Source organism: Perna viridis, chromosome 8, assembly GCF_037379345.1.
Source record: "Perna viridis isolate PV_CMFRI_1.1 ecotype Kerala chromosome 8, ASM3737934v1, whole genome shotgun sequence".
NCBI classification, from domain to species: domain Eukaryota; kingdom Metazoa; phylum Mollusca; class Bivalvia; order Mytilida; family Mytilidae; genus Perna; species Perna viridis.
Window position 1 is genome coordinate 9841590 of NC_142452.1, and position 72089 is coordinate 9913678.

At 33.6% G+C, this 72089-nt stretch overlaps 5 protein-coding genes across 8 annotated transcripts; 3 read left to right on the plus strand and 2 right to left on the minus strand.

Moving 5' to 3' along the window:
* Positions 1-485: 485 nt before the first annotated feature.
* Positions 486-7979, minus strand: LOC148609249 (uncharacterized). The gene is made up of 6 exons (XM_088540615.1): positions 7761-7979; positions 6590-6727; positions 5162-5241; positions 4009-4106; positions 2073-2122; positions 486-683 (listed from the first exon to the last, which is right to left on the minus strand). Exons 1-6 carry the CDS (start codon positions 7905-7907, stop codon positions 555-557), a joined length of 642 nt encoding a protein of 213 aa, XP_088396741.1. The 5' UTR covers positions 7908-7979; the 3' UTR covers positions 486-554.
* Positions 7980-9627: 1648 nt separating this feature from the next.
* Positions 9628-26864, plus strand: LOC148609250 (protein SpAN-like). The gene is made up of 13 exons (XM_088540614.1): positions 9628-9783; positions 10227-10317; positions 11078-11216; positions 11739-11808; positions 12023-12232; positions 17032-17158; positions 17712-17837; positions 18541-18692; positions 18993-19141; positions 19460-19581; positions 20605-20714; positions 25559-25680; positions 26159-26864. The coding sequence occupies exons 1-13, from the start codon at positions 9727-9729 to the stop codon at positions 26436-26438; spliced, it is 1755 nt and encodes a 584-aa protein (XP_088396740.1). The 5' UTR covers positions 9628-9726; the 3' UTR covers positions 26439-26864.
* Positions 26865-28887: 2023 nt separating this feature from the next.
* Positions 28888-36987, plus strand: LOC148609251 (dual specificity protein phosphatase 3-like). 2 transcript variants are annotated; one of them, XM_088541331.1, is made up of 4 exons: positions 28888-29013; positions 34389-34507; positions 35462-35673; positions 35917-36987. In XM_088541331.1, exons 1-4 carry the CDS (start codon positions 29011-29013, stop codon positions 36114-36116), a joined length of 534 nt encoding a protein of 177 aa, XP_088397457.1. In that variant the 5' UTR covers positions 28888-29010; the 3' UTR covers positions 36117-36987. The 2 variants fall into 2 exon arrangements, with proteins under 2 accessions (XP_088397457.1, XP_088397458.1); XM_088541332.1 differs by having other exon boundaries at positions 35462-35499.
* A 2895-nt stretch (positions 36988-39882) lies between these two features.
* Positions 39883-49574, plus strand: LOC148609252 (BET1-like protein). Of its 3 annotated transcripts, XM_088540375.1 has the most exons (5): positions 39883-39940; positions 40745-40773; positions 45561-45646; positions 46178-46234; positions 47039-49574. In XM_088540375.1, exons 3-5 carry the CDS (start codon positions 45581-45583, stop codon positions 47204-47206), a joined length of 291 nt encoding a protein of 96 aa, XP_088396501.1. In that variant the 5' UTR covers positions 39883-39940; positions 40745-40773; positions 45561-45580; the 3' UTR covers positions 47207-49574. The 3 variants fall into 3 exon arrangements, with proteins under 3 accessions (XP_088396501.1, XP_088396499.1, XP_088396500.1); XM_088540373.1 differs by lacking the exons at positions 39883-39940; positions 40745-40773 and adding an exon at positions 42554-42659; XM_088540374.1 differs by lacking the exons at positions 39883-39940; positions 40745-40773 and adding an exon at positions 42626-42776.
* Positions 49575-52545: 2971 nt separating this feature from the next.
* On the minus strand, positions 52546-55496 carry LOC148609253 (uncharacterized). The gene is made up of 2 exons (XM_088540372.1): positions 55196-55496; positions 52546-53988 (listed from the first exon to the last, which is right to left on the minus strand). The coding sequence occupies exons 1-2, from the start codon at positions 55281-55283 to the stop codon at positions 52709-52711; spliced, it is 1368 nt and encodes a 455-aa protein (XP_088396498.1). The 5' UTR covers positions 55284-55496; the 3' UTR covers positions 52546-52708.
* Between the last annotated feature and the right edge of the window lie 16593 nt (positions 55497-72089).

The window sequence follows — 72089 nt, forward strand, 5'->3', positions numbered from 1 at the left end:
GTCGGCTATCATTTTTTAAAGATAGTACTTGTTTTCCGATGCAGTCGGTATAGTTTCACCTGTTACCGTTTGACCTTTAAGACGCTCTTCAATGGGAACGCTAGTCACATGATTGCAATTCAGTTTCCCGATTTGCCAAAAACTGATAACTTAGTGGTGTTCGAAAAAATTGTGTCGTGTCATGTTTTATTTTCTTAATGAAATGTCAGAAAATACAAGTAAAAAGAACAAAATGTTACCGCGTTGGCTATCTTTTCGTGAAAGGTAGTACTTGTTATATTTCATAGGCAGAAGTTTCACATTGTATAAGGAATTCAGTCTACGTTATCTGATATTAATTCATCTAATATATCATATAATCTGATTTCGAAAAGATGCAAAACGATGTCTCTACAAAAAAGAGCGTAGGGGTTTCTGTTTAAAGAGCAAATAAAAATTCTAACTTTTTTGTTTCCAATGATCCCAGAGCAGTGTACTATGACATGTTTGTATTCAAATTCATTTATTACAAAACAAAAACTATTTACATAGCAAATCATTATTTATCACAGAGATTAGAATGATGCCAACAAGTTATGAACGTTCCTATATCGAAGTGGAAGTTCTCTCTCACACAGTAATGGCGTGGACACTGAAGGATCCTGTCTCACAATGAACTGCCGGTTGGCGAAATCCAGAGAACACTTAAAAAAAAAACAACAAAAAATACATTAGTACATAACATTATTTTGGAAGAACGTGAAATAATCAAACTCCGAATTAGTTTATTAATTAAAGCAATGATGTGTGTGCAATGACTGAAATAAAATGAAATTGCTTGTGTAAGCGTTCTAATTCTTAGAAGGCAACACTTCCTTGGGGAAAATATTTTGATAGGATTGTACAAAGAAACATCTAATCGATGTTTGATCATTTCAAAACGACGTTACAAAAGAAAAGAGAATAAAAAAATGACACCAAAAAATAGGTCAAAACAGAGTTTTATTTCTTAGTGGGAAGTGGAGATTATAAATAAATTATTAGTCTAGTAAAAACCTTGCACCAAATAAGAAATCCTTTTGCTAAGAGCAGCTTATAATAAAGCTGAAGCAGAACGGATGAACATTTTGAAATGCAATACATAGCTCCTGCTCATACCAATAAATGTGTAATTGCGTTATAATAGTAATAGTAAGAGCTAGGCTATTGCACTATAAATTATAAATTAGAAAAATATTTTGCTCAATTAACTTGGCTATAAGTAAGTGAGAAGAAACATCTGACTTTTAATTACTTCAGATTGAAAAGATAATTTGGTTGGAATGTTTCAGTGGGCTGATAGTAGCACTTAACGTTGTATGCTTCCTACAATCTGAAGAAAGAATGATACGTAAGGGAATCAAATGTGTTACACATGTACAACTGTTGTTATAAAATTGGAAGGATGAGTTAAATCACTTATAAATGGGTATAAATTTTGTCTTAAGGAACGGTTTACACCCCCGATATTAATCTCGATGAGGATAAGCTAGTAATACGTATTTTGCAGGCGCGCTTTGTAACTTTGGAAAGATAGTCCTGTAATGATAAAATAAAACCGTGACTAGTTATTCAGAATGCACAAAACAATGTGTAATGTTGACGTTAGGCACTCTCGACCGATATCACTCGGATACCTTCTTATGAGTTCCAAACATTATGACCAAGGCCATTTTCCCAAAGATTCTAAACACATGCAAGCATATAAATGATGATCAATTTCGAAAACCGTTAAATATGCCCCATATTTCAATAAAATCAGTATGGAGAAAATTACAACATACAGCAACTTTTGAAGATCGTTAAAAATGCTTTTTATACATCTTGCTCTAAATTGAACACTTTCAATCGAGAATTCCAATAGAAGCATTTTTCCATCATTATAATGTGTTGTGACAAACGAAAAACACAAAACGAAATATTTTCAAAATGCGCGTATGTAGCGGCTCGTTTAGACAGTAAAAAAAATACGTAAAACATTTATGTGTATAGCTTGAATTATGAAAAGCTTTAAAATGTTTCATCATGTGTCTACGAAGGAAAATAAGTTATACCTCCATTTGTGTGAAAAAGTCGAGGCCCAGCACTAAATCGGGTACATCACCTGAAATAAAGTTTGTATCAGATTCATAAAATTTAAAGTAAGTAAGGCAGACCCACTCTGTAAGGAAATTACTGAAAACATGAATGTTTTGAAAATATCACAATCATTGAAAATGACCAAGTTAAGCATATCATTACTAGGACAGTAAGTACTCACGATTTCGGGCAATGATTTTAACTATATTGCATATCAAGGAGAGCCCAGAGAGGACTGAAGGTGTTCCATATTGTATTTTCAATATACAAATCGTATTATGTAGAACCTATTGATCTGTCTATTTTAGCAACCTTGACCTTTAGGGTGTCTTGCGACAGGCTGGTACTTTTCATGACTATGCGATATCAAAGTCATAGATATGCTTATTTCTTAACTGGATAAGACTTTAACGAGCAGAAACTACTGACCCTTCCGGGACACCTGAGTTCAGCTAAGATATTTAGTGGGGTAAGTTCTGTTATTGTCTTAGTTCCTGTATGGTGTACTTTTGTCCGGTAATGTTTTGTCCAGAGATTTCCCCATTGTTTGTACATTCGGTGTTCTCGGCAATGGTTTGTCCAGGGATTTCCCCATTGTTTGTACTTTCGGTGTTCCCGGCATTGTTTTCACCAGGGTTTTCCCCATGTTTAGTGCCTTCGATGTTCCCGCCAATGTTTTGTCCAGGAATTCCACTATTGTTAGTATTTTCGGTGTTCCTGGCCATGTTTTGTCAAGGGAATTCTCCGGTGTTCCCGGTACTGTTTTGTCCAGGAATTTCCCCTTGTTTTTTTACATTTGGTGCTGCTAATTCTTGATTTCTTGCACAAAAATCTACCATTTAATGTATTTTGAGAAAAGTGTTCTGAAAAAAAAGCTTAGCACAAAAGTTGGGTATAAAAAAAATACCTAATGTCTTACTTAAGCTCAAAACACAGAAAAGGTCAAAACTAATTACAATTACTGACCGACACAAAACGTGGTTTTACTTTAGAATATCAGCATTTAAAGACCTTTCTATCAGTTTACGTTATCTTCCCTGTATCAATTTGAGCCGACGGAGCAGTGTAGCGAATGGAGTCGTCACATTCTGAGACGTTATATATATAAGTCTAAAGGAATCTGCCAACCAGCAAACTTAATGGGTATCGGATCGCCGAGTCATGACGATGCAGCACAAACAAAAAAAAACTATAAGTCTAAAGAATTGTACAACGATACCGATAAAGATATTAATACACTATAATAAAATATATAATGTATATTATATATTTTATTATAGTGTATTAACATCTTTATCGGTATCGTTGTACAATCCTTTAGACTTATATATATATATATATTGAAGGGTCGGAAAAATTCCCAACGATGTTAGAACTGTCAAATTTGCGAAGCAAATTTTTGGTCGTTCCATCCGCGGGACTCTAACTCGTACCGCTGTGACATCTATGGCAACACTGCGTGCACTCGGCCAGCTAAGCTATATAAAAATATAGCTTTCGCTGCCCGGGTCATTCCTCCTCGTAGGATTAATCTAGGACTGTAACTTAGTACACGATGTACGGTAGTACGGGACAATTTATCTGGTTGTTATTATGTAGGATAGAGGATCAAATTAATGATGCATGTCACAACAAATCAATATTATACAACGTCTCAGAATGTGACGACTCTATTCGCTACACTGCTCTACCGGATCAAATTGATACAGGGAAGATAACGTAAACGCATAGAAGGGTCTGAAAAATTCCCAACGATGTTAGACCTGTCAAATTTGCGAAGCGGAACTCGAACTCGTACCGCTGTGACATCTATGGCAACACCGCCTGCGAAAGCTATATTTTTATATAGCCTAGATGGCCGAGTGGTCTAGGGCGCTGGACTTTGTGCAGGCAGGGAACATACATACATACCACGAATAATGAAATCAAAATGGATTAGTCTATTGTCGATGATAAACGGAACTCCCCGAGCAATGTCATACGCCTGGAAAGAAGTGTCGTCAAGGAGTCTAAAAGGAACATAAACACATTTATGCCAACATAAATTTCTAAATTATTAACCAGGTATGTTAACGTTGGGTGCATTTTGTTATTATTTTATGGCAACCAAACTAAATTAGATTTAAACCAAGTAATTGTTTGTTTCTTTGTTTTATCACATGACCCTGTAATTTGCTGCTTGAACAGTATAAATGTTTCGAACAATTTTATTACTTTCATAAAATTGACAAATAGCAACAACAACAAAAAAACTTTTGAAAAAAGCTTATATTCACACAGTTCCATGCAAATTTCAAACTATATGGTAACAATGCAAAGATCTAAAGTATTCTCATCAATAGTAGAACTAAACTGTTGCCCTTAAGGGTACGTTTGTGGACAGCACATCATCATCCAGCCTGTAGTGAACCCAAATCATGACGTGTTCTTTGAACCACAAAGACTTGCTCCCACTATCAAATATACAGTCCGAACACAAATCATGGCGTGTCCTTTGAACCACAGGAGCTTGTATGCAGCCCGACATATTTACAAGTTGGACTGCACATTTGATAGAGGGGGCAAGCCCCTGTATTCACTAATCATTTAACAATGTAGGTATAGGATACCGTCGTCCTATCCATACTGTATTCAAAAGGCGAGCTGCCATACAAATAGATACACCTGGACACGACGAGTTTCTTCGAAGTGGTATGGTGGTTTCACAGAGGCTTGCTGCCGCATCAAATATGCAGCCCGGCTAATATACTAGTCGAGCTGCATATTTGATAGTTGGAGCAAGCCACTACGGCTGGCTGAATTTCTAAAATAAGCTGGTGAATCCGATTTTGATATAAACTCATCTCACCGTATTTTTTTAAACTACATTTCAAAAATGTGCGTAGAACTCAGTTTAAATAACGCAAAAATGCTTTTAGCAACCACTGTTCGACCTGTGGTCAATAGTTCAAAAGTACATATACATTTGTAGTCCTGATCTTTTCGGTGACAAAACATTGTACGCTTAATATACGTATTATCGGTGCCAACATCCAGTGATGACCACTGAAATTTGTATACTTACAAATCTTGATAGAACCTCCTATTGATGATTGAAGTAAGAACACATGTGTTGATTAACGCCTTGGCCTCCCGAGTATGGAACTATAAAGAAATGAATTATAGAATATTGGATCGTCAATTCTTGAAAAACAAATCGGTTTCATTCACTGTATTTCTAGCCCCGGAAATCTTACAATAGTTGAAAAATTTTCCTGATATATGTTCAATTGTTTGGTAATTGTGTTCAAGGGTTTTTAATTTCATTTATAAAAGACTACTATACTCGACGTCACATACAACACATTTTCGAATTGAAGCTCTACTTTTTAAACCGTCGGGACTTACCGCTAGAGTTGTCTCTCTTTTATTTAATGTGAAGATAGTTCGCATATATGCATGACGTGTTAGTACCAACGAGTCGCTTATTAGCTTAAATCATGCGTAACAAATCCTTACGGGAAAATCCCATACTAATATCCGCCATATTGATTTCTACGGAACGATTTGTTTACAAACGAAGTTCGTAAGTCCCCGTCGAACTCCGGTGACAATCGTCCTCTTGATCAACTTCTCGGTATTGTACGTTGTTGGCGTAAAATAAATCCGAGATATCCGAAATAACACCGAAATGCATTCTGGGTTCTTCGGTTTTTGGACAAACCATTTAAACGTAAACAACACCTCCTCACTGTAAACATGGCCGACTTTTTACAATGTAAATATTGGCACCGAAAATTAAAATCTCACCGGAATTTAACGATTCAATGTTTAGGGAGAAGCCGTTTGGCTAAACAAATGAGCAAGTCATTTAAGACAATTTAAACGACGGTAGGTGTCAATAAAGTCGTAGAAAATATTTTTATTCAAATTTTAACAGTATCTTATGTATGTGACGCCGAGTATAGTTTGGGTGTAGTTAGGCCTTGAGCCATAGCTCTAAGTTTACGGAGAAAGCACTTCAGAAAGTGTACCAATAAGTAGACTGGAAGATCCATACTTTTACGTTATATACTTATCAATACTTTGAAGAATACCTTTTTATCAAAAAATCTTGACAAGTAATAATTCAAGCTGGATATGCTCTAAATATCTAGTATTATGATGTCTGCTTTAATTCGCTTTATGTTGAAAATAATAATAATAATTAATTGGCTATATCACTGAACGTATGTTTTACTGTTCTTTTGGGAATATATGATTTCGATTTCCGTTGCAAATGGTCCATGCTCCTAGTTTTTAGTGAAGTTCGAGTTGCTCATTTGCTTTTGTTACTTTGTAAGTATTATTTTAGTTTCCTAATGTTCTTTGTTGTGTATGTCTGTTTTCCATGTTTGGTCTTTGTCACTGGATTGCTTTCTTTTGATTTCCGCTAGAACTTGGTTCCCTTGATTACTCTTTCGACCTGTACAATGTCCTGCCGATTTAGAGATGAAATACCAGAAACATGTACCTTGCATAATATGAAGGGTAGACAGAAAGCTGTATTCCTGTATTGTAAGTGTCTGTCCACAAACCTCGGTCTCCTGAGCGTCTGAAAACTTGGTAGTGTTGTAAAACTGTCGATGGCAGACCTCTGCTCTAACAGTGCCTAAAAATACACCAAATCCTGAAATCACTATTGTCTCACGCTAAACTAGACATAAAAGTGGGGGATAAATGTCAACCTTTTTCTTTCCAGTTTGATTCTGTATTGATTGTTTAGGTAAAGAGAGATGGAAGTATAGTAAGGTACTATATTATTGTGGATTAGGCACGTAATTGTTCAGTACATAAGAAACGATGCATTAAAATATTCAAAAATACTATTTAAGCAAACATTCTATACACTACTCATTATGTGCGGATCCAAGGACGAGCGTACTACGGGTACGACCCCACCCCGTAAAATTGGGAAATTTCTTTTTGCGTGAAATCTTGATTTTTCACGAATTTTACCCCCAAAAATTGCTTTTAATTCTATTTACGGTTCCCTAAAATCCTGGATCCACCCCTGCTTATTAAACGGTGTGAATGGTTATTCAAGTATTTTAAAACCGATACAATTGATTTCTGGACAGTACAGTTTTATTACGGTGTAGTAAGTAAAACGTCGCTTTGAATATGAAATGCAGTTGAATTCGAAATGTAATAGCTAAACCATTAGTACCCAACTTGAGTTCTGATACAAGGATTCAAAAACTAAAACATTGGTGTATTGAAATAGAAATAATTATCACTTATGATATGACGTTGACGACAGCAAGTGAAACAGCTACGGAGAACTGAGTAGAATATAATAGACATATTCAATGCTGGGCGTCTCTTTAGTAACTTATCATAGTAATTACCAAGTTGCACTGATTTATCTTCGGTAAACAACAATATTTTTTCTGTCCTCAATTCAATTGTTTATTGTTAGTGTACGGGTAGTGATTTATCTTATCAGAAAGCAAACATCGTATCCCTAGTATCACATTTATTCTCTATTTTATTACAAAATTCATTGTGTGTAATTCATTCCTTTTTGCTGAAGTATTGTATTAAATCTGTGGTTTCTGCATGAACAGCGATTAAAAACTTTTTTTATATAGAAATTGTACTAAGCGTAAATATTTTGATTCTCGGTAAGTTCGAGTACTTACGTTTGAACACTTCGCCGATAAAACTGAAGTGTTCTCTTCTCCTGATGCCTGTTCCATCCTTTCATCCGTACCCATAGCAACCCCGAGGGTCCTAGATCGTTTCTTGTGTCGAATTGCAGCTTCATGAGCGATTCCATCCTCCGCCATTTTGGATTCCGGGGACCAACGCGAAGCATTCCGAACAACTTGAGAAAATTAGCTTAGTGTGACACGAAGCGATAACCACACTTGACAGCCTGATGAAGAGCTGATTATAAAATCAATGTCGTCATAAGGTGTTTTTATAGAGAAACAAAATAGATATTAGCATATAACGTATGATGTTATCTTAGAATCATGCAAAGAATAAATTTTAAGAAGTATATAAAGTACTTTGTAGTAATACTGATTTACTTTTATAATGGGTTTTACGCTTTGTTAATTTTTGTTAAGCGAAAATTAAAATTGAGACTTATTCCACTCTAGTGGCCAGATGGTTCTGTGCCGTTGTCTTCAGATCTGAACTTAACTTTAGCTCATGAAGCATGGGGTTTCTCGTAAATCTCTTTTTACTCTACTAAAAACCCTTACTTATTACATGTAAGACAGTTGACTCTGCACGACTAATTAACTGGTTGTAGCTCATACTTTAATTCCTTTTTGCCCTTTTTTCATTACCCCGGACCAATGCCACTTTTGCAAGTTGTAAGCTTGTTAAATTACTGAAAAACTCCTCCCCTCTCCATAAAAAGAAAGACACAAACCAAACCAACACGTATTGCCATTTTTGACACTACAATATAATGTATATAATTATTTTTTTTACAGTATATAGCGAATGTTAATTTGCATGATTTGTGTGAGGTCCTATACAGAACGGAGAGGTGCTAATGGACACTTTATCGATTGTTCATTCTATTTAATTTGTTTCTTTATTTCTTATTGATGAGAGTTCATTATTTTGGCTTGCTTCTTCGACAGTGATTGATTCTGAAGTAAGTTAAGCAGACCAAATATATCCTAATAAGGAACGAAAAATGATTTTGAGCAGTCACGCAAGAAAAATGTGAATTCAATATCTTTCATTTTCTTTAATGATTTCTAAACGATATATATGGAAGATAAAATATGAAGCAATTACCTGTGAAATTGGTTTTTTTTTTTTTGCAAATAACAATGTAAATACATTGTTGATAATGAAATAAAATATTGTAAACGAATACAAAATTAAAAACCTAAAACAAAGACAAAAAAGTACAAAAGCAAAAAAAAACCTAAAAAGCCAGGTGAAAATGTTTACCCAAAATGAAACTTCTTAATCTTTTTTGTCTCAACTATACAAACTAATGAATTTTAGCCATCAATAAATGTAATGACGATATAATGGACTGGCATTAAAAACTAAATAACGCGGAGAAAGGTATCCACTACTCTCTCTCTCTCTCTCAGTGTGTGTGTCTGTCTGTCTGTCTGTCTGTCTGTTAGAGGGTTTTTTATTTACTTTAAGTGTTTACAGTTCATCTATATGTATACTTGATTGTGACGTTTACTATAAACACGTCATAAATTGTCTGCGTCTTCTCTTCTTGGTCATCACGTTTCGCGTGCATAGAGCAATTAAGATCCTTTACTATTCCAAACTGTATGATTATCTCCGTACGACCAACACTTCATTATACAGACATTACTTGTCCAGTCAATAATACATTCAGTCCACTGTGGAATATTTGACTGAAATCCTTCAACACTGCAAAGCTCATTACTTTATTGATAAAAAATCTTACAAACGAGTTCATAAGATAGCATAAAGAATGGAAAATAGATCAAATCGTAATAGAATTTAACGTTGAAAATTTCGGCACCTCTTTCATCTGTGGGATTTATCATAAACTTTAGAGACTTTGGACATGCGTATTGATAACGGATTTAGATATAATTTTGTAAATAATAAGTAGTAGATTTACATACAAGTACATGTATACCAGACATGATGTTTTGGGAGTTCTCGTTAATTCTAACATTGCAAATAATTCTATCTGGGCAGGTAAGCTGGTTTATTTTCCTTTGATGATGTATGCTATCACGTCTTGCAATATTCTACAAATATCAAAGCTTTCAATTGTACAAAAAAAGTTACTCAATAGAATACGCATATCGGTAACGGAACAAAGAGAAAAGACTGAACCTACATGCAGAAAAACCATTTTCTTTTAACACACACACATCTTAAATGGGTCAAAAATGCAATGGGTATCGTTTCTTAAGACACTAGATTCTCAATTCCCAAGAAACTTTAGATACTGTTAATCTGCATATTGTCTTGAATTCTTGTTTATGAAAAGTTTCGTAAAAGACGTGTTGATAGGTAAGATATATAATGAGGTATTAGTCTTGTTTATGCTGTCTTCGTTTAAATTTTGTATGTGATACCTTTAACGACATGTGTTTTATCTTACTACTATTGTAATTACCCTCTTTCTGTTCAAGGTTGATGGCGCCCCTCGAGCAAAACGGGAGGCATCAATAAATCTATGGCCAAATGGTATCATACCCTATGTTGTACCAGCCTCGCAATATAGTAAGTGTGATACCTGTCCACGTAAAACAAGGGGTTAGGTTGATTTATGGTTGAAAATCACATATTTTTTTTTTATTATTTTTTATATGTTGCGAAGAAATGTTCATAGTTATAAAAGTCAACAATGTGCATTTTATTTTTTTTCATCTGGTGAAAGATGATTGGGAAAGCCTATGAAATACACCGTTCTTTTAAGACGGTGATAACTCTTATTTTGCCTCAGATATGTTGTACTAAATTCCATGATCAAAAAGTCTCGAGATAACTCCATCAAATATAAAAATTAATGAATTTCGTATGATTTTTAATTGTGCAGCTGGAGAACAGCTACTTAAACGTCAAAATGCAGTATTTACTCTATCCAAAACAAACTGATACACTGCAGCTACAAAATACAGAAAGGAAAATATTGTTGCCTTACGACAATGAACACTTCGTAAAATGTCCAAGCGTTATGGCCAAAGTACACGAGATACGTTCCAAACTTAGTCAAATTCTTTTTATTCTAATTAGCCAAACACATCTTTAATTTTTCGTGATGAAAAATGATACATGTATACCGTCATTGAGTCTTCAACCCAAAACGTCGGTAAATGCGTGATTATAATAATTCGGGACGACCTGAAAATTTGAACATTAGTGATACATGTACAAGCATTACAGAAAAGTTTAAACGAAATTAGTTAAAAACAGCTGACTAAAGAATCATTTTAAAAATAATTAGTATGGAAAAATTAACACATCATATTCATGTACACAGCTGAGGACGAACAGAAGGAGATACGTGTTGCTATGAACCGATGGGAAGAAGTGACATGTGTTAAGTTTGTTCCATATACAGAGGAACTCAGGGAAGAAATGGGGGCTAAACGATACGTTGAGTTCTATAATGGGGCCACGTAAGTTATCTTCAAACTGTCAACTAAGCTTCTTACGATGGTATATAATGTTAATTTCGATAAGTTCGATAAGCAGTATATGACCACTCATTAGTAACATTAACTAAATACCATAGGAAGATCGAGATCCAACACAAATAATCTATAAGTACTCGTGTATAACCATGCAAACCAAAATGTGAAGCCATATATCTACAATATACAATACAAGAAGCGTTTTTTTTTTTTTTTTTGGTAAAATTCTTAACAATTCCAACAATATTTTCACGCACATTGCTGTTCTATTTTTTTTTTTGTTTGTTTGTTTGTTTGTTTGTTTTTTTTTTTTTTTAATTGAAAAAAAAATCCTCCACTGGAGACTAAATGAGGCGGACAAAATAAAGAACAGTCTTAATAACACATCTTAAGATTTCAAAAACTAGCTGTGTCAAAGTTTTGAATACATGAACTAGGACACAAATGGGTACATGTGTATAACATAAAGAGTGTTATAACATTTACTTCCTTGTTCTCACATTCTAGTTGTTTTTCGTCTAATGGAATGACAGAGAGACAGCCTCAGACTATTGGTACTAGTTCAGGCTGCATGAAAGTAAGTGGCACACTCTTTAGTATATTGACTATTTGTACGATAAAGTAAGAAGACTAATACTGTGTAACTTTCAAACATTTTGCTATTGATTATCAATTTAAATTCATCTAGTGTAGACAGGAAATTTTCACCATGTTTACACTTAGAATCAGGCTAAAAATCATTGTATACAAAAGAAATTTTAATTCCATAAATGTCGTATGTAATGTTCCAGACTCATCTGATTGCCCATGAAATAGGTCATGCTATTGGTTTAGTCCACACCATGAGACGAAACGATCGGAACCACTATGTTACCGTGCGTTATGACAATATGAACGAGGGTTCCAGGCCTAACTTTCAGACAACTAAAGCGTCAGGAGTTCCTTATGATCTTCATTGTACATCTTATGACTACAAGAGTATTATGCACTACACATCAACTGTAAGTACGCTACTAACTGTAAAGTATACTACACGCCAACTGTAAATACGCTACTGACTGTAAGGTATACTACACGTCAACTGTAAGTACGCTACTGACTGTAAAGTATACTACACGTCAACTGTAAGTACGCTACTGGCTGTAAAGTATTCTACAGGTCAACTGTAAGTACGCTACTGAGTGTAAAGTATGCTACACGTCAATTGTAAGTACGCCATTGGCTGTAAAGTATTCTACAAGTCAACTTAAGTACGCTACTGACTGTAGAGTATGCTACAAGTCAACTGTAAGTACGCGACTGTAAAGTATACTACATGTCAACTGTAAGTACGCTACTGGCTGTAAAGTACATCTACAAGTCAACCGTAGGTACGCTAATGACTGTGAAGTATACTAAATACGCTACTGATGGTGACGTATAAGTTACAAGTCAACCGTAACGGTTTATGAAATTATCAAAAATTACTGTTATATTCTTTTCTGTCTATGAAAGATAACCTCAGTCACAATGTGCACACTGAATGCCCTCTTGTATATATCTTCCATATTGCTTCATTTTTTTTAATTCAAGGTAACATTCAATTTATTTTTGTACATTATATTTCCAAACCTCTATGTAATATAAGTAAATTTGTTACGCATTCGCCATGCGTTCGTTCAGTTCGTTTCGAATGAGCTTTTTTTCCTCTGCTTAAGCTCGTTCAAAACATCAACTCTTCTTCTGATAGGTGATTTTTCATTGTTATTTAAGTCGTCAGCGCTCGCTCAATAAGTAAAGGTGTGTTTTAAATACTTTGTTTATTTACAATGTACACCATTGAGGTTATTTCAAAATGATAGACATTTTTTACTCTATCAGAAAGAGTGTCACTTTTGAATATACACGTAAATTGCTAAAGAATGATTGTTTTTTTTTCTGTCATTTCCAAATTTTCTCATTCCCCTTGGTTCATACTTAATATTCACACGTTTTTTAATGTGAGAACCACGTGATTAAGGTAGTTTCTTCATATACAAAAAAATACGGTTGAAATGTACATCGCCATAAGTATTAAAACAGTTTGCCATTCTTTCTTACTTTCTGGATTTGACCCTAATATTGCTATTTGTTATACTTTCCATTGACTATTCCTTACTTTCTGGATTTTACCTTAATATTGCTATTTGTTATACTTTCCATTGACTATTCCTTTTGACTAATGTCTAGATTGTTTTTACCCTTCATTTCATGTTGACCTTGTATGGCACCCTGAAGAGAAGGTCAAATGCCTTAAAGTTACCTAGATAAAGCTTAAACTATCAACTACTGAATCAATAATAAAACATTCTGAATCATTTCATTTTTTTTATCGATAGATTTTCGTTTCATAAAACCATTAGCTGTGAAGATTTCTGTAAATGATCATACTAGCTAAATGTAAACTGAGTAAAAACAAATATCGTTTAACAATGTCATGTCAGTCACGCCGTTCTGTTTTGAATATTATATATCATAATGATAATTAATAGCAATGGAATGATTTAACAAAAATCACATCATTTTGATGCATTTAAAGAAAATTAACCCAAAATATCAAAGTAATTATATTTTATAGCATAAATGTGATGAATTTATTTGACAAAAATCCAAGACGGGAAAGGAGTCATGGCCATCGCCACTATACGTCACCTAAGTTACATGATGTCTCCATAGATGGTCTCCTTCCTTTCATACAAAAACCTCTTGGACTTCATCACATTAGACCCAAACTGTATTCTATACCTCTCACTCTACTACACTCCCTTTACAAAGCAAGTCTTGATACTCCTGTTTCTGACCCCACCTCATCATTATACAGACTTGTTGCCATCATTTTGGATATTGGTTTCCACAGACTCTTTAAACCAGTTTGTGTGAAAAGTCAAGATGAAGAAAAACGATCATTTCTTCCACTACCGGTTGTCAACAAAGGTATAGATGCAATTGATTTTGCTAACATCCTCCATCACAAAAACGTTACCAACAAAATTCTCCCATATTTCAAAGACAAATCCATACTAATTATTTCATATTCCTATACTTCACCCATTGCATCCAAAATTTTCAGTTATAGAAGGCTATTGCAGAACCTCGAGATTGAGGACTTCAAGGCTAAACCACCTGACTGTTCTTGCAAAAACTCTCCATTCAAATATGGTCCTTCTGGTCACGTCGTTACGGGAGATTTAACAATCATCGAAAACGAATCTCTACGTAATATCCTTTCTAAAGGTCCCAAGTACCGTGAACCACGCTCCATAAATTTGAATTATAACTTTAAAGTTCTTATGGATGCCGTCGAGGACTATGCAAGAAAATGCATAAAACGAGAACAAGAAGACATTGATCCTCTGTCAGAGTTGTTAAAGGCCGTGAGGTCTTTAATTTTGAAACGAAGTTTTAAGTACGTCGATGAGTGCCAAGGCTACATCGGTTTTCAAAGACCCCGATGTAGCAAAAACATTGTCTACTACACATGACAAGTATGTTGTCGTACCAGCAGACAAAGCCCAAAACAACATTGTTTTTGTCTGCAAAACGTTTTACATCCATGTTTATTATCAGAGGTAGACGTAAAAAATAATAGCAGTGATAAGACCTATACTGCATCCACACTCTCCAAAGAAGAGATTGTGGAAAACCATAAATCTGTGCTATTCTCTTTTGGTCTCTCTACCAAGGACGATGATTGGGACTTATCGTCTACGTACTGGATTCCTAAACTCCGCAAGAATCCATACAAACAACGTTTCATAGCTGGATCTGCAAAATGTACCACCAAACCTCTTTCAAAACTTTTAACTTCTATACTCACAACTGTCAAAGAGGGTCTGCAGTCCTACCACAACACTTGTTACTCCCGTAGTGGTATTAATACAATGTGGATCCTGAAAAATTCGAAAGATCTTTTGGAGACAATCAGTTCAAGACTATTATCTGAATATGATAGCATTAAAACCTATGATTTTTCAACACTGTATACTTCTATTCCTCATACTCAGTTAAAAATCCCGACTTAAAAACATTATACATCGTTGTTTTTCCCAAAAAGATGGTACAGCTAGATACAAATATATAGTTCTTGGTAGAGATTCCTCATACTTTGTAAGAAATAATTCCAAATCATCTTCCAAATATACAGAGGAAGATGTTTACAAAATGCTGGAATTTTTAATCGACAACATATTTGTCCAGTGTGGTGGACGTGTTTTTCAACAAACGGTCGGCATTCCAATGGGAACATATTGTGCTCCTTTACTTGCTGACCTATTACTTCACTCTTATAAGGCTGACTTAATAGCTGATCTGATCCGAAATAAAGAATATTGTTTGGCTAGGTCCTTTAATCTCAGTTTCCGCTATATAGATGACGTATTATCTTTAAACAATCCTAATTTCGGGGGATTTGATACATCGCATCTACCCCAAAGATTTTGAGATAAAGGACACTACAGACACTGTGAAGTCAGCCTCATATCTTGACCTACACTTAGAAATCGATGGTAAAGGTAAACTATTGACCAAACTTTACGACAAACGTGATGACTTTTCATTCAAAATTGTCAACTTTCCTTTTTTATGTGGCAACATCCCTTCAGCACCTGCGTACGGAGTGTTCATATCACAACTCATACGTTATGCCAGAGCTTGCCGAAACTACGCAGACTTTTTGTATCGCGCTAGAACTCTAACAGGCTTTGGAACAGGGTTATGTTGCTACAAGATTGAAGTCATCACTACAGAAGTTTTATGGTCGTCATCATGAACTCTTGGATCGTTACGGTGTATCTATCTGCACCATGAAAACTGATTTATTCAACGGGTCATAGTTTTCCTTTCCTTGTTTGTCTACCCCGGACTTGACTTTTTATGAGCAACTCGGCGGGTGTTTCTAGAAAAGCAGAGGACGCTTACCCTACCGGTGCATCTGGTTCATGCTACCAGTTTTCAGTGGAGTCCGAGTTGCTCATTTGCTTTTGTTACTTTGTATGTATGATTTTAGTTACTTTATGTTCTTTGGTGTGTATGTTGGTTTTCCATGTCTGGTCTTTGTTCCTGGATTGCATTCTTTGGAATTCCGCTATAACCTTGGTTCCCTTGATTACTCTTACATCACAAAGGAATTCAAGAATAAACCTTTATCAAGTGTTTAATCAGCTTAATGTAAATTTAGCTAAAAAATATTATTATTTCATTATCAATCGAATTACATGTACTAGACTCATTATATATTTCAGGGTTTTTTGCAATTTAACACGGTATTTAACGAAATAAATGAGCGATATAATACGTGACCTATAATTATAGTTGTCCTTCCATTTATGTGAGAAAAAAAAAGATGTTTAAAAAACACTGTACCACAATATTCAGAACAGTAAATATGAAAAAAAGACCGCTAAATATTGAATATCACCGGTACTGCTCATTCAAGTTCACTTATTTCGGGGTCGTTTTAAGCTTCTTCATATAAAAATGAAAGAAAACTATGATACCCGAGTTTTGGTTTGACCATTTACTCATTAACATTGTAACTATCATGTTAACGTTTTGTATGTTTTCTACCGGTGCAGAGGATGCTTACCCTACCGGTGCACCTGGTCCATTCTCCCAGTTTTTAGTGGAGTCCGAGTCTCATTTACTTTTGTTACTTTGTATGTATGATTTTAGTTACTTTAAGTTCTTTGTTGTGTGTGTCTGTTTTCCATGTCTGGTCTTTGTCCCTGGATTATATTCTTTTGATTACCGCTATAACCTTGGTTCCCTTGATTACTCTTTCTAGACGTGGTCAAAGAATGGACAGCCTGTTCTAGTGACCAAAGATCCAGCATACCAATCTGTAATTGGACATGCAACTAAAATAAGTTTCTATGACTCAAAGTGGGTCAACACAGCTTATCAATGCAACAGTGAGTACTTTTATTCACTTTATTGTGTTTTTACTGTATGTAATAACAACATGAGAAACAAAGTTAAATTACGTTGACAAAGGAACATGCAAAGGAAATGTACTTCCAGTTGTGTTTTCCAGTATGGGATTCACTCCAGTTGAACCACAATATTGTCTCTTACCAAGTGTACCAAGTGTACCAAACAGGCCGGAAGTATAGTTAGTCGAAATACCGGATAGTGGAGAAACAAAAGAACAAACATAAAACGTTAAGCAAATGAGCGATCCGGACTTTACAAAAACAGCTTAGACCAACGGGACAGATTAGATTTCAGTATCATAATTTACTTATATACATTTCGGTTTCAATGATAAATCCGTATGACCATAAGATTTTAGCATCACATTTGTTTAATATAGGTAAAAAATATAATATTAACACATCGGATATAAAAGCATGTTTCGATTTTCCCAGGTATCTTACGGTTATACTTACGGTGAATACAAATCGCGATGAGTTTTTACCTGGACAAAGTTTTATGGCTATTAATAGTGATTCCTCTTTTATGTAGAGAACTGTGATAGGTCCAAGCAATGTCAGAATGGTGGTTATATAGGTGGCGCTAAATGTCAATGCATTTGTCCGGACGGATTTGTTGGATACCAATGCGAGGCTCCTCTACCAGGATACCAAAAAAGTAGGTAACTTGCTGATATGAACAAACTTTATTTGCTTGATTGATTTTTGAAAATACAGAAACTGGATGCTGGATTGTTTTGTTTTTCTTATGTTTTCGTTTTGTATGTTTTCCGAATTGACAACTACTTTATGTAAACAAAATGAAACACGCTGATAACTACCACATATACTAAATCTTCAACGTTTATTTGAATTACCTATAACGTCAATTGTGAAAGAAGGGTATAACCGAACTGATAAACTATTAGTCAAGAGGAAGTCCGTATAACAATTGGTCGAATATCAAGGTAAAAACAGGAAAGTTTGAAATCACTGCAAAGGCCCTGACATTGTATGGTACAGGCATTTCATTTTCAGTAATCTTGTAATCCACGAGAGCATTTGGACGAGAATCAGTATTCTGTTTCTCCAATGAAAAACTGTAGAAAACGCAGAAATGTAAAATGGCGGGAAAACATATTTAATCATCGCGGTGGTTTAAAAATTACGGGCATTTTTAATCACCGGCTATGAACTGGAGACAAATATATATTTAGATGTTTTAAACTCTAACGCTGATATGACGCTCGTTATTTTGACGCCAAAACTGTAAGAATAAAAGTGACCGTTTGCTTTTGAAAACCATTATAGTAATGAACTGACATCAAGATGTATCAAAACACTATTTCAAAAGTATAGAATCACTTCATCATTATTTACAGTTATAACGTGGAGGTGCCCGGATGGATGGGTATTTGCTAATGGTAGATGTTACAGAATCTATCCGAATATATACCTCTCATACGGCTCTTCGTTAAATTTCTGTAACAACCAGAAAGCTTCACATGTCACTTTTGAAACAGGATATGAACGGGTTAGTGTATTAGATCATCATTCAGAAATAATATAAAATAAATGAATGTACATATTAAGACTATGGGCTGTTCCTGAACGTAGCTGACATAGAACAACATAAATGACGTTTATAGCTAAAATAAAGTATCAATTCAACATCATGGAATTACCAAATCATTTCATATGTTAGTTAAAATCTTCGACTATACGCTGTGTTGTTCTTTGATAGGAAACTTATAGTTTAGAATGTCCATGTTAAAGAGAAATCTTCTCTATACGCATCCCTAACAAAGTTTAATAAAAGTAATGATATATTTAGGATTGGTTGCTACGTACTTTAGAGGAACTGAAATTTACCGTAAATACTGAGGAATTATGGCTCGGAATAAAACGTAAAACCGGTAAATGGTTAGGCAGTACAGCTCAATATCAGTGGTTGGATGGACAGGAATATAACCATACATTAATGTAGGTATACTCTTCTAGGGTGATAGATATTAATTGCATTTTAACTGAAACCTAGAGGGTTAACCATTACCACCTCCCTTCCTCTCAAATTCTACGGTTAAATCAATGAAATCATTGATCGAAATCACATAAATGGAAACAAAAAACAAACAAACAAACAAATTGACGACAAAAATTTACAATGAATACTAATATTTTAGACCCCCGTCAAGATGTGCACGTAGATTCAGCGTCCGCTGCTTTATCCTGAAACATCTTAAACCTCTACCATCGGTTATGTCAAGAGTTTTATGTAACACCTTGTATATGTCCTTGCAGGCCTTTAACAGATGAAACGGGCCAGGAGGATGATAACTGTGGATCTACTGACGGAAAAACCCTTACCATTGGTCCGTGTTCGAAAACAAACTTTAGAGGGTTCATTTGTATGAAAGATTTTGGTATGTTTCCGTGTTAAAATATGGGGGAAAAACTATATTTACAAGATAATATGGTTATTACGGGTAATATCTGATTGATCATTAATGTTCTATGCTTCAAATCAATTCTATCGTAGGCTTTATTGTACCGTTCAAGAACCTGACCATTCAACTCATTTTTAAAATATTGGAAACTGTACCAAGCAAATATATTGGAAAGGAAGGAAAATTGAAAGACAAGTGTAAAGGATAACAGCACACAATCAAACGAAAATCTTTTGAAAAACAAAGATTACAATTAATGCTTAATCTTTTGGCAGAAAGCATTTAGTATTAAAAACTATTGGCGTTGCAATGGAAAAAAAAACTTAATGCCCAACTATGGCTCGGAATAAAACGTGAAACCGTTGAATGGTTAGGCAGTACAGCTAATCACCAGTGCCTGGATGGACAGGAATATATCCTGACCTTTTCTTTACTCTTATAACCGACGTATTTCAAAAGAAATAATTATATTGTACAAGGACATTTTATCTTCGGCTTTGTAGATGATAGGCTATTGTTCAGCTATCCTTCAGATTGTGTAATTCTGCATCACACCTACCCAAAAGAACACTGTTATGTCTACCTTTTTTCTTAAACTAAGACCAAGCTTTCCAATAACATAAAATTACAATGTCCTTTTATCTGTGGTCTATTCACTGGTGCGTTCTTCAAGCGGAAGTTACTGTGACGTAATGCTTAACCCAAGTCAAGACTTACTTGTTCGTGATTCTCATTTTGTTTTTCAATTAGATTCTTGAATTTCATGGTTCGGGTATACATTATTACCATGTATATCCACTATTTTACTATTTAAAATAACAGAACCCACAAATTACCAAATTAGTCGATGAGTATTTTCCGATGAACAAAAAGTTGTTGGTTCTATAAGTTGTATGTCTGTTTTCCATGTCTGGTCTTTGTCCCTGGAATACATTCTTTTGATTACCGCTATAACCTTGGTTCCCTTGATTACTCTTGTATACAAATGTATGTTTATAGACACAGCATGTGGTGGTAGATTCAGACTAAGGAACGGTGAACAGTATATTACATCTCCAGGCTATCCTGAGGCCTACACGAACAGCATGGAGTGTCAATATGTCATACAGGTATCTGGTCAATAATTACTCATATATAAGCAAATTAGTTTTCATTTTTAATGCTCCCAATTACCTTTATGGATTGATGTGCTTTAAATGGGCCAATACCATGACAGTGACACAAAAGAGAACTTTGTCTTAAATTAAAATCATTAATTACAAAATGATAATGCTACTTTTGTTTTGAAAAACGATAATAAACCTTCGTGTGCCATACTGGTAAAACCTTTCATTTTGCATTTTTTTTTAAGTTGATGTTAGTTTTCGCTTTTACCTGTCGAACGAGGTAGTCGACTTGTCGTTTATTGTCGTCGTCATTAACATTTTTTTTTCAAATATCTTCCCTGAAACAACTAGACCAATAGGATCCAAAGTTGGTATAAATGTTCCTTAGGGTCTGCCTAGAAGAATAGTGTAGATTTTTTATCTACAAACATTACCGCTTATATTACTAAAACTAGACCATAAGGGTGCGACACTTCCTGTAGTTTATAGAAGACTTCTAAGGCTTTTCAGTGACAAAATCTATGTTTTTTTTTTTTTGCCTTTACTTTATAGAAGAAACCTTCTGACGCTCTTCAGTGACAAGATCTATGCTTTTTTTCCTGTACTTTATAGAAGACTCCTGAGGCTCTTCAGTGGCAAGATCTATGGGGTTTTTTTGCCTTTACTTTATAGAAGAAAACTTCTGAAGCTCTTCAGTGACAAAATCTATATATATGTTTTTTTGCCTATACTTCATAGAAGAAGATATCAGTTACAAGATCTATGTGTTTTGCCTGTACTTCATAGAAGAACACTTCAGAGTCTCATCAGTGACAAGATCTGATTTGTTTGCCTACTTCATAGAAGAAGACCTCTGAGGCTGTTCAGTGACAAGATCAATTCTTTTGACTGTACTTCATAGAAGAAGACCTCTGACGCTCTTCAGTGACAAGATCTATGCTTTTTTTTCCCTGTACTTTATAGAAGACTCATGAGGCTCTTCAATGGCAAGATCTATGTTGTTTTTTTTTCTTTTTTTTCATAAAAGGAGACCTCTGGCGCACTTCAGAGACAAGATCTATGGTTTTTTCCTGTAGTTTATAGAAGAAGACCTCTGAGGCTCTTCAGTGAAACGATCTACGTTTTTTTTTTGCCTATACTTTATTGAAGAATACCTATGTTTGTTTTCTTGTATAGAAGACGGCGTCTGCAGCTCTTCAGTGACAAGATACATGTTTCCTGTCAAGTTATCCAACCACCAGTTCAATAGTTACATGTCTCTTTGATGAAATGTTAAACCATTTTTTTGGCAGATTTTAGTGATTTGCATGAAACTATAAGAGTTACCTTTAGCAAAACTATCAAAATGGCAACAACAAAAAACCGGAATCCCTTTTTTAGTTATGCACCCCGAATTATTACTATTTTATTGTAATTGTTACTATTTTTTTTAAATCTTCTGCTCTGAAGCTGCCAATACAATTGGAACCACGCTTGCTATTAATGTTTCCTTAATAAGGGCACATATATTTTATTGGATTAAGCACAGATATCAAGCTGTATCCAAAATTACTAACACTATACACATGGCAATGAACATAAATAAAAGTATGGATATCAATAACGTATATATAACCAGTATTATGTTCAATGAGCTGACTATCTGACATAAAATGAGTCTGATTTACGAGTTCCATATGCCAGGTTCAAGAAGTGCATAATTTATTTATGAGATTTAACAATTCTTTAATTAATTGAGTGCCATTTGTAGAAGAGGTTGTTACTATCTAAAGTTTATCACATATTAATTTATATTTTGAAACGACGGTACACCTAGAAACAGATACATTGTATGTAGTATTTAGTAAAGATTCCTCATACTTTGTGGAAAAAAACTTATTTCATATCATCTTCCAAATATAAAGGGTACATGTTTTCAAAATGCGGAATTTTTTTTATCGAGAACATCTTGATCCATTGTGGTGGACGCGTTTTTCAAAAAACCGTCGGCATTCCTATAGGAACATATTGTCCTCCTCTACTCGCTGACTTATTCCTTTACTATTATGAGACTGACTTTATAGTTGATCAGATCCAAAGGAGGGAACATCGTTTAGCTAGATCCTTTAATCTCAGTTTCCGCTATATAAATGACGTATTGTCGTGAAACAATTCTAGTTTCGGGGGTTTTATACATCGCATCTACCCCAAAGACCTTGAGAAATATGATACTACAGACACTGCGAAGTCAGTCTCATATCTTGACCTACACTTAGAGATCGATGGTAAAGGGAAACTGTTGACCAAACTTTACGACAAACGTGATGACTTTTCATTTAAAATTGTCAACTTTCTTATCAGCTGTGACAACATCCCTTCAGCACTTGCGTATGGAGTTTTCATATCACAACTCATACGTATTATTAGTATTTATGTTCCCTTGATTACTCTTGGACAGGTTAAGATAAAGTGTTTCTCGCCCTCTACTATGCCTTTGTAGCGGCAATAATATCTCTCAGAAGCTGGAACTTTCAAATTGGGTTTTGCATATCTCCCCGTTTCTATAGCCAGAGAATGTGCACTAACTCTGATCTTGGTTAGTGGTTTAATCGACCATTCTGATAGTAATATAATCTTTCAAAGGATGGGTAAATGTTGAAATAAAAGCGTAATTTTCCTGTTTCATTAGATTTATATGCTCTAATCGATTCATGCTAGGTTTCTACTGATAATTCAAATTCAGAATACGGAACATAAGATCAGCATTTCGATGAACGCCCAGTATATATTTTTTATATTCATATTTTGAATCTTTTAAAAAGAAAGTTTACATATGGTACCGAAATAAAGTTAAATTCCGACATCAATGCTTCTGATCCTTATGTTAGAATATGTGAAATAAGGTAATCAGCGAGTTTTCTTCATTTTTCAACAGATTTAAAATTAGAGCATAGAAGTTTAGGCTAGAAACCACTAATTCCACTTCCCACAGGCTTCTATGCTAATTTCACAATATTCAATGGCTTCTCTGGACTTTACCTTAATTTTAACCTGCAGAGGACTATATATCAGCATGATTTTACATATGTCTGCTCACAATCCTCAGAATGGCATGTGGGGTTAGCAGACTTGCAGTGCGGTACTGGTCACCGGAAGTGAAGTATGGGAAATCCCAGTGTTTTCACAAGATAGGGGTATATTTAGAAACCATTATGGAGATTAGGCTTCACATCACAAGAAGCAAAATGCACCTATAAAATATACAGAAATGTTTTTCCTTTCAGAAACTGTTTAAATTTTTAAAATAAGATGAGAACTTTTTCACAGCACTATGAGGAACAGGGGTAATTTCTGCGTAGGACTATTTTTGCGTACGTTTCAAATGCTAATTGGTTGAATTGGTGGTCTTTAACCTAAATTTAGATTCCAATTTTAAAAAATGCATGTACCTATCCAGTAAGGTTTGTTGTCAATATTGTTCCTTAGTATTTATATTCAGCAGCCTGTTCTAGTGGCCAAAGTATTATTTGTATTTTTCAATTTATGAATGTTCTATGTTTGCCCTTAATTGGATATGATCATTGATTTGGTTTTCTGGGTTATCACTTTAAGACCCCAATGGCTACAAACTAATTGTGAGGCATCAATGCATCAACCCCTGGAAAGTCCAAGAAGTTAAAAACTAGTCACCTGCATATAGAAGCTGATCAAAATTATGATGATCTAAATTGACTGGGTTGTACAAAGTAACGTTTAACTATGATATTACGTCGTCTACAAAGATATTAAATATGTTAACTTAATCTTTAAAACCATTGAGTGATGATATATTTTGACAAGATAAAAGTGTTTTGCAAGATAAAACCTATTTATGTCAAAGTTTTTGGTGAGGAGTAATCAAAGGAACCATGATTCTAGCGGAAATCAGAAGAATGTAATACAGGGATGAAAACCAGGAAACTCTGTTGACCCATGTTGGTGTTATTACCCTTTTTTGACTTTGCTATTTTCGAGTTATTATTTCTGAAATCGTCTTCTCTGAAACTATTTCAAAGAAACTCTTATCAAACTTTGAAATTATGTTCCGTAAGGTATTGAGCACAGAACTGATGTAAGGATTTTTGATCCATCGATAAACATAGCTGCATAGAAATACACCGAAGTAGAGGTAAAAAAGCAGTTTTTTTTAAGTTTTTCGAAAACCATTTGTTTTACACAAGTTCTTACTTGGGCATAAAAGAATTCAGTGTGATGTAATTATTGGGTTATTTTCATGAAAATCTGTTGACCGTTGTTGGATTTATTGCCAACTTTGACATGTTTTTTTTTTTTTTTTTTTTGTTTTTTTTTTTTTTAATTGGATGTTGTGATGTTTTCATTTTAAAAAAAAAATCTCTGAAACCTCAGTTGCCAATGTTATTAAATTCAAAGGGTTGATGACAGCAATGCTTTTAAATATTTAATGATTTCAAATTGTCCATTTGAGCGATTTAGGGTCTTGAGAACCTCTAGTTTTTGTTGTCTCGTCTTTTTTTATGATGTTTTTGTTATTTTGTGTGTTTTTTGTGTGTTTTTTATTATTATTTTGGTTTGTTGTGTTGTTTTTTTTATTTATTTTTTTTCTGGGTTTTTTTCTGGTTGTTCCTACAAAGACTACTACTCCAACCGTACCATACATGACACACAATTTATAACAAATAAAATGGATTACGCATTTTTAAGGATCATTTATTATTGTGGCCACAGTTTCCCTCCTGTAATTTTCCAACAAAAAAAAATGAATCCTTTGTTTTTTTTTTATCTGTTATTTTGTTTTGCTGTTTGTTTTGTTCTGTTCTTTTGTTCTTATATATTTTTTTAAATTGTAGACCCGTCGGAACAGGCGAGTGGAGGTTACATTTGAAGTATTTGGATTAGAAATAACAAGTGGTTGCTCTGACGACTATGTGTTAGTTCAAACTGGTTACACTGCATTGGATACAGGCAAGAAGTAAGAGTGTAAAGATTGAAATGGCGACTGGTTTTATTGTTATTGGTATATGCTAGAATAAGGCTGCAGGTGAAATGTGTTTTTTTTATCTTTCTGTATTCCTCCTTCACTTACAAAATATGATAAAGGTCTTTCAGCACTAACCGCTTCATTTCCTGGATTATTGTAAGACTGCATCTCTTTGCTTTATCTAAAATTTTCGTTTCACCAGCTTAGGCTTAAAAGTTGTTTCGTCCAACGGGACATCTGAAATACCATTTCTATACGTTCATTTTTTAATTCCCATAATCATATATTCAGGGTCCCGTTACATGTTTCTTCATTTCCCTTTCAAATTATTTTTGTGATTCGTCACGGAATATCATTGATACTTCGTAGTCGTGTTTACCTCTTTTTAACATCTTGTATGCTAATGGATTTTCATTCCATTACCTATTTATGCACTATGAATATATATCAAACTTGGATGTTATTATAGATATTGTGGTCGAGGACTGAAGAATAAAACTTTGGTATCACGTGGTAATTTGATGATACTGACCTTCAAGTCGGATATGCGTAACTCGGATGTAGGATTCAAGGCAACGGTTAAAGCAATCCGTCCAAAGTATGGTCGCGAGAGAAGCCAACCAGCCAGCTTTCTTGGATCATTTTATTCAGCATTTTCTTCTGACAATCAACCAGTATCAAGGAGCTCTCATCTTGAAAGTGCTTGGAACATATTCAACTCTATGTCCCTATCCAACATACTTGGGTAATGCACATTTAAGTCTGACCGGACATTGTTGGGTTCTGTTAGGTCTTTTGAACTTTAACTTGCATAATGATTTGCGGAAATTTCACTTTGTTACTAAAGTGTTTATTGATATATCCTTTCCTTTGTCGAAAAATAATGAAATAAGTCAGGATTTATTGAATTTGTGATTGGCTGTAAATTGCTTTGAAAACTTCAGAATTTATGGGGACTTTTCTCATTGGCACTGACATACACTTTGTAAATCACTTGGTGGTAGCTATGTTTCGTATTTCAGATACAATATACCGTATTTTTTAATCAAACTGGCTTATTGTGTATGTTTCCTGTTTATTAAAAAGTACGGCATATTACAAATGCATTTAATTCTGTTGAAGATTGTTCGACTTTTATTGTCTGTCTTCAGTAATAAAGTAATTGAATATTTCCATTTTTATTTCCCTTATAATTGACTTGATTTGATCGTGTTAGTCATGTTTGTATTTGTGTGCTTTTTAGCTCACCTGGCCGGAGACCATGTGAGCTATTGCCATCACTTTGCGTCTGTCGTCGTCGTCCGTCGTCATCGTCCTTCGACGTCGTCGTAAACAATTTTTCAAAACTCTTCTCCTCTGACACTACTTGGCCAAATAAGAACCAAACTTTGTATGAATGTTCCTTAGTAAGGTCTGCATAGAACTGATGGTGGATTTTTTTTTATCCGTCGAAAAACATGGCCGCCGTTACTAAAAATAGAAAATAGGGGCCAGACATGTTTTTCTCCAAAAACGTTAGGTTTAGCCGAATTCTATCAGTTGCCGAAATGATCCTCATTATAAGGCCTACAAAAGTCTAAATGGGTGAGAATTGTCAGACGACTACTTGTTGGAGTTTTTGCCCTTGAAAGATGAAAATGGTGTTTGTTTTTACAGTTTTCAGCCAATATCTTGAAAACTATAATAGATAGATCGAAGCTTTCAGTTGCTGACCTGATCCTTATGATAAGGCTTACAAAAGTTTGCGGAGACCAAAATTGTCGGACGACATCTTGTTAGAGTCATTGCCCTTGAAAGGCAAAACAATTATTTTTTAGCCAATATCTCGTTCTTTGTACATATTATTTCATGTTCTTCGTTGTGTGTGTGTCTGTTTGCTTTGTCTAGTTCTTATCCTTCAGTGGTTGTGTTCATTTTCACTCCCTTTTGAATCTTTGTTCTCTTGATTTCCCTCCAACGGATTATTTTAGAATGGAAAGTGAAAGGGATTCCTGGAATACTGACAGACAGGCCTGTAAAGATAAGCTGACAGCTTGTGGAAATGAATGCTACATTTTTTTTTCAAAATTTTACTTATTTCCTTTAAGGCACTGAGTTTCTTTTATTGTACTTCTTTGGGATAGCATTCCATGAATTGGCCAGTTACTGTGCTTTAGTGAAAGCACAGTGATTTCAAATACTGTGAAAGGATTTTTTTTGGTGACGGCTATTTTTTGATAAACGAAATGAATTTACAACAGAAATCTGCCATATGTTGTAAAACAATTGTTTTCATGGATGCTATTTTTAGCTCACTTGGCCGAAGGCCGGGTAAGCGATTGCCATCACTTGGCGTCCGTCGTCGTTAACAATTTTTCAATCTCTTCTTCTCTCACATTACTTGCTCAATTTAAACCAATTTTGGTATGAAAATTCCCTAGGGTGTTCTGCCTAGAACTGATATGGGGATGTTTGATTTGTCGAAAAACATGGTCGCCGTTACTCAAAGTAGTACATAGGGGTGGCATATATCTCCAAAACCGTTAGGTTTAGCTAAAATCTGACATCAGTCAAAATACATTTTCTCTTTAGTCTTCAAAACCGTTAGATTAAGCTATATTATTTCAATTGCCGAAACGGGTCTTATCGTAAGACCCACAAAAGTCTTGAAGGGATCAAAGTTGTCAGATGTATCCTTGTTAGTGTTACTGCCCTTGAAAGGCAAATTATTAACGGAGTGAGCGATTCTGGGTTTAAACATGGCTGCATTCTAAATATTGCCAATACGAAACAGAAAAAAATCACTTAGTGAAACTTAAAAAAGTAACATTGATTAACTTCAAATTTAAGATAACTTGAACACATATTGATGGTCATCGAACCACAAAGGCCATAGAAAATGATACCGTTTCTTTACAACGTATGAGAAAGCGAGTTTGTCTCAAAGAGTTTTATCTATAACACGAATATAATTGATAAAATGACTAATCTCAAAGTCCCAAATACGATAAAAGGATTCTTTTAATAGATGAATACCTAACGTAGAATCATGACCTGCACAAAGTGATATATCATTTACGAACAGACCATGTAAAGAACATATCAATTACATTTTTAAATTTCGGCTTTAGTTTCCACTTTTCAATTAACTCCTTTAACGATAAATCGAGCATTTTAAATAAGTTCATGCTTGTTTGAAATTAAACAATAGACAGAAATCGGGCATTTTCATTAAGAACAAGGAATGTACGGGAATTACTAAATAGGGAAACAAAATGATTATATGAGCTCTGACCGAATTACTAACAGTAATAAAAATTGGGACATCTTGGTAGAAACGGAATGGTAAGCAGTTAAATTGTTATTTTTTTTTCCAGTTATATGTGAAACAGATATTCTGTAGTAACATCAAAACACGAAATTCGTATTTTTCCAAAACATTCTTAAGCGTCGTCATAAAAAATGTATTTATCTAAAGTGGGAACAACTTGATGTAAACCTTGATCTGATTCGTTATTTTTTACATATTTTTTAACGAAATATTACTGAATCACGTTTATATACAATGGCTTATGTTAATCGGAGTAAAATAAAAGAAAATAATTTATACATTATTCAAAAACGAATACCAAGATACGTTGAAATTTCATTATTAAAACAGATAAAAGCCAAAATTAAATTTGACAAATTGCAACGACAGACTAACAAGAAACCATATTTTGATGGTAAAACGAGAATATTAGACTTGGTGTATTGCTATAGATTGAAACTAGAAGCTTAGATTCATGTATTGGTATAGTTTAAATGGAGAGGATTAGACTTCGTGTACTGGTATAGGTTAAAACTAAAAGCTTAGACTTCGTGTACTGGTATAGGTCAAAACTAGAAGCTTAGATTTCGTGTACTGGTATAGGTTAATTACAATGTACCCTAGATGGCTTCTCTCTGCACATTTACTGTCGAGTTACGGGGCGCTAATTGGGTATAACATATTACAAATTTAACTTCTGTCATACAAAGTAATCTGTCAGAGGACAAAAATTACTTTTGTCTTGACAAAATTCATTTTTGTATCACAGACTACTTTTGTTGCCTAATTTGAATATTTGGGAGCAAAAGTCAATTGTGTATGCATATTAGTTTAGTTCGGATTCTGTGAATTATTTTGCATACAAAACTAAGAAATAGTATGACAATATAAAATGTTGTCACAAAATTCAACTTTGTGATTACAAAATTGAATTTTGTCATAACAAAATCACTTTTGCATGTAATTTAACACAAAATTCACTTTTGTCACAAAAATCAATTTTGTGAGACAAAAGTCTATTTTGTGTCACATCCAATGAGAGGCTTTCATACAAAATCGTAAAGAGAGATAATTGGTTTGAATATCCAAAGGATTCTGTAAACTAATTTTGCATACAAATTTGACTTTTGTGACACAAAATTGAATTTTGTCTCACAAAATTGAATTTTATGACACAAAATTGACTTTTGTCTCGAAGAATTGATTTGTGTGACACAAAATTGAATTTTGTCTCACAAAATGACTATTGTTATTTAATTTCCATATCAGGTAGCAAATGTCAATTTTCTATGCAAATAAGTTAATATTTGCATACATATATATTTTTTCTTTCTAATTCCTTCCATAACAGATGATTTTTACATTCAAACAAAAACTTTGTATTTGTTCAAACATTTCCTAACGTTTTCATAGGATATTGTACTTTCGATTGTACTATAAGATATGATTCAGCAATTATACGAATTAATTATTATATTTTTAATTTTACACTGCGCATCGTTTAATTAGATCACGGTGACTACCCTGGAATTGTCGAAACGACGACGATCTTAAAGCCCATCTAAATGTATTTTTGTGTGCACAATTGAGCCATGTCCAGTAATTAGGATGATAGTCTAACAAAACCAGTTAACTTCTTACTCTGGAGTAGCTATAATGTTAATAAATAGGAATTGATAGTTAACAATTGATTGATTGATTGATGATCTTTATTTACTTCATAGCTGATCAATGAAGATGTGATATTTATGAAACAGAATTAAACTAAGCCGACAAAGCTATGTAAGCATCATATACACAAATTTTATTACAGACACCAAATGAATAATATACATTATATGTAATTGGTTTGCTATGAAGTCATATTATAATATAAATTACCTACGTAAGTGGTGAAAAAGATTATACGGAAAAGTTCAGTACATTTTTGTGACATATTCTGCTAAATGCCACGTGAGGCGAACCCATTTTCGGACGATTATGCGTTTAAGGTAGTCTTGACTCCACCCAACATTGAAACGACCAAGTTATCATCATGACTTTTAAAAAAGTATAACGGACTCGTGGACATGAATAGTGTCAACAATATTATAAAACTCTGATCGAACATCTATAATTTGTTCACAACAAGGTGTATAATGTCTAACAATGTCTGTTGGAGAAGACATAATGAATACATGCCTTGTCTGATTGGAGTCGAACCTAATTTGACAAGTGTCATTAATTTTGAGTTTATACATGGTCAAGAATCGGCAAGCCTTAGAATCCTATGTTCAGTCAAATTGGTATGAATATGAGCGTATTGCTGCAGATCAGATCGTTGTTTAACGCTATGCTTCCACTTGTTTTCCTCATAAATGTCTATACACTGGAGGACTATTTATCTCAAAAGAGATTTTGATGGAAAATATTGTCTTTCAGATTGTCTTCGAAAAACAAGGGCAAGTCATATCAACAAGCTCACATACTGGAGCAACTGGAATGTTAATTAACAGGAATGGATAGTTAACAATAGATATATCAAAATCGCCAGAGTTTTGTTGGCGCTCTTGTTGATTTTTTCTTTCGATATGAAGTCAACCTTCAAGGATAAGAAGCAGACTTTTCCGGTTTTCCTCTTTCTCCTCTTCTTCTTCTTCGTCTTCTATTTTGTGTGTTTTTATCAATCTTTTTGACTTCTATAAAATTAAAGGACTGTAATTTTGAAGGAAATTAATAAGGGAAAAGATGGACAGGTAAATGTAAACTGACCATCGAAACCCTTGTTGTTTGTTAATACAAGGTAAAGGTAACTTGACCATCGAAACCCTTGTTGTTTGTTAATACCAGGTAAAGGTAACTTGACCATCGAAACCCTTGTTTGTTAAGACAGGTAAATATAAACTGCATATAGAAACCTTGTTTGTTCCGACAGGTAAATATAAACTGACCATCGAAACCCTTGTTGTTTGTTAAGACAAGGTAAAGGTAACTTGACCATCGAAACCCTTGTTTGTTAAGACAGGTAAATATAAACTGCACATAGAAACCCTTGTTTGTTCCGACAGGTAAATATAAACTGACCATCGAAACCCTTGTTGTTTGTTAAGACAAGTAAAGGTAACTTGACCATCGAGACCCTTGTTTGTTAAGACAGGTAAAAGTAAACTGACCATACAAACCCTTGTTGTTTGTGAAGACAGGTAAATGTAAACTGACTATCGAAACCCTTGTTGTTTGTTAATACCAGGTAAAGGTAACTTGACCATCGAAACTCTTGTTTGTTAAGACAGGTAAATATAAACTGCACATAGAAACCCTTGTTTGTTAATACAAGTAAAGGTAAACCTGACCATCGAAACCTTTGTTGTTTATTAAGACAAGTAAATGTAAACTGACCATCGAAGCCCTTGTTGTTTGTTAAGACAGATAAATGTGAACTGACCATCGAGACCCTTGTTAAGACAGGTAAATGTGAACTGACCATCGAAACCCTTGTTAATACAGGTAAAGGTAAACTGACCATCGAAACCCTTGTTGTTTCTTAAGACAGGTAAATGTAAACTGACCATCGGAGCCCCTTGCTGTTTGTTAAGACAGGTAAAGGTAAACTGACCATAGAAACCCTTGTTAAGACAGATAAAGGTAAACTGACCATCGAAACCCTTGTTGTTTCTTAAGACAGGTAAATGTAAACTGACCATCGAAACCCTTGTTGTTTCTTAAGACAGGTAAATGTGAACTGACCATCGAAGCCCTTGTTGTTTGTTAAGACAAGTAAATATAAATTGCACATAGAAACCCTTGTTTGTTTAGACAGGTAAATGTAAACCTGAGCATCTAAACCCTTGTTGTTTGTTAAGACAGGAAAATGTAATCTGACCATCGAAACTCTTCTTGTTTGATAAGACAGGTAACAGTAAACTGACCATAGAAACCCTTGTAGTTTGTTAAGACAGGTAAATGTGAACTGACCATCGAGACCCTTGTTAAGACAGGTAAAGGTAAACTGACCATCGAAAACATTGTTGTTTGTTAATACAGGTAAAGGTAACTTGTCCATCGAGACCCTTGTTTGTTAAGACAGGTAAAAGTAAACTGACCATACAAACCCTTGTTGTTTGTGAAGACAGGTAAATGTAAACTGACTATCGAAACCCTTGTTGTTTGTTAATACCAGGTAAAGGTAACTTGACCATCGAAACCCTTGTTTGTTAAGACAGGTAAATATAAACTGCACATAGAAACCCTTGTTTGTTAATACAAGTAAAGGTAAACCTGACCATCGAAACCTTTGTTGTTTATTAAGACAAGTAAATGTAAACTGACCATCGAAGCCCTTGTTGTTTGTTAAGACAGATAAATGTGAACTGACCATCGAGACCCTTGTTAAGACAGGTAAATGTGAACTGACCATCGAAACCCTTGTTAATACAGGTAAAGGTAAACTGACCATCGAAACCCTTGTTTGTTAAGACAGGTAAATATAAACTGCACATAGAAACCCTTGTTTGTTAATACAAGTAAAGGTAAACCTGACCATCGAAACCTTTGTTGTTTATTAAGACAAGTAAATGTAAACTGACCATAGAAACCCTTGTTGTTTGTTAAGACAGATAAATGTGAACTGACCATCGAGACCCTTGTTAAGACAGGTAAAGGTAAACTGACCATCGAAAACATTGTTGTTTGTTAATACAGGTAAAGGTAACTTGACCATCGAGACCCTAGTTTGTTAAGACAGGTAAAAGTAAACTGACCATACAAACCCTTGTTGTTTGTTAAGACAGGTAAAAGTAAACCTGACCATCGAAGCCCTTGTTGTTTGTTAAGACAGGTAAATGTAAACTGATTATAGAAACCCTTGTTTTTGTTAATACAAGTAAAGGTAAACCTGACCATCGAAACCTTTGTTGTTTATTAAGACAAGTAAATGTAAACTGACCATCGAAACCCTTGTTTGTTCAGACAGGTAAAGGTAAACTGACCATCGAAACCCTTGTTTGTTCAGACAGGTAAAGGTAAACTGACCATCGAAACCCTTTTTGTTTGTTAATACAGGTAAAGGTAACCTGACCATCTAAACCCTTGTCGTTTGTTAAAACACATATAGTAATTCATCATCTGTATATTGTTCGGAATTAGAAATTCTTTGAACAAAGCAAGTATTGTCGGCGTCGCTATTAGTGTACTTAAACTTGTCTTTTCTTCTAAAAGCAGAGATAAATTAAAATCACCAATCCATCTATAATCTAGCTATGGAATGTGAATATCTGTTCATATTCTTTCTGGTAACGAATCAGTCCAGTTTTTACGGGCAGTCTTTAATCGGTTTGTCAAAGAAGTATTTTAAAACAGTTATAAAATACTTCTCAGTTTTGTAGCCTCTTTTTAGCAGTTCGTCCGACAGTACTATTTTTTTTATTGATAGGCCTTGGATTATGATGCCAAGTTGTACAATGAAATACTGATGTATTTCATGGATAGGAGGTCAGACGGACAAGCTGTGGATATCAGTGAGGTGTATGATAATCTGTTTGTAGGAAATGAGTAAGTTCTATGCATTCAATTGCTTGTGGATATTGTATAATATCTCTTTACATTTAATCCTGAGACAGATTCTAGTGTAAAATATTGCCCACCTGTCAGGTGTTATAAACCTTTTTTTTTGATTTACATAACTACTTAAAACTTACTATATTGGATTACTTTATTTTCGTATTGGTAACTTTCCCTTTCTAACTTCTCTACGATGTCATGACGTTCACGATTGGAATATTGATGTTTGTTTTGCACGTGACATACAATAATCCGTGACATTGCATATCATTCATTTCCATAAAAAATACAATGTATTTCTAACAATGTATTTCTAAAAGTTGTACAACAAAAATGATACTGAAAAAAAGTGAATCAATGTCAATATTTTCTATGCAACAAAAAATATAAATCAAAAGTCTATACTGAAAGTTTTGAAAAGAGACTATCTCCACTATATAAAACTGTAAATTGCCCGAAACGAAAAGTTGAAATAAAAGATAATGCATGTACTCTTTCCATGATATACCGATTTTGTACCGGAATTTGAATAAATATAGGCAAAAATACCGAAGCGTCAGCAGTTGGATGATTCAAATACGTAATTTTTTTAATAGCCTAAACATGAACACATAAAACAGGGACGATCTACATACACAATGTAGCGAACCAAATATTAAAAAAGATTGCACATAAAAACTTAAGATAAGGGAAACAAGAGATAAGGGAAATAAGAGATAAGGGAAACAAGAGATAAGGGAAACGAGATAAGGGAAATAAGACGTCATGTAAAAAACTAAGCATTAGCAATATGAACTCCCCAAAAAATAACGGGGATGACATCAGTTGCTCCGGAAGGGTAAGCATGTCGAGTGATTGGGGTTTTGATTTATATTTTTTGTTATATTAATTCTATGTTAACGCTCTACAAAATAAATCTTTGTTTTTACTGGGGATTCGTTTCAGAGTGATTGCAAGAGATGCAGAGAAACTCAGAGATAAAGGTATTAACCTTGTAATAAACCTTTCTCCCAACGAAGTAAAGACAAACCCATGCATTTATGAACCTTATGATATAAAGTACTACCCTATATACTCTGAAGATAATGTATTTACATGTTTGATCAATGTTGTGGATGTTGTAGTAGATCTTATTGAAGAGGCAATTCAAGATGGTGGTAAGTACAGAATAGTCTTAGTATGGTCTAGAGGTTTCAGTTTTTGTTTGATTTATTTCTTTATTTTTTATAATTGCTCTTTGTCACAAAAATCTGAATACCTTCGATGCCTAGCTATAAGTTCTATCTGAAATGATAATTGTTTTGGTATGATTGTTGTTTCTTCTATTAACAATTAAACACGTATAATTATCTTATCTGTGTTGCTTAGCTATAAATACAAGGCATGTTACTTTTTTTCAGGAAATGTTTTAATTCACTGTTCAGGGGGAACTAGGAAATCACCAGCTATGGCTATAGCCTATCTGATGCTGAAGAAACAGATGACAATATGGAATGCGGTAAAGCGAGTTAGACGCTGTCGTAAAATTTGTCCAAGCAATGGATTGATTATGCAGCTTTGTAGTCTGAACAAGGAGATTTACCATGGTATAAAGGAATAGGAATTATGACATACGAACAATATATTTACCTCAGCTTTGAATTGCATTTACAGTGTATAATAAAATGGACTGCTAGTTTACTCTGTAGATGTAATTATTGGTGCTTACATTTAAAGCGTATACAAGAAACTGTTGTGAAAATACACGTGAATGATATTCCGAAGTCATTATTATACAACTAATAAAATTGTGAATAAGTATCCATTAACGCTGGGTAACATAAAAGGATGATCTCTCATGCAAAAAAAGCACAACTCAAATCTGTTTCCACATAAATGTTCCAATGGAAAACGGAAAACGCTTTATTTATTTTTGGAAAAATTCCTCCATTTTAAGACAACCTCCCTTCAAAAAGTAAATTAAGACTCCTCTGATTTGAATAATCATCTTTTCTTTATTGTATCGTCTGTTTCGAAATGAAAGTAAATTATATTTGTACTTTCATTGAAAAAGCTTTGAAATATATTTACTGTATTATGTATTATGTACCGCTTGTTTTGAATAGCTGTTCACTGTGTGGAAAAGATCACTTGGTATACTAGTATGATTTTCTTTTAAAACTTATCTTATCTGTAATTTATGTAAATCATAAAGTCGGTTATTCAATACTCATTTATCCACTTGTTGTCCTGTTTCGTGTTTATAAGCTTTGTTTATTATTGTCGTTACATATAATGAGACTAGAACCGCACAATATAACGCTTCATTGTTGGATATAATTAGACAAGACAGCAGAAACAGCTATTTCTCGCAGTGGACGTGTATAAACGAGAATTACAGATCAGTTGTAGATCAGTGTCTATGTTATTTAACATGTAGAAAAAAATTAATTTGATATTGACTAATTATTGTCGATAAATAGTTTCTTACATTTTTTGTCATTAATTTTCTAAAAAAAAGTCTTCATTAAATTACTTTTGCCTTTAAAATTTAGACAATTTACCATAGATAGTTGATGGTTGAGACAAAATTCTGTGTTTCTGCGTAAGCTTTCAGCAATCCACGCCTGATCATATAATTTCATAAATTGAAAAAATGAATGTTTATTGCCAACAATAGTTTCAATGTCTGTGGTTTTACCAGTTAAGTACAAAAGAATATGTCGGGAATTTTGGAGTATAGTTCATCCAGGAACAGGAAAGCAGGTATTCCAAAAGAGTTTAAAATGTCAGTCCAAAACACATCGCGAGGAGTGGAAGTACTTTGACAAAATAAAAAGAAGTGTTCAATAGTATCAGTGAAGCTCGAACAAAGTCGGATCCAAGGGGGACCCCGGGATTCCCCCCTCTTATGAATTTAAAAGTTTATGAAAGAGTAATCATGGGAAACAAGGTTATAGCGTTAATCAAAAGAATGTAATCCAGGGACAAAGACCAGACATGGAAAGCAGACATATACAACAAAGAACATAAAGTAACTAAAATCATACATACAAAGTAACAAAAGCAAATGAGCAACTCGGACTTCATTAAAAACTGGTACCATGGACCAGGTGCACCGGTAGGGTAAGTGTCTTCTGCTTTTCTAGAAACACTCGCCGAGTTACTCATAAAAAGTCAAGTTCGTGGTAAGAGAAAGAAGAAAGGAAAACTATGTCACTTTGAACAAATCAGTTTTCATGGTGTAGATGGGTACATAGTAACGATCCACGAATTCATGATGACGACCATAAAACTTTTGTAGTGATGACTTCAATCTTGTAGCAACATAACCCTGTTCTAGAAGCATATTTGTTAGAGTTCTAGTGCGATACAAAAAGTCTGCGTAGTTTTGGCAAGCTCTGGCATAATGTATGAGTTGTGATATGAACATTCCATACGCAGGTGTTGAAGGGATGCCACAAATGAAAGGAAATTTGACAATTCGGAATGAAAAGTTCCCGAGAGTAACGTATTTTGTGTATATATGCACGCATTAAACAAATATTCTTTGTGCCTCTCTGCCCTCCCCCCCTTTTTAGGTGATTCTCTGGGTCCACCAGTGTTGATCCACAATTCAGACATGTTTTATTGTCAGATGAGGTACACACATTACAGTTTTTTCAAGAAAAAAATATGAAAATGTCAGTAATTTAGCAGCACGCTAGCTACCATTGTTCACCGCCATATTCCTAAACGTGAAGTCACTATCACTGTCCATTATTTCTGCCTTTCGTGTAATGTTTGCCGGACGTCTATTACTTCTCAAAACGATTTTAACCAACAGATGAATTTAACCATGAAAAAAACTAGACGTGCGGACAACGGACACTCAATACCGGTCAATCAGTCATAACGGACACTCAGTATCGGTCAATCAGTCATAACGGATCCTCCATATTGGTCAATCAGTCATAACGGACACTCCATATTGTTCAAACAGTCATAACGACGATCGTAGAACATACAACATCTTGAATATTAGTACCACATCTACTTAGCAAATCTAGCTGTGATGATATTTTCTCTGTACAAATCAAAATTTAGAAAAGATGCAGAACATCTTAGTTGGCTTATCATATATTTAGCTTTATTTCCATCATATTGTCTATTGAAACACCAATTCACCAAACTACAAATATATTGCCAATATAAAAATTCATATAGTAACGATTTTTATCTGTGTTATTATTTGTTGTTGTTGTTTTTTTTTTACAAAGTAAGGCTGTCATAACGTAACATAATTATGGTTTTTTTTCGATTGATATAATCAATTAATTTAGCTGTTTTTCAAATCTGTATGGCAAGCCGTTGTTGAATTTATTCCCAATTTATTAATATTCATAATAAATATTTGATAACATGTAAATAAATATTTATTGATGTGTTAATAAATATTTATCAACATGTGCATAAATGATTTGTTGATATGTTGTTATTAATATCAATAAATGACAATTAAAGGACTTTATTTGCAGTGGAGAGTGAAACGTCACACATGAAGAATTTCTTTTCATACATACGGTTGTCTATTCAAATCTTGTCAAGTGAAATTAAGGGCGGGTTCTAAAACCTTGAATGAGCTATCTTAGTTCAAGGCACTGGGCTTGAAGGAATTCTAGATACATCGTCAAATACTTTTGCAGTTTAAGACGGGGCTACGTGAAGGAACACTGTAGTAATGCAGTTTTTATATCTTGTCAAAGAATATTTTGTTTAAAAAAAAACAACGTAAAATTATCCAGGAATCATCGTCCTCATACTATTTTTATTTATTTTTTTTTTTTATAATTTCGCAATAAATTCCTTAGTAGAATGATTGGGTGATTGAATGAATTAAGCCGGGTGTAGACATTATTTTATTCCATACAAATGTAAATGTGCATGTTTGTTTGTTTGTTGTTGTTTTTATAGCAAATAAGTATATCATATCTATATATAATGAATTTTGAGTCATCCTTACAAAATTTGTTGACGAAAAATCAAGTTGAAAAAAAAAACAGCTCGGCTAAGTTAGCAATGGGGAAGTTGAATATTTGTAACACACACATGTACATGTAAGACCAAAAGTTTAAAGCGTCCTTAATATTTTAAGGGGAAATCAAATTTTACCACATTATTAGATGTTGCTTTGTTTATATTTATGTTTTTGTTTAGTTTGTTTTTGTTTTTTGTTTGTTATTTGGGGCAGCGTTCTTGTGTGAAGTAACTGCAACTGATTTCCGGAAAAGTAGACAAATCTACACCGTCATATAGATCGGTTTATAAAATATTAACTTAGTCGGTGAAATGCTTAAAGTTACATAAAGATAAATCATACCAATTAGAACCAATTTTAACATTGATTAAATGTTTTGATCTGGCAGGATTATGCAACCCAGGATACCAAGATGACGGATCGACCAAGTAGGTGTAGAATGGCGAGCTAAAAGTGTGATTTCTCTTAGCTCCATGCATATATCAGGCTCGTTTTTGAAAAGGAAATTTACATTTGCCTACATATTTTGACTATTTATTTTTTATAGCTGTTCAATGAAGTATATTACCGAAATCAATTGTTGAAATTTTGGTTATAATGGGGAGTAACGGAGAGTTCCAACGACAATTTTTTTTCGGAAAAGAAATTTAGGAATAGCATTTAATATCTGCGTATAATCTCACTTTCGTAACAATATCTATGGCTTCTTAACTGTATAGAAATGTGTTACTACTAAATTTGGTCTTTTTAAAACCATCAGTAAAGATCAATATATTTTGTGTTTGTGTACAAATTGTCCACCTTTGTTTCTGTGGCTATTAATGCCTTCAGCTCAGACAGAGTTGTCTTTCTTCATGGTTGTTAATGAATTACTTTGAACAATTAATGTGAAAATCATAATGTTATAGTTACATTATTCACATTTAGATGGATGTTATATTTTTTTGTTATTCAGTAAAGTTCCAAATCATGTAGTACTACTGATAATTTTGCATATCAAAATATGGCATAATACTATTTGATCTGTTCACATTGAATTTAAAGGTATTGTTAATAAACCCGATTGGTTGAACGTAATGGAATACCGTTTGCAATCATGTATATACGATTATCCCATTTGGTTTGAATCATGATACTGAATGACGCTACAGACCTATCTGATTGGGGAAATGTTTCCTCTGTTATAATGAATATCCTACTCTTCATTAATAACATATTATATTATGTTTCAGATCATGTGTGGATGAAGATAAACTGTAGAGTAATTGATACTGTGGACATATTTGTGATCAAGTTTTAAATCTGAATAAATATAGAAGTTAAATATATATTTATGAATGAATTTTAGCCCGGTCAATGACTATAGACATGACAAGTATTAATTGACAGTCCCTGCGAGATGAATCTTGGTGTAATCATGAGACTTATTTTAAGGCAAACCTATAAAAATCAGTCTTTTTAAAAACTACAAGAGATTATTTTAAAAGGAAAATAATAAGGCTGACTTTATGTTTTAATTTTTTTTAAAATCTTCAGGTCTTGAAGTACTTTTAGGAAAACCATTGACATCAATCGAAGTCCATACATACAATTTCAACAGACTGTAACACGTTCATGTTATGCAATGCATCGGAAAATATAATTTACTCCTGGTTTCCGGGGCAAATGCTAATGCAGAAAACATTTTATTAAAGTTATATATACCAGGTATACACATGTATATATTATATATATACATATCATTTAACCTGTGTACTCTTTAATGATTTTTTTCATGTTGATTCAGATTACATAGCATATTTAGTTTGTATTTAATTGTTAAGGGAATTGTCATTACAAGTATATCTCTTAAACAGGAAATAAAGACACGAACGAATAAAAAAGGAAAAGAACCTGTTTATACTGAATAAACCAAAACAAAAACAAAACGTGCTCACACAAAAAATGAAAATTCTAGTAGTCTTCATGATTGTACACCTAAAACTGTTGTCATATCCTACACAACTTCTCAATAAAGATGTCATTGATTTTTAACAATATTGGTCCTGTTAACGTCTATGAGAAAGCCGAAATACCTCTATTATGGAATCAGTGGAATTCAGAGGTTGGATATAGCTTCATTCAGAGAATATATAATACTATTAGGAATATAAAGTCCAGGTCTTATTGGGGTAAACAAGTTGCAAAATAAATGTAAAAGTTACATGATCAAATTATTTTATTTTTTTTAGAACCTGAATCTGAATTAATTGGATGATATATTTGCAAAATAAATGAATGAAGTGTTTAGTGATTCAGGTGCGTTTGAAAACCCCTGCAGCCAAATACATGTATTGATTAAAATCCTAATTCTTGTAAAGTAGCATGAAATCTATATTTATAACTAGTCTTTGTTACGGGCGGTTAGAGCGGCGAATTTTGTCTATACTACACCCAGTCAGATAGTAATGATAAAGTACTTAAGGACCGGTCAAAATTTATCACCACATAGGACCAGTGCAAAAAAAATAATGAGAGCCTAAATAAAAGTTGCAACTCTATGGCTATCTGACTTGAAAAAATGATGTCCTATGTCAACTTGGTAAGAAAAAAGTTGGTGTCCTATCATGGTTTTCGTATAAAGCTTTCATTTGAAAATATTATATTAGCACATACAGTGTATTAAAGATCTTACAAATGATGTATTGATATAAAGCTATTTCTATTTATATATACATATAGTTATTCCAATTACAATGAATTATATTAAATAGTTTTATTTTCTACTGCATTTACATGTTGTAGACTATTTTTGTTAGAATAGTTTTTTTTAAGTTAATAAAAAAATTAATTCCAAATATTTGTTCAAAAAAAAACATGTATCCTATAGATATTACCAGTAAAAAATGTGGTGTTCCAACAAAGCATTACACAGAAAAAGTATCTGTCCTACTGCTATTTGCACTGGTCCTATGTGGCGATAAATTTTGACCAGTTCCTAAGTCAAAGTAAAGTAAAAAGGTACGTTTCAGAAGTGAAATAACTAAATGCCAAAAAATAAATCTTCCACACCTTTTGCAATGGGTTTCTCTCCCCTATACTATAATACCCCTGGATCTGGATGAATTTGACACATCATCGACAAGTTTAAAATGAGCAATAGAAATGGTAAAAAATCCAAAACAGGGAGTGTAGTACAGAGCCTTTGGTTCAAGTTATTCGATTTTCTTAACACATATAGGAGAGTTCTTCGTGATGTCATCACTTATATGTGATTTGGTTTTGGTTGGTAAAATATCCTTTGAGTGGCATGGGTCCTCAAATTTAAATCATCATAGCTTTTTCATATTTTAAGATGATGAAAAATTCTTTTGGTTTTAGCTAAAATCTGGAAAATCTGGGTGGAAGTAAAAAATGAAGAGTTGGGTCCGTGTCTAAAATTTTTGAAAGATCAATTGACAGATGAATGGGTTATGGGTCCCGAAATGGATTTTTTCTGAGAATTTTTTATTTCCAATTTTAAAAATCTCCTCTGAGACTACCAGTAGGATGGATTGTAACCAAACATGGCATGGATGTTTGTAAGGATATCCTTAACAATCTTTGTGGTTTTAGATCTCTTGAAAACATGGCCACAATTATTGAAAATTGAGGATTTGTTGAAATAACTCAAAAACCAATGGATTTAGCCAAATTTTCATGTGGTAAAATTGTTCAGCATGGTGAGACAGACATGCCAAAATTTACATTGAGATCTGTTGATCGATTTTGAAGTAAAATAAATAACCAAAAGGGATTGATTTTATAATATGAAAAATGGGTAGATACATGTTACTAAGATTCTATGTATTGATTAAATGATTCTTGTGACAGTAGTACAGTAAGGTCAAGAGTCCAGCTTTAGAAGCTAAAAAGACTATTTTTGACAAGGTGAGCAATTCAGGCTCTCTAGCGCCTCTCATTAAGCCATATTGGAGTGATTGCATTTTTCAACATTTTTTGGCTTTTTTTAATGTTATTACTTTCAAAAATCTATCCTACATTTTGTATGACACAACTTGACCAATTAGAACCAAACTTGGATAAATGTTCCTTAGGGGTGTTTTGCATAGAACTAATGTGGGGATTTTTGATATGTCGAAAAACGTGGCCGCTGTTAATAAAAATAGAACATAGGGGTCAGACAGAAGTTTCTCACACATACATGTGTATCTCCTGTGTAGCAGGATTTGTCAGTTAATGAAATTTTTTTTTACGATATGCTGGTATTTGAACAGATACTAATTTAAATAGCAGTTATTATATCAGAAAATATGCCTTATTGGGTTAAAATCTTTTGGTTTTTTTTTGTAAATTAGCAAAGGTTTTCTGGCTGTGCCTGTTAGTTATGTATGTACTTGTATTAGTACATACTTCATGTTAAAAAAATATCAGACTGACATGAGGTCAGACTTGAACAATTATACTTTGGTTTTTTTTTATGTGCTACAAGACTTGACTTATTTTAATTATATGAAACAAGTTGCAGTGCTTTAAAATCAGCAAAACAGTTATGTCGTATCAAAGTGGTTTTATGTAAAGATTGCTTAGCAAGAATAATAAACATTTTATAGGATTTTTTTTTAAATCTTATAGTTTAAGCATACAAAAAGTTCACCCTGCAAATTTCCCACATTAAATAGTTGAAATGTGGAGATATCACATACCTACTGGTAGTCTCTGATATTAACAGGTATGATACAGCATTTATTGATGACATGAAGCTCCCAATGCTCTTTATTGTGTATATACATGTACTCAGTTAGGTTTTATAGTCACTTAGAATTTGCCTTACTGACAACCATGTGTACCCTTTTTCATTGTTTTTGGTCAAGTTTATTAATACATGTACATGTACACTTTATGTCTTGTAGGAGGCTTATTTGTTACTTATATTTGACATCCCGACTGTTAATCTTCAGAGTACATGTAACTCTAACTTTTCTGCTGTTGCTACTTCAACCAGTAAACCTAGTCACTGCCTTCTGAATAAGAAAGCTTGGGTTGAAAATAAATATCCTATTTATGCAACAAAATAGAATGCATGTGATTCATTATATAGCACTTGGCCAGTCTCCTATGACATGCATGTAGGAAGAAACCATACAAATATTATTCAAGTAATTAATAAACCGTTCACAAATATAATATACATGTACCATTGAAATGCTTCAAGGCTAAGTTGTATGCTATTGATTTGAATAAGAATTCATCTTGGTTATTGAAATGCACCATTTTCCTTAAATGGCATGTTCTACTTAATTTCTTGGAAATGATGTATATGATGAAAGTTGAACTGCTAAGAGTTTAGAATTTGTACTGTTGTACATCAATTGTAACTATGGTTATTTATTTATTTATTTATTTATTTTGTATTTGTGACTAAAATGAGAAATTTGGTTCTAAAGTGGAAGGGAATTGCGTTGTACTTCAGCATAAATGAAGTAAAGAATCTAGATTTAGAAAAAGATTTTTGGTTTTCAATAAAGAAAAGGCAAGCAATAGACATTGTATATGTACAATGTACATTATCAAAGTAAAGAAAAGACAAGCATAATACATTGTACATGTACAAAATGTACATTGTTACAATAAAGAAAAGGCAAGCATTATACATTGTATATGTACAAAATGTACAAAAATATACATTATTACAATAAAGAAAAGGCAAGCATTAAATGCTGTATATGTACAAAATCTACATTATTACAATAAAGAAAAGACAAGCATAATACATTGTATATATACAAAATCTACATTATTACAATAAAGAAAAGACAAGCATAATACATTGTATATGTACAAAATGTACATTATTACAATAAAGAAAAGGCAAGCATTATACATGGTATATGTACAAAATGTACATTATTAAAATAAAGAAAAGACAAGCATAATACATTGTATATGTACAAAATGTACATTTTTACAATAAAGAAAAGGCAAGCATTATACATTGTATATGTACAAAATGTACAGTATAACATTGTTTCGGGAGAAACTTTAAACTCTTCTTTTAAAATTTTATAGGACTATCTCGAACAGAAGAAATGCTGGATAACGAGAACCAAAGAAGAGTTGATGGACTTTCAGACAAAGTCTCAAGGCTAAAATCAGTAAGTACAGGTATATTGTATTTTATGATATCATGATGTGGATATTATTTTAATAATCAATGTGAAAACCCAAACAATTTCAAAACTCTGTGTTTTTGTTTTGTTGTGAGAGTTTGATCCAGGGCAAGTTGCACCAAAGACTTTATACATGGTAATCACTGCTTCTGCATATGAGTTATACATGTAGGAGATAAAGTGCTAACTAGTCAAAATAATGTGTCGGAGTGGAGTGCCTACCTGCAAGCTGTTGTTTCTGTAAACTAGCACTGATAGATATGGTTTTAGGTTGAAGCCAATAGATTTAAAAATACAGATGTTATTATATCATAATGTAGGTGTTAATACATGTGTATGTACCTGTACTACAGATATCTAAGTTATTAGTCAAACTTTGTATCAAGATATCATTAAAACAAAACTTGCTTGTTGCTGCTTTTATTGCTAAAATAAATTCAAACTCTAAATGAACACATTATATCAATCATATCTCAAAGGCTAGTAAGATGTACACATGTTTAACCATATTTCCAGCTTGCATTTGACATAGAAACAGAATCAAAAGAATCCAACAGATATCTAGATGACATGGTAAGTATACATAAAAAATCTTTTAATGTGGCAATGGTAAAGCCAGCATGTACATTTACATCTAAACAGTGAACCCTTACTAAAATCCTCAAAGATTCTCTTTGTATGCTTAATAGACGACTGCCACATTCACCCTTTATGTCAAATTTGATGGAAACTGTTTTATGGCTTTATACAAGACAAAGAAAGGATGTCAGATTTGATGGAAACTGTTTTATGGCTTTATACAAGACAAAGAACGGATGTCAGATTTGAAGGCCTTAAGAACAGTAATAGTGGAAATATGACTCCAAACATAAAATATCTGAAATGCTTCTATAGTAAATGTATCATTTAAAAATTCTTTGAAGTAATCGAATAAAGTTTCTATTCCTTTGGCTCCCATTGCAATGTCACCTGATCTTAAGCCTGTTGACCACAGTTGACTTCGATATTATTGAAGTACTTTTCCTGAACACAAGTGAATGTGAAAGTCTTCTATTGTGATAAAGCTCTCAAAATTTATTTCTTGTTTTTTTGACGTGGGAGCTTTTCATGTTGTTCATAGACAGAAGAAATGGTGAGGGAGGGTTGGTTTTGTTTTGTTAAAATTGCAATGAAAATGGGTATTGAGGCACCCTTAAAAGAGATTATAGAATGCAAAAATCTGAAAAAATCAAATCATTAACTATGTGAGGCCTTAAACTATGATATTTTTTTTACATCTTTCACTGAAAACATTGTCTATTTTAAAGAGGCATTAAAGGTGATACTGTGCTCTTTCTTAAATACAGTTTGGATACATAAACTGACTTTGTATTTTAGGGAACAGACTTTGATAGTACGCAAGGATTACTAGGTGGTACTGTACACAGACTGTCTCACATGGTTTCAGCTAACAGAGGAAATAGAAAACTCATGTGTTATCTTATTCTAGGACTTATTGTATTGTTTTTCTTGTGTTATTACTTGATTACTAAAGTGACTACCTGATTATGTTTGTATGATTTGTATTGATAATCATGTAAGGGGAAACATTTTAATTCCTGTCTTTTATAGCATTTTTTTTCATTATTTTTTCTTGGTGCCATCCACACCAATCTGTTTAATATAATTGATGAATTTCCGATTTCAAGAGACAGGAATTGAAATTTTTTGTATTCTAAGAATTACATATTCTTATTTGGGGTATACATTGTATAAATGCTATAAACTTAACCAGAGTCGAATGAAGATTAATAACTCACACAATTCATTTTTGTTTTTATATTTTTCTACTTATGTTTTGATTTTGATACCCCGCCACACAATGTGGCAAGGTATTATGTGTTATCCTCCAAAAAGTTGTGTGTGTATGTCCATCTGTCTGTTCATCCAAGGACGGTTTCTAGATGATAACTTGAAAACAGTTAAATGAATTTTTGAAGAACTTGCATAGTTGTTTAGTACTATATAATACAGATTTAGATCATCTTTCTGAAAATCCAAAATGTACTTTAACAGGTTAGGCCATTTTTTTATTCTGCCATCCCCCTTTTTTCACCATAAGGTGGCAGGGTATTACTTCATGTTCTATTAATGTCCTATTTTTTTCAGTTTAACATAGTTCAAGTGATTTTTTTAAAGAATTTAAAGTCCTCATCCAAACTATCATTTACTTCTCAATTCCATGATATGGTTAATTTTATAGTGTTGATTTGAATGTTGTTAGTGTAACTGTGATACTATTTTTGTTGGAGAATGTTGTAATGTAAATACTGTATTTTTCCTTTTTTTATCACCATTTATTTAATTCTGTTCTTAATCGTCAAACTTATAACAGTTCTGTTTCTTTTTTTGTTTGTTTTTTTTTCAACTGATGTGCTATTCTTATATTCTTTCACACGAAGTGGGGAGTTAATATTTTATACCCTGTGAGAATATTGTAGTTGTGTGTCTGTCAGTCTTTCCATCCTCAATGATTTCCAGATGATAACTTCAGAAGATATGAAAGAATCTTTTTTAAACTTTTTATAATTATTGAGTACCATAATATACAGGTCAAGGTTGAATTTTAGTATGACCCAATTATTTACATAAAAGTTATGGCCATTCCCCATCCCAAAATTGTCTGATGATTGTGAGTAATCTTTATTTGAATATAAAAAAATTGTAGAAGTTAGTTTTTTAGGGGTATCAGGGTATTATTGAGAAAAGGTAGAGGTTAAGTTTAAGATTCATTTTCAGTTTCTTTTTCCCCCACCACTTTTTTTTCCTAGATGAGTCAGAGTTGGGTGAATTTCTTCGTTTTGATTAATTAGAGTTATCTTTCTTTGAATGCAGAAAAAGATGAAAGTTCGTTCTTTTGAATTTGGAGTTCAAATTTGAATTTGATCTGTTTTTTCAATGTGAAGATTTGTATTTTAGCATGTCTCCGTGGATATTGAGTACAACACAAAATGGCAGATTATCATTTAATGTCACATTAGGTGCCCCATTTTTTGTTTTAAGCAATTAGCCAATATTTTAGTATTAATTAGCAACATAAAATAAAAAGGAAATACTTTATATGGAATCATACATAGTGAAGTACAAATTTGGATCCTCACAGAATGTTTCATTTGATTAATTATTTGTTTTTCCTATATACCAATCTGTCAGTAATTACATATAATGGACACAACAATGATAACAACAAAAAATAGAAGCATTTATTCCCATAACTTGAAGCCAGACCTGAAAATATTGCAGTTGAAATATTTTATACAGTTAATTATCTTCAATAATAGGCCTGAAATCAACTTATTTCAGGCTTAATATACGATGGGGACATAAATTTATGTAGGTTTAAACTGGTCTGGAGATGGCATGTCAGTTAACTGCTAGTAGTCATTAGTTTATACATTTGTGTAATTTATAATCAGTTTCTTTATTTCCATTATAACAAGGGACTCAGAACTTTTTTAACTGATTTTTAGGTGTGTTTAATTATGTAATAATTTTCCACTGTGTCCAGATTTTAAAGGGGGAGGGTTGTGATCACACTGAAGTACTTTAACCCCACCACATTTTTTGTGCCTTACCCAAGTCAGGAATTCCTGTTATCTGTACGTCTTGTTTTTTATGTTACTTGAGTATATAGGGGCAACTATTTCGCTGTACCTGTGTATAATGATGTTTTAGGGCCAGTGGCTGCGCAGTGAGGGTATCCTTGTTGTTCTTTGAAGACTAACAGATTGCTTTGGGCTGACATTGTCAGACCGCTGGGGTTCTTTGACATATACACCATACCTATTCTGGATATATTTTGCTTGAATGTATTGTATTTTTATACAATGGAAATAATTATTGGACCATGACATAATAAATTGTTATCAAATAAGTACTGATTCTCTTTTTCAAACACAATGTGAACCCAAGAGATTGCAGGCAACATTAATTAATGATTAATTCACAGGAATAGTTAATTGTTAAAACAATTATGATGATTCATATTTCATTTAGTTATTTTTGAAATTCTATGTGCAAGTTTTTACAGGATATACTTTTCTTTAACCATGTTAAAGTAAAAGGGATAGAAAATTTGGCCATTACAAAAAAAACTTTGTTTATTTTTGGCTCAATTTGTTTGTTTGTTTTTTTTTTTTTCATTAAATTCCTCCAAGTTCCATAATTTGTTCCCTCTCATACTGAGCACTGCAGGCAAGCCATTCGAAATTCTCGGTCATTTTTCAAATCAATTGTGATTTGACAATCGGATAACATCCCATAAATTCATTTACTTTTTTTCCGACTTTTCAAGATTCTTGAAATTTCTGAGTAAGCTAGCTGCAGCGTCTAGGGTGAATTTCGAACGCCAGACGCTGTTTTGGAGCTTGAATTCCTCGTGAAAATCCATGCCTGCTTTATTCAATCATAATTCAGATATCTTTTAATATTTTCGAGTTCTATTTGACTGAAGTAAACCATAGCCCAGAAATCAACTTTTTTGTGGGGGATGGGTCTGATTTTGAATTCTCTCTTATTTGATTCCTCATGAAAATCCTTTCCTGTATTTTTCTATCTGATTTACATTTTTATGGGTTTTTAGTTATAGGGATCAAAGGGAAACGTTGTTTCATTAACATCCTTACAGTTAGACCCTTTCACCTTTAATTGAATTTCAAATTTTGTGCCTTATTGTGTTCAAACTAGTTGTTGTGTCCTTAATGAATTGTACGTCCCTGTACTTAAGTGAGTCAAAAAATTAATATTGTATCCGACACTAACGGTAGTCCTGTGCCTACCTAGTTTCTAGGAGGACTACCTTGAAATATCAATGGGTAATCCTTTGGGCTATCTCAATTAGTTCTTAAAATTTCATTAGTCCTAAGAACAGGACCACAAAATAATTTTGAGGACTACCTAATTATCTATCACATGGTCCTATGGGCTACCTATCACGAAAAGTTAGTGTCAAACCCTGGTGTCCACACTTGCCCTAAGTGATTAGAGTTCAACATGCTGCGGTTATATCATGCTGCGCTCCGCGAAACTATTTGTTCTAAAGTTACCAGAGAATCCATCTGAAAAAGCACTTTTCTGGTCCTTTTAACCTCCCCCTTGCAATTGGTTCAAATCACAACTGCAAAAATCGATCGCAGCCTCATTTTAATGATCTTGCATCTCGTGGTAGATCATAAGATAATGTCTGAACGTCCCTTAATTCAAGGTCACAACCACCAAAATAAATCCCAGCCTTCCCCTGGGGGTATATGGCACTTTATGATACAATATCAAAAAGATCCATTCACTTGTTTTCGGTCGACATGGGACACGAGGAGGAATGCAAGGATTCTTATGGATCACATATATCCTTGAGTACTGCCCCTTGGTGTCCATACTCTCACTAAGTCCTTTGATTAAGTAAAAAAAGAACAAATGTCATCTGATAGACTTAAATGTTGAATGTAAGCGCCCCCTGAGAGACCATGATTGGATAAATAAAAATTTGATAGAGGTTTGATTTGTACTCTAGTTAAGACCCATACATCAGGGGAAAAAAAGCTTTTTTCTGCTTCCCTTTCGGCGCCTCATTCTTAACTGTTCAAGTTACAAATCCCATAATCAATCTGTATTTGGTGATACGACACTTTATGGTGAAACATCAAGATTTATTCACATTTTACTGAAGTTAATGTCCGTAAAATACACGTATCTGGTCCGTTTTTTTTTAACCCATTTCCTAAACAGCTCCAGTCACACACCCAGAATCAATTCTTTTTTGTCGTTTTGCACCTTATCATACAGTTCAATGTGTTCTCAAACAGCCAACTTACCATTGGTACTTTGAAGGAAATCCGATTCACATAAATTAAGAAACAGATTGGCTAGGAGAGGGGCACGATTAGTGTCCATTGGAATACCGATAATTTTTTGAAAAAGTGATGTTTATAATTTCTTTTTCGTAGTAGTAGCACTACAAATGCAAGTTTTATTTGAAAGTAACTCCAAAATAGTAAACTCATTCCAATTTTGATTTTTATAAAATAAATTATTAGATCACCTTTATATCTCACAAAACCAAAAACCATTATATGTGCGTGTTTTTTTCTGCGTTAAAACGTCAAGTGTCGCAATAATTGATGAAACCGTAATGACAAACACACTAATCGTCAAGTTATTTCTGGACAAATGTCTACGTAAGACGACTGCATGATTCATGATGCGAACGCACATTTTTGTGGTCGTATAAAAATCTGTCTAGGTCTATTGAGCCATTCTTTAGTTTGTTTAGTTTATATGTAATTTTTTACTATAAAAAAATTGTCCACATGGTACAGATTCTGAAGTCGATTACCGATGATTCCAAACAGATACTTTTGACCTGTTTTGATTGATTTTAATGATCGTTATATTTCGCTGTCAGAATGACATTGAAACGTATAATGGTAAGTGAATAGATCTTTGTGATATTATATCACAAGGTACCATAACACAAAAGGAAGACTGGGATTGATTTTGAGGGTTAAATTTGTGACTTTAACGGTTAAGGGACACTTTCACGATGTCCGGACAATAAGTGAATGGATCTATTTAAAACTGTATCACCATGTGTCATACCCAAAAGATAGGCAATGTTAGGTTTTTGGGGGTTGTGAATGAAACCATTCATTAAGAAGGGACCACTTTGCTGCTGGAAGTTTTATCTTGGGTCAAATAGTTAGTCACAAATTTAGAGCTGTACCAAGCTTGAAAGGCGCGTGCCCATAATTCTCCAAAACTATTCAGGGTTCGTCCTCTTTGGGTCGTATCAAGCTCTGCCCTGCGAAGCATTTTTTCACACTTATTTTTCCATTGGAGATTAAGAAGTATTTCTAAAGAAATTCAAACTATTCTTTATTATCGATCAATACAAGTTTGTTAGAATTTTATTAAATACAAATGACATAGTCGAGTGTTTTACTTCTTATTACAATGGTGTTACATATTACTATAAAAAAATTCCATACAACCAATTTAAAGCATTGTATGAGGTTATTCCTTTTTTATCATTTCTTCTGTTTTTACAAATATTTCATCGGTATTCATTTCTACTTCGTCTGAAATGTCTGACAAATCAATGAAGGAACCACTGTCTGATATTTCAATTCCAACATCAGATGGACCTCGTCTACGTCTCGCTTGAACCTTTCCTAGTTTTTTATCAAGCAAGTACTTTCTTCTGTTTTGGAGTGCTTCCCTTAGTCTTATAAACAATACATTCTGACTGTTAGCGAGCTGTGGTGCAACAGAGACAATAAACTTGAAAAAGTCTTTCTTCTGTGGTAAGGATATTTCATGAAGACATGGAGCATCACTCCAGAGGCCTGCTGCATGAGCAGCATTTCTTATCAATATGCCACCTAGTCGTTGTCCTTCAGAAGGCTTGCCGAATCGATTTCTTTTAGATAACAGTTCTTCGGCGGAAAATGACTTCACTTTATTCGACATGACATTCCAAGCATATGTGCAGTCATAGTTAAGTCCATAGATCGATGACGCCGATGGTAAGCTAGTCTCTGAACTGGTCGATTGTCTTTCATTATAATTTTGTTGTGGAGAAGTAGCACCACTTTTATCTACACATAGATTGAGTCCTTGAGAATCTGGTGTCCTTGGCGCGTTAGTCTCACTGACTCCGGTATGTTTGTTCGATAAAGACACCAAAGCATCTATAGCAGAATCGTACACATTCGCAGAGCTTTCTTCGACTTTTTCTTTATGTTTAAGAACTCTGGCTTCGTCTGTACTAGAGACTTTGGCATTCATTAATTCATTAGAATGTCTTCTCGAAACCGACCGTGATGATGTCGGACTTGCCGGTGGATGTGAATTTGATATATTAGGGTGAATCTGCACTGGCACTACTCTTTCAGTTTCAGTATTAACAAGCGAGATAACACCACGTGTTTGTCTGGTATCGCCATGATCTTGTGCATGGATACTGTTTTGGTTTGCTGATGGGTTAGAGTTCCGAGAAACAGTGAACGAAGGACTTGGTAGCCCAGTACGAGTTGCAGTGTATTGCGGGCTCTTTCTTAATGTGTAAGGTTCTGGAGACGCAGGCCTTCTTTGATGTGTGTAATGAAGTTCTGGTGACGACTTGCTTGGCGGAAAAACAACAGAATTATTAGCTGGTGGATGATTACTTGAATCTAAGGATTTTTGTTCCCTTAGCACTTTCCGTATTATGAATCTATCTTTAAAGACTGAAAACGCATCCTGAATGTCTTCTTCACAGAACTCTAGTAACATGTCTCCAGTAATTTCACAATCTGGAAGTAGAAATGTAAATTTTGCCTAAAAAGATCTATGTAATAACAAATAATATAAACACACCACAGTTTTTGTAGGCAAAGTTTACAACCCGATATTCATACAAAATGTATATTAATACAAGTAATCTAGCTGGTTGTATATCAAATAAAGTCATAGATATTAATGGCATAGTACAAGGGTGTACAGCTTTATGAAAAGATTGTATCACTATACCATCACTCGGTGCTTGATGTCGTTATATACTTTGTGTTTAAAACATTGTCATTCTACACTTCTAATAAAACTTCGTGCACTAAATAAACTGAAAATCCTTGACACTGCCATAGGGGGAGGTAATCCAAGGTGCAGACAATCCAACCAAACAAACAATGCCTTTTTTTTATCTACATATGCGATTTTACGTAAATGTAGCCCTTTGTATCATCTCTTACATCAACCAAATCAATAATGATGACTCTTGCAAACTGCTAATTTTACATAATTCATGTACAATCTAGATAACATTTATTTCAAAAGTGCTACAACCGACGGTGGTATGTGGTCTATAACTCTACTAGTAGTGTTTGTGTATTAGAAATAAAAGTGAATTTTGTGGGTTTTTACATCATCTCTTTCTAAATTACTACTTACAAAGAAAAACAATAGTTAGACTTCAATTGTGTTCTCCTTGTGAGCACAAATAGAAATGAAAACAAATTCCAGGGGTGTAATTTCTTGCAAACGCAAGCACAATGAACACAGGGCATCAGCAGGCTTATACAAACCAAAGGAAAATCTTACGAGAGTCATTGATGGCCTGCTGTAGGAATCCACATCACAATTCTTATCAACATTCCAGATCTGTTAGCCGATGATAAATTGTACATTACTTAATTTGTACATGTAGTTGATATAACCTACGGCAGTACACAATGAACATACAATCAAAATGTAAGAACGCAATACAAATAACTGCGTTACTCGTATTTAAATAAAGCTGCGTTTTGTCATTAAAGGTCTTAATTATAATGCATGTTTATATCCCCTTCAAGCTTAAAAGAATTATGGTATTTTCAAGCCCTATTGCCTATAAGAATACAAACTACAAATGTACATTTGATATATACAATTAAGTCAGTCCTCTCATTTATTTCAGATAAATACAAACTAGGATCAATGCAGTATATTCTTTCGAATTGCATAAATTTATTCACTATGAATTACCTGCTATACTCTTCTGTCCGACATCTGAGAGGCCTTTGTTTGCCAAGAAGGAAGAGAGTTGAACGCTGTTAAACCGAGCAACACTCATGGTCGCTATCAATGAATTCTAGGTCACTGTGTGGATTGTGGATAAACTGTGTGCAGATTTTCAAATTATCCTGTTTAAATTTCGTTGAGTCCTTTAGTTTCACGAAATATCAACAACAGCTCCTTCTCCGTTCGGTTCATTTTATTGAACACATGTTAAATACATTGAACATACGGTGAACAATGATCCTACTTAATGGTCATGAACGATGACAAAATTAATTGCTTTTCCGATAATTGATGTATAGTCTATTTTATTGCGTATAGTTTCATGACAAAAATACATTACATTTTATAGTCTGTTTCGAAAAAGTATGTTATGGTTTTAGTAAAAAAGTTAAATATTATTCTACCACTTAAATTAAGTTTGTTTGTTTTGTTTGTTTGTTGGGGTTTAACGTCCGAGCAGCAATATTTCAGCTATATTCAAACGATGAACATGAAATTGATGATAAAATGAAAATGAAATGATGATGAAATGAAAAAGGGATGGGATACAAGGACTGCGCTGCTGCAGGCCTATTCTTTTAACACCCGGACCTGCAGGGGACACTTAAATTAAGAGTAGTCAATGACCATGTTTGGGCAAAATACCAAGATACTTGAAGAAAATGCCATTGACATGATTGTTGTCATTTCCCAAAGATTCCCAACTTTTTTTAAGGATCCTCGTTTTTTTTTTCACTTTGAATAATGCCATCAAAATCATGAAAGATGAAATATGATTGGCTTATTAAAAATGTCATCAGAACATAAAGTAGAATGGAGAGTTGTTAGATCTACATGCAGTGCATGAATGGAATCATTGATAAGTCTTGTTTTAATTAAATTGCAAAGATTCCATACATAATCAGGACGAGAACATGTAAATATAAATGAATAAGGGAGGAATGGGAAACATTAATTTTATTTGTTGTCGGAAAATGGGCAGGGGTGGATAATTTCGCCACCCATGGCGACTCAATACAGATGGACTCTTTTACGTACATGAAGCGTGGCAATCTTTACACACGTTGGCCCAGTATAGTTCGCGGTCAGATGTTCCTTGGAGATGTCATGAGAGACAAAGACAAAAATTCAGACGTTACGCGCGATGTATAACAGAACGTATGTGTTAACAGAAACGCAAGCTATTGGAGAAAAGCGTCAATTTTAGCCAGTGGGACAATCTTGAAAGACTCCGAAAAAGTGACGACGTTTAAGGAGATAGACCTAGTGTAAGGGACACAACTCTTAAAAATCATTGGAACGTTTGTATTCAGCATTTTACATCAATCTTATGTAAGCATCTAATTAACTTGGATTCATTTTATTCTGCTTCGAACAAAAGCTTGAGAGGCTTTGGTGAAATTGAATATAATACAAACACATCACTGATTTCATGAGTTATGTCCCTTACCCTAGGTCTAACTCCTTAAATCTTATATAACGGAAAAAAGATAAAATGTGGATTTTATTAAAAATGGAGAAAAAAATAAATAGCTTGAAATTCGTGAAATTATACCAGTAAAAGACCATTCAATTTACTAAACAAACCAGGGCTGCCAACTTCTGTCGGTCTCGTATTTCCGACCAAAAAATGACAGTGCGACAATCCTGTAAGCGTCAGTAAAATATAACATAATTAAAATCATTACTTAAGTCTTGAGGGTAATTTGCTGAACAATTATCAACTTTAGCAAAATAATATTAATGATTTTATTAAGTAATAAATACTTGATTACTCTCTTACTCTTTCTTCTTCGTTCTCTGCTTCTACTTCATTTTGCAAACGGGACACGCTCCCTGTTTCTATATAGGACGCACTGTTATTTCGTGACATCACAAAAACATCATAAAATATTACCAAAATTACTAGCAGAGCCTCAATTTTTGATAAGGCAGTGATATGTTTTACTATCATATGGTATTTACTTAAAAACAGTAGTTTATTATAATTAAAAGGTTTCCTGGAACAAGCTGAAAAAGTCGAATTTAAAACGTTATAACCGTCAAGAGCATCCTTAAACATGAAAGTTTTGCCTTATATTTTGTAAATTTTATCAAATGTCCTTATATTCCAAAATAGATACAAAAGAAAGTGTTTCTGTTGTACGAAAATGGCGATTATTTGACATGATTCTACCCATACTATACGCTGATTATTTAATGGAGTATGAACAGAACACGTAACGTCTCAGATTCTTTGACACAAGAAAAGGCGTGGGAATTATTTCTTTTCCAAACGACTTTTAATTCAATATGACAAATTGAGATGCTTTCTTAAATTAGTATGATAATCAAACGATGTTTGTCGACACAATCTGATTAACATAAGACCCAATGACATGATCTACGATGAAACAGCTATACTAGGGATGTGAATATGTTTGTTCGAATTCTTTTAGATCTTTTTTGAGTAACAAAATACTACACAATCTATGTTAATTTACGGAAGCCCATTAGTGCCAGCTGTTCACTTATTTTTAAGTCGTTATAACGACTTAGTATCTCTATTAAACGATTTAGCTAACTCGTTATAACGACTTAATATCTCGTTATAACGATTTAGCTAACTCGTTATAACGACTTAATATCTCGTTATGACGACTTAATATCTCGTTATAACGATTTAGCTAACTCGTTATAACGACTTAATATCTCGTTATAACGTTATAACGATTTAGCTAACTCGTTATAACGACTTAATATTTCGTTATAACGACTTAATATCTCGTTATAACGACTCAATATCTCGTTATAACGGGGTTCCGTATCAAATGGACTTACAACACTCGAATTATGTCAGACAACATATGCTGTGGCGATACCGTTTATCGTCAAGTTATTTGAATTCTCGTGTGGACCAATTGTGCACCACTTATTGCCGTATACTTTCTGTATTGTTACGAATCACAGTTTATAGCTTGAGTAAAGACCCTACCAAACAACATTTGGTAGAAAAATTTAATAAAACCTTCAAATATTTAGACAACATTTCGTCCCTTACCTTCGACGACTTCAAAATTTATACTAAAGGTATATATCCTGCAGAACTTTCTTTTAATCAAGCAAATATTGATAATAAAGAATTCCGTTTCTACGATTTGCTCGCATTTGTAGCAATGTGTCGGATTCTAACGAAAGAAATCTTTATATAACCGGGAAATTACTTCATCAAGCTTTTCGATATCGAAAGCTCGTAAGAACATTCACAATTTTTTCAACCGATACAGGGAACTCATTCGCAGATATACTTGTAAACGATTAACATGTGCAGGTATCTCTCACCCTATATTTTATGGTAATATTCTTCACAAAGCATGGACAGTTAAATATTCGCTAATTAAGTTGACTTAACCTTAAAATAGGTCAATTCGTAAGGGATATGGTTAATATGATATAATTGTCAAATCGTTAAAGATAGCAATTTTTTTGTATTAGAACATTGATTCCCTCTTATTAGGGTCTTTACGTAGAAACTATATAATACACTATATTTAAAAGCAGTTTCCGGCATGACACAGGTTGTGTCTTTATTGTATGACTTACGTTGTACCGACATTCTCAAACCCACACGGGAAGAATTGGAATTGATATTACATACTATTACATACGATGAGGACATAAACTTTTTGTAAGTTTTAATTGGTGTCATTCTGGAGCTGGCATGTTCCATGTTAACTGCTAGAAGTCCTTTGTTTGTGGAATTTTGTAATGTATAATCTGTTTCTTTATGGGTTTTTTAACAATGGACTCTGACCTTTTTAAACTGATTTTAGGTATATTTGATTGCGTAATATTTTCCCACAGTGGCCAGATTTAAAATGGGGAGAGCTCCTTTTTGCGCCTGCCCCAAGTCAGGAATTTCTGGTCTCTGCATGTATTTTTTCCGTCTTCACTTTCAGTTTACTTTTATGCTGGAATATATGGGGTCAAGTATTTCGCTGTTCACTTTGTTGTGAGGCCAGCTGCAGCTTGCCCTGTGGTGTGAGGGTTGTTTTCTCATCATTCATTGACGACTCATGGGTGGCCTTGAGCTAACATTTGTCATCCCAGCAGAGTTGTTCGTCACATCCTTTCTCATTACTTATACTGTATGTATGGTGTCCACGACCGACAGCCTCTTTCTGTCATAGTTGTCCTTCATCATGCATGGCCTTTAACATGCAAGAATGACTGGAATTGCAAGAAGCAGGAATTGTTTATCATTCCGGAGTATCTTAGTTCACCCCGGTTTTTAGTTCAGATCCGCACTAATCGGGTTTTTCTGTGTGCACATTCTTAGTGGAGGAGTAATCAACGGACCAAGATTCTAGCGGACATCAAAAGAATGCAATCCAGAGACAAAGACCAGGCATGGAAAATAGACACACACCACACAAAATATAAAGTAACAAAAATAGTACATACAAAGTAACGAAAGTAAGTGAGCAACTCGGGCTCCATTATGAACTGGGAGCATGGACCAGGTACACCGGTAGGGTAAGCGTCCTCTGATTTTCTAGAAACACCCGCCGAGTTGCTCATTGAAAGTCAATTCCAGGGTTGACACGTTGAGCAAATCAGTTTTCATGGTGCAGATGGATACACCGTAACGATTCTTTCATCTGTGACAACATCCCTTCAGCACATGCGTATGGAGTGTTCATATTACAACTCATACGTTATGCCAGAGCTTGCCGAAATTACGCAGACTTTTTGTATCGCGCTAGAATTCTAACAAATAGGTTTCTGGAATAGGGTTATGTTGCTATAAGATTGAAGTCATCACTACAGAAGTTTTATGGTCGCCATCATGAACTCTTGGATCGTTACGGTGTATCCATCTGCGCCATGAAAACTGATTTATTCAACGTGTCATAGTTTTCACTTTCCCCTGTCGTCTACCCTGGACTTGGCTTTTTATGAAAAACTCGGCGATTGCTTCTAGAAAAGCAGAGGACGCTTACTCTACCGGTGCACCTGGTCCATGCTTCAATTTTTTAATGGAGTCCGAGTTGCTCATTTGCTTTCGTTACTTTGTATGTATGATTTTAGTTACTTCATGTTCTTTTTTGTGTATGTCTGTTTCCCATGTCTGGATTACATTCGTTCGATTACCGCTATAACCTTGGTTCCCTTGATTATTCTTTCGTTTTTGTATATTTTCTATTGAAGTGCAGTTAATGTCATTACCTGTAATCGGGGTGTACCATGAATATTTGAAACTTTTGCCAATGTTTTGTCAATACAATTGTTTTCGATTACTCCCCTTTGATTACTGTGTGATGCGTACAGTGTGTGTGTGTTGCGGTACACCCCAGCCACACCATTGGCTAGCAGCTTGCTGCGAACAAGGAAGAGCCGAGTGCGTAAGTCTTCCTGCCAATTATAGCCTCTCCACAGTAAGACCTATGTGTCCCCAGATATGGGGATCCTCCTCGAGGTGGTAGATGGTAACTGAGATCTTGCAGTCTCAGGCTAAAATACAAGGTCTAGGAGGTGACTAGGCCCCGAAATGCAACATCTATAGCAGATCCAACACCAGTTGCTGAAGATGCCAACATAGATACTGATCCACCAACTTTAGACGAAGTGCAAAAAGCCATTAAATCGCTGAATAACAACAAAGCCGCTGGAATTGACTCCATCAGTGCAGAATTACTAAAAGCTGATATCAACGCCTCAAGCAGAATACTTCACAACCTATTTACAAACATCTGGGAAAATGAACACATACCACCTGACTGGTCGAAAGGTCTTATTGTCAAAATCGCGAAAAAAGGAAATTTGCTGAACTGTGACAACTGGAGAGGAGTAACATTACTGTAAAGTATTTTGTAAGATCGTTCTTGCCAGAATAGATGATGCAGTAGACAAGAAGCTAAGAGAAGAACAAGCTGGCTTTAGGAAAGGACGTGGATGCATAGACCAAATATTCACGCTCCGTAACATCATAGAGCAATGTATAGAATGGAATATGCCTCTTTTCATCAACTTTATCGATTTTCGGAAAGCATTTGATAGCGTCCACAGAGAGACCTTGTGAAAAATTGTAGGAACATATGGAATTCCATCAAAGATTACCAACTTGATTAAACTTTTCTACACCAACTTTGAATGTAGTGTCATCCTGGGAAATGCCCTCTCTCAACCATTCAATGTAAGATCCGGTGTAAGACAAGGCTGCATATTGTCACATATACTGTTCCTAATGACCATAGATTAGATCCAACGGAACACCACAAGAACAAGTCATGGGATACAATGGACAATGTTTAGCAAACTCGACGATCTGGATTTTGCAGATGACCATGCAGAAATATCAACATCAAGACAACACTTGCAAGAGAAAACAAATTCTTTGAATAGCTATGCAGAAGAGGATTGCCTAAATATAAACACCACCAAGACCAAAGTGATGGCCATCAACAAGACACTTACCAAACCAATCACTATTAACAAAAAGCCAGTAGAAACATTTTAAGACTTTACATATTTAGGCAGCATAATAAGCTCTGACAACGGCACAAAGAGAGACATCCAGACAAGATTATCGAAATCTCGAACTGCCTTCGCCAGATTAAAACCTGTATGGAATTCAAAGGTATACAGCAAGAGAACAAAAATAAAATACGCATATACAACAGTAATACCAAGCCAGTGCTGTTGTATGGGTCAGAATGTTGGCGCATCATTCACAGGGACGTGCAGAAATTGGAAGTTTTCCAAAACAAATGCTTAAGAAGAATCCAGTGTATATTTTGGCCAGAGAAGATAACAAACGAAGACATGTTAAGAATGTGTAAATGCCACTCCATTGCAACAGACCTAAAAAAGAGACGCTTCAGATGGCTAGGCCACATGTTCAGAATGCCAAATGACCGCCTGACAAAAATTGCCCTGCGATGGACACCACCTGGGAAGAGGAAACCGGGCAGACCTCGCACCACCTGGAGGAGAACAGTGCTGGCAGAGCTAGAAGAATTAAATTTTGTCACAAAATTCAACTTTGTGTTCACAAAATTGAATTCTGTAAAAACAAAATCACGTTTGCATGCAATTTAACACAAAATTCACTTTAGTGTCACAAAAGTCAATTTTGTATGCAAATTAGTTTACAGAATCTTTTGGATACGCAAATGAATTCTCTAATCACGATTTTGTAAGAAGGTATCTCATTGGATATAGTAACCGCGGGTCTCGCAGACACAGGTTTCCGATTACTTCGAGCAAGGACATATCATATGGATGATGAGCTATTCTGCGAAAGGAAGTAAAACCTAATAAAGTATTACTTACTTTTGCAGAATAGCGCATCAACCATGTCATATACCCTTCCTCAAAGTAATCGGAAACCTGCGAGACCCGCGGTTACTATATCCAATGAGAGGCCTTACAAAATCGTAATGAGAGAGAATTCATTTACATATCCAAAGGATTCTGTAAACTGATTTGCAAACAAAATTAAATTTTGTTAATTAATTTCCATGTCAGGTAACAAATGTCAATTTTCTATGAAAGTAAGTTAATATTTCCATGTTTACAAAATTGAATTTTTGTCATTAAAAAATTGAAGTGACCATAAAACAAGTCTCTAAGACATAGTTTTGTACGACCAAAAATTATTTTGTTATGACGGAATTCAATTTTGGGTACACAAAATTGATTTTGATTACAAAAAGATCGTCCCATTCGGCGCCCCGTATTTTCATGGTGTTACTATATTATCCAGGAAATGGCATTTTTTTATACATATTCTGTATACGTATGCTGTAAAAAAAATATAGTGCGCCTCGGGCCAATACATGTGACATCAACCCAATACGACTGTACTTGGACTTTTTACAGGGCTTTCAACTGTTGTTTTTGCTAGAAAAAAATACTGGTCTTTATACAGAATTTACTGGTCTTAATATAAATTTTAGTTGGTCTACTGGAAGTTGAAATTCTGTATAAAGACCAACTAAATCCATATTAAGACCAGTAAATTCTGTATAAAGACCAGTATTTTTTTTTGCAAAAACAACATTTAAAAGATGATTCTCTATAAAGCGGTCAATTTCTATTGTACTTAAAAAAAAATAGTCAATAAAATAGTTGATGTATGAGATCATACATAGACCAACGCCAAGGGGTCATCTACATTGAAGTGGGCTAATGTCATACGGTGTGCGATATAGATCTGACGAGTAACAACACAGTTCGTGACCCGAGTAAACGTGTCCTAAGCATTCGATTTATTGAAAGAATGACGAAAAAATACAAGTATTTTTATATACAGCTGAATAATTCTAGAAAAGTCGCCATTTTTTTCTTGAGGGAGGCTGGGATTTTTTGTTTAGTGAGAAAATTTTTTTTTCAGCAATAGCCGGAGTTTATCTTTTACCTAAAATCCACATTATTGGGTAAATATTGGATCGATTATTTCTTTTCCATGGCTGAGTAAACAAATGTGCTAAAATTTGCAATAATTTTTTTTCCAAAGTCCCCATCGCTACTTTCTTATTGATGGTTGGTGTCTAACCAAATTTTACTATTGTATTTTATTTTTGTTTTAATAACGAATTTATTGTTCATATCTTCTGTACTCTTTTAACTACTGGTTTTACCGATTTCGACAGGTGACAATTCGATGCTGTCCATTTGTGTTGAAACAAACCAGACATAATGAGCCGTATTGTAAGCGAGATGTTTAGGCTAAAAACCACTAATTCCACTTCCCATAGGCTTCTATGCTAATTTCACAATATTCAATGGCTTCTCTGGACTTTACCTTAACTTTAACCTGCAGATGACTATATATCAGCATGATTCTACATATGTCAGCTCACAATCCTCAGAATGGCATGTGGGGTTAGCAGACTTGCAGTGCAGTACTGGTCACCGGAAGTGAAGGGTCTATAAATAGCATGGGAAATCCCAGTGTTTTCACAAGATAGGGGTATATTTAAAAATCATTATGGAGATTAGGCTTCACATCACAAGAAGCAAAATGCACCTATAAAATGTACAGAAATGTTTTTCCTTTCAGAAACTGTTTAAATTTTTAAAATAAGATGAGAACTTTTTTCACAGCACTATGAGGAACAGGGGTAATTTCTGCGTAGGACTATTTTTGCGTACGTTCCAAATGCTCATTGGTTGAATTGGTGGTCTGTAACCTAAAGAGTCACTTTTTGTCTTAGAAAAAATAAATAACTATACAGGTATCTTCCTACACACATACTGAATGCATTTACAAAGTTTCAGTGAAATGTGACAAGCACTTTTTTAAATATTTGATTTTTAAATATAGGGTAACCAAGTTGTGCGAGCAAAAAAGTGAAAATATTCTACCATACTGAAATGCATTAAATATTTGCAAAGAACTTTTTCTGACTTTTCAAATAAAAAATATCAATCACAACTTGTTTTTTAACAATATTAATGAAGAAATAGTTTTAAAAGTAATCATTTTCTGAGAAATTGGTCTATTTTTAAAAATTTATTTCTGACATGCCTCCCCCTTTTTCTTGATCACATGTCAAAAATCCTAAATCTTTAAATTTTCACAAAAGGTGATATATTTGGCTTTAAATTTGTAAATACAGTGTTTTCACATTAAAACATGACCAGTAAAGGGCACCTAAAGCAAAAAAAGTGCTCAATAATGGATTTTCCATGTTGCCATAGGGGAATGCTTATATGGCCTTAACCGCAGTAATGAAAGTGAGTTTTTCCTCATTTCTAACCTAATTTTTGCTCAAATCTACACAAAACTTGATTTCAAGTGCTTATTACTACCATATTTAGGTAAATATAGCCCTCAAAGTTTAATATTTGATATTTTTACTAAATTTTCTACACTTTTTACAAGATAGGACATAAAAATCAGCCAAAAAGACAAATTTTCCATAATTTGGACCTATAACTTAAAAAAATGCATATTTTGAAGGATTTTTGTAGTGTATTCCTCTCATGGCAAAGTTAACAAGATCTTCAAGTAGTTTAAAGCTATTTCAAGAAACTTTTCATTTTGCCATGGCTTCTTCTTAAGAGTCACTTTTTGTCTTAGAAAAAATAAATAACTATACAGGTATCTTCCTACACACATACTGAATGCATTTGCAAAGTTTCAGTGAAATGTGACAAGCACTTTTTTAAATATTTGATTTTTAAATATAGGGTAACCAAGTTGTGCGAGCAAAAAAGTGAAAATATTCTACCATACTGAAATGCATTAAATATTTGCAAAGAACTTTTTCTGACTTTTCAAATAAAAAATATCAATCACAACTTGTTTTTTAACAATATTAATGAAGAAATAGTTTTAAAAGTAATCATTTTCTGAGAAATTGGTCTATTTTTAAAAATTTATTTCTGACATGCCTCCCCCTTTTTCTTGATCACATGTCAAAAATCCTAAATCTTTAAATTTTCACAAAAGGTGATATATTTGGCTTTAAATTTGTAAATACAGTGTTTTCACATTAAAACATGACCAGTAAAGGGCACCTAAAGCAAAAAAAGTGCTCAATAATGGATTTTCCATGTTGCCATAGGGGAATGCTTATATGGCCTTAACCGCAGTAATGAAAGTGAGTTTTTCCTCATTTCTAACCTAATTTTTGCTCAAATCTACACAAAACTTGATTTCAAGTGCTTATTACTACCATATTTAGGTAAATATAGCCCTCAGAGTTTAATATTTGATATTTTTACTAAATTTTCTACACTTTTTACAAGATAGGACATAAAAATCAGCCAAAAAGACCAATTTTCCATAATTTGGACCTATAACTTAAAAAAATGCATATTTTGAAGGATTTTTGTAGTGTATTCCTCTCATGGCAAAGTTAACAAGATCTTCAAGTAGTTTAAAGCTATTTCAAGAAACTTTTCATTTTGCCATGGCTTCTTCTTAAGGCTAAAAACCACTAATTCCACTTCCCATAGGCTTCTATGCTAATTTCACAATATTCAATGGCTTCTCTGGACTTTACCTTAACTTTAACCTGCAGATGACTATATATCAGCATGATTCTACATATGTCAGCTCACAATCCTCAGAATGGCATGTGGGGTTAGCAGACTTGCAGTGCAGTACTGGTCACCGGAAGTGAAGGGTCTATAAATAGCATGGGAAATCCCAGTGTTTTCACAAGATAGGGGTATATTTAAAAATCATTATGGAGATTAGGCTTCACATCACAGGAAGCAAAATGCACCTATAAAATGTACAGAAATGTTTTTCCTTTCAGAAACTGTTTAAATTTTTAAAATAAGATGAGAACTTTTTTCACAGCACTATGAGGAACAGGGGTAATTTCTGCGTAGGACTATTTTTGCGTACGTTCCAAATGCTCATTGGTTGAATTGGTGGTCTGTAACCTAAAGAGTCACTTTTTGTCTTAGAAAAAATAAATAACTATACAGGTATCTTCCTACACACATACTGAATGCATTTGCAAAGTTTCAGTGAAATGTGACAAGCACTTTTTTAAATATTTGATTTTTAAATATAGGGTAACCAAGTTGTGCGAGCAAAAAAGTGAAAATATTCTACCATACTGAAATGCATTAAATATTTGCAAAGAACTTTTTCTGACTTTTCAAATAAAAAATATCAATCACAACTTGTTTTTTAACAATATTAATGAAGAAATAGTTTTAAAAGTAATCATTTTCTGAGAAATTGGTCTATTTTTAAAAATTTATTTCTGACATGCCTCCCCCTTTTTCTTGATCACATGTCAAAAATCCTAAATCTTTAAATTTTCACAAAAGGTGATATATTTGGCTTTAAATTTGTAAATACAGTGTTTTCACATTAAAACATGACCAGTAAAGGGCACCTAAAGCAAAAAAAGTGCTCAATAATGGATTTTCCATGTTGCCATAGGGGAATGCTTATATGGCCTTAACCGCAGTAATGAAAGTGAGTTTTTCCTCATTTCTAACCTAATTTTTGCTCAAATCTACACAAAACTTGATTTCAAGTGCTTATTACTACCATATTTAGGTAAATATAGCCCTCAGAGTTTAATATTTGATATTTTTACTAAATTTTCTACACTTTTTACAAGATAGGACATAAAAATCAGCCAAAAAGACCAATTTTCCATAATTTGGACCTATAACTTAAAAAAATGCATATTTTGAAGGATTTTTGTAGTGTATTCCTCTCATGGCAAAGTTAACAAGATCTTCAAGTAGTTTAAAGCTATTTCAAGAAACTTTTCATTTTGCCATGGCTTCTTCTTAATTAAGGCTAAAAACCACTAATTCCACTTCCCATAGGCTTCTATGCTAATTTCACAATATTCAATGGCTTCTCTGGACTTTACCTTAACTTTAACCTGCAGATGACTATATATCAGCATGATTCTACATATGTCAGCTCACAATCCTCAGAATGGCATGTGGGGTTAGCAGACTTGCAGTGCAGTACTGGTCACCGGAAGTGAAGGGTCTATAAATAGCATGGGAAATCCCAGTGTTTTCACAAGATAGGGGTATATTTAAAAATCATTATGGAGATTAGGCTTCACATCACAGGAAGCAAAATGCACCTATAAAATGTACAGAAATGTTTTTCCTTTCAGAAACTGTTTAAATTTTTAAAATAAGATGAGAACTTTTTTCACAGCACTATGAGGAACAGGGGTAATTTCTGCGTAGGACTATTTTTGCGTACGTTCCAAATGCTCATTGGTTGAATTGGTGGTCTGTAACCTAAAGAGTCACTTTTTGTCTTAGAAAAAATAAATAACTATACAGGTATCTTCCTACACACATACTGAATGCATTTGCAAAGTTTCAGTGAAATGTGACAAGCACTTTTTTAAATATTTGATTTTTAAATATAGGGTAACCAAGTTGTGCGAGCAAAAAAGTGAAAATATTCTACCATACTGAAATGCATTAAATATTTGCAAAGAACTTTTTCTGACTTTTCAAATAAAAAATATCAATCACAACTTGTTTTTTAACAATATTAATGAAGAAATAGTTTTAAAAGTAATCATTTTCTGAGAAATTGGTCTATTTTTAAAAATTTATTTCTGACATGCCTCCCCCTTTTTCTTGATCACATGTCAAAAATCCTAAATCTTTAAATTTTCACAAAAGGTGATATATTTGGCTTTAAATTTGTAAATACAGTGTTTTCACATTAAAACATGACCAGTAAAGGGCACCTAAAGCAAAAAAAGTGCTCAATAATGGATTTTCCATGTTGCCATAGGGGAATGCTTATATGGCCTTAACCGCAGTAATGAAAGTGAGTTTTTCCTCATTTCTAACCTAATTTTTGCTCAAATCTACACAAAACTTGATTTCAAGTGCTTATTACTACCATATTTAGGTAAATATAGCCCTCAAAGTTTAATATTTGATATTTTTACTAAATTTTCTACACTTTTTACAAGATAGGACATAAAAATCAGCCAAAAAGACAAATTTTCCATAATTTGGACCTATAACTTAAAAAAATGCATATTTTGAAGGATTTTTGTAGTGTATTCCTCTCATGGCAAAGTTAACAAGATCTTCAAGTAGTTTAAAGCTATTTCAAGAAACTTTTCATTTTGCCATGGCTTCTTCTTAAGAGTCACTTTTTGTCTTAGAAAAAATAAATAACTATACAGGTATCTTCCTACACACATACTGAATGCATTTGCAAAGTTTCAGTGAAATGTGACAAGCACTTTTTTAAATATTTGATTTTTAAATATAGGGTAACCAAGTTGTGCGAGCAAAAAAGTGAAAATATTCTACCATACTGAAATGCATTAAATATTTGCAAAGAACTTTTTCTGACTTTTCAAATAAAAAATATCAATCACAACTTGTTTTTTAACAATATTAATGAAGAAATAGTTTTAAAAGTAATCATTTTCTGAGAAATTGGTCTATTTTTAAAAATTTATTTCTGACATGCCTCCCCCTTTTTCTTGATCACATGTCAAAAATCCTAAATCTTTAAATTTTCACAAAAGGTGATATATTTGGCTTTAAATTTGTAAATACAGTGTTTTCACATTAAAACATGACCAGTAAAGGGCACCTAAAGCAAAAAAAGTGCTCAATAATGGATTTTCCATGTTGCCATAGGGGAATGCTTATATGGCCTTAACCGCAGTAATGAAAGTGAGTTTTTCCTCATTTCTAACCTAATTTTTGCTCAAATCTACACAAAACTTGATTTCAAGTGCTTATTACTACCATATTTAGGTAAATATAGCCCTCAGAGTTTAATATTTGATATTTTTACTAAATTTTCTACACTTTTTACAAGATAGGACATAAAAATCAGCCAAAAAGACCAATTTTCCATAATTTGGACCTATAACTTAAAAAAATGCATATTTTGAAGGATTTTTGTAGTGTATTCCTCTCATGGCAAAGTTAACAAGATCTTCAAGTAGTTTAAAGCTATTTCAAGAAACTTTTCATTTTGCCATGGCTTCTTCTTAAGGCTAAAAACCACTAATTCCACTTCCCATAGGCTTCTATGCTAATTTCACAATATTCAATGGCTTCTCTGGACTTTACCTTAACTTTAACCTGCAGATGACTATATATCAGCATGATTCTACATATGTCAGCTCACAATCCTCAGAATGGCATGTGGGGTTAGCAGACTTGCAGTGCAGTACTGGTCACCGGAAGTGAAGGGTCTATAAATAGCATGGGAAATCCCAGTGTTTTCACAAGATAGGGGTATATTTAAAAATCATTATGGAGATTAGGCTTCACATCACAGGAAGCAAAATGCACCTATAAAATGTACAGAAATGTTTTTCCTTTCAGAAACTGTTTAAATTTTTAAAATAAGATGAGAACTTTTTTCACAGCACTATGAGGAACAGGGGTAATTTCTGCGTAGGACTATTTTTGCGTACGTTCCAAATGCTCATTGGTTGAATTGGTGGTCTGTAACCTAAAGAGTCACTTTTTGTCTTAGAAAAAATAAATAACTATACAGGTATCTTCCTACACACATACTGAATGCATTTGCAAAGTTTCAGTGAAATGTGACAAGCACTTTTTTAAATATTTGATTTTTAAATATAGGGTAACCAAGTTGTGCGAGCAAAAAAGTGAAAATATTCTACCATACTGAAATGCATTAAATATTTGCAAAGAACTTTTTCTGACTTTTCAAATAAAAAATATCAATCACAACTTGTTTTTTAACAATATTAATGAAGAAATAGTTTTAAAAGTAATCATTTTCTGAGAAATTGGTCTATTTTTAAAAATTTATTTCTGACATGCCTCCCCCTTTTTCTTGATCACATGTCAAAAATCCTAAATCTTTAAATTTTCACAAAAGGTGATATATTTGGCTTTAAATTTGTAAATACAGTGTTTTCACATTAAAACATGACCAGTAAAGGGCACCTAAAGCAAAAAAAGTGCTCAATAATGGATTTTCCATGTTGCCATAGGGGAATGCTTATATGGCCTTAACCGCAGTAATGAAAGTGAGTTTTTCCTCATTTCTAACCTAATTTTTGCTCAAATCTACACAAAACTTGATTTCAAGTGCTTATTACTACCATATTTAGGTAAATATAGCCCTCAGAGTTTAATATTTGATATTTTTACTAAATTTTCTACACTTTTTACAAGATAGGACATAAAAATCAGCCAAAAAGACCAATTTTCCATAATTTGGACCTATAACTTAAAAAAATGCATATTTTGAAGGATTTTTGTAGTGTATTCCTCTCATGGCAAAGTTAACAAGATCTTCAAGTAGTTTAAAGCTATTTCAAGAAACTTTTCATTTTGCCATGGCTTCTTCTTAAGGCTAAAAACCACTAATTCCACTTCCCATAGGCTTCTATGCTAATTTCACAATATTCAATGGCTTCTCTGGACTTTACCTTAACTTTAACCTGCAGATGACTATATATCAGCATGATTCTACATATGTCAGCTCACAATCCTCAGAATGGCATGTGGGGTTAGCAGACTTGCAGTGCAGTACTGGTCACCGGAAGTGAAGGGTCTATAAATAGCATGGGAAATCCCAGTGTTTTCACAAGATAGGGGTATATTTAAAAATCATTATGGAGATTAGGCTTCACATCACAAGAAGCAAAATGCACCTATAAAATGTACAGAAATGTTTTTCCTTTCAGAAACTGTTTAAATTTTTAAAATAAGATGAGAACTTTTTTCACAGCACTATGAGGAACAGGGGTAATTTCTGCGTAGGACTATTTTTGCGTACGTTCCAAATGCTCATTGGTTGAATTGGTGGTCTGTAACCTAAAGAGTCACTTTTTGTCTTAGAAAAAATAAATAACTATACAGGTATCTTCCTACACACATACTGAATGCATTTGCAAAGTTTCAGTGAAATGTGACAAGCACTTTTTTAAATATTTGATTTTTAAATATAGGGTAACCAAGTTGTGCGAGCAAAAAAGTGAAAATATTCTACCATACTGAAATGCATTAAATATTTGCAAAGAACTTTTTCTGACTTTTCAAATAAAAAATATCAATCACAACTTGTTTTTTAACAATATTAATGAAGAAATAGTTTTAAAAGTAATCATTTTCTGAGAAATTGGTCTATTTTTAAAAATTTATTTCTGACATGCCTCCCCCTTTTTCTTGATCACATGTCAAAAATCCTAAATCTTTAAATTTTCACAAAAGGTGATATATTTGGCTTTAAATTTGTAAATACAGTGTTTTCACATTAAAACATGACCAGTAAAGGGCACCTAAAGCAAAAAAAGTGCTCAATAATGGATTTTCCATGTTGCCATAGGGGAATGCTTATATGGCCTTAACCGCAGTAATGAAAGTGAGTTTTTCCTCATTTCTAACCTAATTTTTG

Bases quoted from the DNA above. Each gene is read 5' to 3' on its own strand.
- LOC148609249 (XM_088540615.1), bottom strand. From the start codon at position 7,907: ATGGCGGAGGATGGAATCGCTCATGAAGCTGCAATTCGACACAAGAAA. The intron at 6,728-7,760 runs GTAAGTACTCGA...GTGTATTTTTAG, and splicing joins TATCGGCGAAGTGTTCAAAC to GCACTGTTAGAGCAGAGGTC. The intron at 2,123-4,008 runs GTATGTATGTAT...ACTTTATTTCAG, and splicing joins TTTTGATTTCATTATTCGTG to GTGATGTACCCGATTTAGTG.
- LOC148609250 (XM_088540614.1), top strand. From the start codon at position 9,727: ATGATGTTTTGGGAGTTCTCGTTAATTCTAACATTGCAAATAATTCTA. The intron at 11,809-12,022 runs GTAAGTGGCACA...GTAATGTTCCAG, and splicing joins CTAGTTCAGGCTGCATGAAA to ACTCATCTGATTGCCCATGA. The intron at 17,159-17,711 runs GTGAGTACTTTT...TCTTTTATGTAG, and splicing joins CACAGCTTATCAATGCAACA to AGAACTGTGATAGGTCCAAG.
- LOC148609251 (XM_088541331.1), top strand. The intron at 34,508-35,461 runs GTAAGTTCTATG...GATTCGTTTCAG, and splicing joins AATCTGTTTGTAGGAAATGA to AGTGATTGCAAGAGATGCAG. The intron at 35,674-35,916 runs GTAAGTACAGAA...ACTTTTTTTCAG, and splicing joins AGAGGCAATTCAAGATGGTG to GAAATGTTTTAATTCACTGT.
- LOC148609252 (XM_088540373.1), top strand. The intron at 45,647-46,177 runs GTAAGTACAGGT...CCATATTTCCAG, and splicing joins AAGTCTCAAGGCTAAAATCA to CTTGCATTTGACATAGAAAC. The intron at 46,235-47,038 runs GTAAGTATACAT...TTTGTATTTTAG, and splicing joins ACAGATATCTAGATGACATG to GGAACAGACTTTGATAGTAC.
- LOC148609253 (XM_088540372.1), bottom strand. From the start codon at position 55,283: ATGAGTGTTGCTCGGTTTAACAGCGTTCAACTCTCTTCCTTCTTGGCA. The intron at 53,989-55,195 runs GTAATTCATAGT...TTCTACTTCCAG, and splicing joins CGGACAGAAGAGTATAGCAG to ATTGTGAAATTACTGGAGAC.